The sequence below is a fragment of the Plectropomus leopardus genome, chromosome 20 (genome assembly GCF_008729295.1).
Source record: "Plectropomus leopardus isolate mb chromosome 20, YSFRI_Pleo_2.0, whole genome shotgun sequence".
Taxonomy (NCBI): domain Eukaryota; kingdom Metazoa; phylum Chordata; class Actinopteri; order Perciformes; family Serranidae; genus Plectropomus; species Plectropomus leopardus.
In genome coordinates, this window is record NC_056482.1 from 15,679,091 (window position 1) to 15,746,962 (window position 67,872).

General features: G+C 38.9%; 1 protein-coding gene across 2 annotated transcripts; it reads left to right on the forward strand.

Annotated features, from left to right (window-relative positions):
* Positions 1-8,496: 8,496 nt before the first annotated feature.
* Positions 8,497-47,703, forward strand: gnaz (guanine nucleotide binding protein (G protein), alpha z polypeptide). 2 transcript variants are annotated; one of them, XM_042509149.1, is made up of 3 exons: positions 8,497-8,752; positions 30,840-32,188; positions 45,194-47,703. In XM_042509149.1, exons 2-3 carry the CDS (start codon positions 31,466-31,468, stop codon positions 45,536-45,538), a joined length of 1,068 nt encoding a protein of 355 aa, XP_042365083.1. In that variant the 5' UTR covers positions 8,497-8,752; positions 30,840-31,465; the 3' UTR covers positions 45,539-47,703. The 2 variants fall into 2 exon arrangements, with proteins under 2 accessions (XP_042365083.1, XP_042365084.1); XM_042509150.1 differs by lacking the exon at positions 8,497-8,752 and adding an exon at positions 27,253-27,316.
* The last annotated feature ends 20,169 nt before the right edge of the window (positions 47,704-67,872 follow it).

The following is a 67,872-nucleotide window of genomic DNA, read 5'->3' on the forward strand; positions in this document are numbered from 1 at the left end:
ATCAGTTAAAAAAGTAAAAGGTGACAATAAAATGACCTGAAAATTAGCTGGAGGGGAATATTAGATATTCACAAAAAGGAGAAAATGTCCAGAAAAACTACAGTTCTTATGGTTAAAAATACAAAATTATGTTGCAGAATTTTTTTTTTTTTAAATTAATGTTTACCTCTTTCTTGAGGACATTTTTGTCTGTTTGTTCTCTTAATTTCAATTTTATTATTTGTTTTTTTTATTATTATTTTCTTTTTCCTTCCTTTTTTTTCATGTAACTTTTTACAAATGTCTTACTAATTTTTGGGCAATTTCTTGTTAAGTTTCTTATCGTCTTCTTCCCATGTTTTTGAAAGAAATACAGCCGATTTGCTCATGTTTCAAAGGGTTAAGGAAAGACGCCTCAGGCCACAGTGATATGGGCTTGACAGTACTGGGGCATGAGCCCGTAGTGTTAAGAGTGTTGGTCAAAATGACAGTTTCTACTACAGAGGCCAGCCTGATTTGAACAGCCATGTGTGGTGTAGTTACAGCTTACTGTGTCTATTCAGATTCACGTTGTCTAATGACATTAACAAAACAATACAGACTCTTGGTTTGGCTGTGAAATGATCCATGTGAACCCATGAGAATGGTATAAATCATCTGTGAACATTTTCCTCTCATTGAAAGTCAACCATTACACAGCTGCAGGCATAACATTGCAAAGCTTTTAATTTCCTGTCCTGATTAAGTCTAAATCACAAAGAAAAAGTGCAGGAAGGCCTTGTTTTTCCTTTCCACCATCTCCACTGTTAAATATGTGTATTGATCTGAGGTAAATTTTACACACTGACTCAAGCCCAATGGAATTAATCATCCGGTTTGACAATAGAAATCTTCCCTTTAAGGGCTTTGCTGACATCAGACCAGACACTGTCTTTCCTGTAGATAAAGATGGCCTTAGGGTTTGGAAAGGGGTCAACGGGATTCCCTCTAGCCAAAGAGTGTAGGGATTACAAAAGTCTGCAAAGAGCTGATTTTCTTACAGATTATGTACAATCTGTTCTCAGCAACAGAACCACATATGACACAGTAGCAGCATTAACCCAAAGCCTTATTCATCAAGGAAAAAGGAGGGTTGTCTGCACCATCCATCAACCTGCTACCTTAAGATACGAAACTAGTGCCTCCAGACTTTTATTTAGTGTTCATCACTCTGAGCCTGAAGCTAAAACACCGCTAGATGTTCTGGGGCTTTGAACTAGTGTAACAGGGGTGCTGCAGTTTCTTCCCAACTCAAGTGGGCCCCATCAAAAAGGTCTAAGACTGCCACCAACATGGACTCTTAAATCTCTGGCAGTCTGAAGATCCGCTGAGAGTCTTAACCAAATACTGTAACCGAAGGTTTGCAGTGCAGAAAAACAACAGCATTCTGGTTCCATCTATGGATTAGATCAGTGACTGAAACATGGGGCTGGTGTAAAGGTTGTTATTCCAGTGTTGTTTGCTGACATGATGTTTAAATTATAGGCTTTAACTCTTTAAAACCTGGATTGATATCAGTTACCTTGTGCTGCATTCATATGTCTTTTACAAGCATTTTAACGTCTGAAGCCTGAACAAACTGGTTGTTTTTTTAGAAAACACAGGGAAAAAGGCAATGAGACACTTGGCAAGAATTGTCCCGCAAAAAGAAAAAAGAAAGGGGTGGGGGTCGGGTTGAGTACGAATTATATCATTAAAAAGATGTTACAAAAATACAATTGTTATTCTATTTAATTTTTAGCATTTCTTCTCAGGTATTCTTTTTGTTTGTTTTGAGGTTGGTTTTTTTTACCTTTCTTTTTCCTTATTTCCAATTCATTTTCTTGTTATTTATTTATTTAATTTTCTCTTTTAGGCTTGTTTTTAGGTAATTTATGAGTTACTAATGTTACTTGTAACTTTAATCATAGCTTGCTAATTTCTGGGCCATTTCTTAAGTTGCTCATTGCTGCCCTATCATGTTTTTGAGAAAAAGGAAAAACCGTTTGGTTTCAAAGGGTTAAGTAGATGACAATCATTTTCAAAACTCAATTAGTTGTGTGTTGATCTGATGCATGCCAGCTACCGTGCGGCTACAGAAAGGTTTTGCTTATAACTTATACGTGAATAAAAAAAAGATGTAATAATGTAGATAAGAGTGCATTAACCAGCTCACTGTTGTGTTTTAACAGCACCTCAGATAAGCACAGAGGTGTAAAAATCATTAAGTAAATACATGAGCAACAAAAACAACTTGGATACTAAATTTGGCACAAATAACTAGGTCGTTCACTATCAAAATCATTGTTGCTTGTGTGCATGCATTAAAATTCCTTAATCTTTACTTTTTAATTCTTAGAAATCTTTTTTTTTTACTCACTGAATCAGTTATGTGCTTAAAAAAGAGTCCAAATGCAAAATAGTCCCTCTTGACTGTGTAGTACATAAGTTTGTCCACCAGATGTCAACCTTTACTTTGATAACAGTGAATGTTCACAGAGGGGCAGGCCACAGACTATCAAGCAAAATTGCACAAAAGAAGTAGAATTTGTACTCTTCAACAGTATACTTTCACTTGGAGAAATGTACTATTTCTTCATTTTCATCCTTAACCTTTTATGAACCATTATTTGGTACTATAATTGATGCAGGCACCAGATAAGTTACTTTGATTTAGGTCTTGTTTGCGAACTTTACAGGATTATAAACAAAGATATTATCACACAAAGAGTTTGCCCGCCGTCTTCAGTTGAGGAATATATCAGATGTTTACATCGTATACATAGATGGCTCTATTAAAAGCTTTACTTCTCCAGATTATTGAAAGTACCTGATTACACATCTGAACTGATTTAAAAACGAGACTGGGTGCACTGACTGTATTGTTTTAAATCTGTGGAGATTTCTAACATCCACGTCATGTAGTTGTGAGATACAAAAACTTTTATGTAGCCTACCGTCTCTGTTGGTTCTGCAAGGTTGTAGGCTGTTTGAATTATTTAAAGCAACTGTAAGGAGCTTTAAAGCTGTGTCGACCCCTGAAGAAAAAGCGGTAGTGTTTCCTAGGGTGAAAGACTGCATTTGCCATGAGCACCACTGCCTCCTGTAAGATCTTCATCTGGCAGGCAATTGTTTTGGGAGCCTGTGAAAGAAAGACAGAAAGTATTTTTTACAATAATTTTTTCTTTTAAAACACTGTTTTCTGCAAGATGCATAACTATGACATAATGTATCTATCTGTGGCTAAGTAATATTACGAACTATTACACCTATTAATGACAAATTCAGCTGACGTTACCTACATGCAACTAATGACTTTTTACTTGTTTTTTGTTTTTTTTAAGTGATCTTATTGCATTGTGAATATGTTGTGTATGGTACTTCTATGTGTCTTTTATATCTTTTGTATGTATTGTCTTGCTCTTATCTGGACCATTGAGTCTGTAATAAAGTTTATTATTAATGTGAATCAAAGCATTCACTAGCTTTGTTGTAGCCACCAACAAAAAAATCATATATTGATGTGTTGATAAGTTGAGAGTGTTTCATAACCAAGTAAAAACTCTTTCACAAACAATAGATGCCCCATCTTCAAAAGTCAAGTAAAAGAAAACAGTGTTTAAGTAGTGGTTACCCCGATATTTGCAATCTTACTTACTCATATACCTTACACCATGCATTCCAAGTTGGTAATCGCTTTTTTTTTGTTTTTTAATGGTTGCCCCCTTTGAAACATAGACAAACTTAGTTTTTACATAATGTCTAAAAATACGCCCCCGGCTAATTTTCAGGTCGTTTGCTTGCCACCTTTTAATTTTTTATTTTTGGCAATTGAGGGCATTTCTTGTCAAGTTGTTCTTAATGTTTTTTCCAGTGTTGTACAAATTTTTATAATCATTTTTCTCAGGTTTAAGAGGTTTAAATGTTTGTGAAAATTGTCTGAAAACAACACAAGAAAACCAATGTCGATCCAGGAGTTTAAGGGTTAAACACTGTACTGAAGCAAAAATATGTTTGAATGTTGTTTTGCAGTGACCATTCCAATATATTCTTAGGGTTGGCTGTTTGGATTAAAATGTGGGCACAGGCACAAATCGCTTTGGCACAATTCAGTTTGTGTAGTTATTTATTTTTCGGACTCTGTTCGATGCTCTGTGCACAGCTGACCTTTAAGCAAAGCTAATTTTCCTGCATGATGCATTTGTGCCCCAAGATCACCAGGCATTTTGTAACATGCCTCCCACTCAGGTAGGTATCATCCCTGGCCGTGGATCACAATACCAAAACACCAGTAACACAGATTCCATGCTTGCTGTCAAGGACACCGCTGACAAAAGCAGAAGTGACTTTCACATCCCTGTGCTGTACACTGTTCTCAGCCTCAAACAGCGCTACACTGGCTGCTGATCTCTTTCCCACAGCAAGTTCAGCTCATGCGGAAAAAGCCAAATCCAAAAGCAAAGGTGCCATCACAGATAAATGGTGTTAAATCATGGTGTTTGCTAAATTAAAAAAGAGATGCTGATGACAGAGTCCGTAACTGGCAGTTGAGACGTGAACTCTGCAGCCTCTCTTTCCCCTTCCTCTCCAGCAGAGTCAGGGGGTGAACGCCTGTTTGAAGCTCTCCCCCTGGGCTCCAGGGTTCTGTGGGATCCGGGTGTGCTGACACTGTTAGCACGCCTGATATGAGAGCCTGATCAAAGCTGGCTCATTCTGCCTGACCGATTTCCACAGGATTAAGGATTAGGGAGACAGGAAGCTGGGAGAGGCACAGAGACAATCTGGGAGAGACAAAAAGGGATAGTGAGGGTTATGGAGAGAGAAAGGGATGGAAAATTGTTGAAGGAGACAGAAGGGTCATAAGGCACTGGCAGAGAACATCTTGAGAAAGTAAAGAGGGAAAAAAGTCAGTGAGGGGATTTACAAAACAAATAAATCATTCTCACTAAAAGGATAACAAAAAGTACACTTAAAAGAAAGTTATAAAAAGGCTTTTTGGAGCGATTCAAAAGACAAAGCAGCTCCAATTTTCTGGCTGGACCTTGTGAGAGCTCAGCCACCTTCTGTTACCAACCATGTTCTCTCAGAGGACCGGGCTGTGCGGCAGCTCATGAAGTGTTAAGTCTGATATGTAGCTTGGAGACAAACCCTGCTGTGCTTTAATACTGAAATCTTGAAATCAATTCTAAAACTAACAGGCAACCAGTGTAGAGCTGCCTAACGGGGGGTAATATGATCTTTTGTTCTTCATTTGGCGAACATCCTTGCTGCTGCAGTTTTGCAACAGGAAAGGGAATCTGATAACAACTGAAATCAAATGATGAAATATAAAGGTACAATCAAGTTTTTAAGGTCACCAAACGATTAAAAGGAAGTTATTTTGGAAATAGCTTTTAAATGAAGGAAGCAGAGGCTGAGCACATTTATCATTCAAGCAGGTATGAGAATCAAAGTCAGATCCAAGTTGTTTTCTACAGGGTTGATATTGCTGGATGGGTTACCATTAGAGTCTTAGTTCTGAGCCTAGTAGATGATAATGAACATTATGATGTCACTGTGAAGTTGATCTTTGAGATGTAAAATTTTATCACTTCATAATTTTAGCCTATTAGACCGTATTATTAGAAATTTTGTCATAATCAATCTATGAATTATTGTGTTATGGCCAAAGATATGTTTGTTAGGTCACTGTGATCTTTGACCACAAACATAACACTAATCAGGTCATTGATGAGTCCAAGTGGACGTTTTTGCCAAATTTGAGGAATGTCCCTCACAGCCTTCTCGAGAAATCAGGTTCACAAGAATGGGATGGACGGACAACCCAACGACATAATGCCTCCAACCACAGCTGTCGGCAGCATAGACTCATAAAAAAACAAAAAGTTTTAAAAGCTTTCAAGAGGTAAGTTGGTTGTGACCAAATGACCATTTCCAGACTCTGGGGGCTCTGTAGCGGAAAATGTCGGCAGCCAATCAGGGACAGCGTTATAGTTGATGATGTAACATGCAGGCCGCTGCTTTCAAAATTGTAAACACAGCGATAACTTAAGTTGATTCAGTGTTAGAGTCAGTAACAACAATTAAACAACAACAGTTTCTCAGAGAAAAATACTTTTTTCGCCTTTTTTCTGAATGGATTTGGCAAAAAGCTTGATTTACTGACTGGCTCTTTTGGGGATGAAGAAGTACAAATACGATGTTTATTGTTGACAGTGATAGCGCTAATGGAGGAGCAGATATGAGAGGCTGCAAAGCTAGGGAACATGGACATGCAGATCAGCGTTCATAATGTTTCGGACAGACAACTAAGATGCTGCCAGCTGGTATTAAGCAGTCCAGAGGCAGCTGGTTGCTGAATGAAAAATTCCAAAAAATGCTGGGAATAGTGTATCGCAAAGGCCGCATGGAGATGTAATCAAGGAGGTACATGTCACATAAAGAGCTTAAATATAAATAAATTATATTTTTTACACTGTTACTGTCTAATTGACATAATAGTTGTGTAATAAAGGAGCAGACGCTAATGCTAACACCAGGACTGGCTGAAGGAGTCTGTCTCCAAATCAGTTACTCCTGCCCTCTGAAATCGTTTTGGTTAGGAGCGAGTCCAGAGTCCAAAGAGAGAGAAACAATGCTGAGCTCACGTGATCAGGATGGACGTACCAGGCTGGTATTACGTTGAATTAGTATAGAAAACATTGTTACTGTGATTCCTGTGAAAAATCCAAAAACGGAGAAAAATCTTGATGAATTGAAGTCATAAATGACAGGCATGGCAAAATCAGCGTAACACAGGGTGAGTAACTGATATCCAAATAATTACTTTGGGGGAAGAAGTATCCCTTTAAATGGCATATCATCATTGTCTATAGCCATTAGGAACTACTGATTGTTGCTCTTTGTTTCCCTCAACCTCACAGATCTTCTCATTCAAGACAGATTGAAACATTCATAAGTTAAGAACATAAAAAAGCAGATTGTGTTTTTGTCAAGTGTGGATATTTATCTCCTGTGTGATGTGGTAAGATCGTCACAGGTTTAACATTTGAAGGTGAAACAACAGTTATTGAGTCAAAGTGGAAACAACCTACTGTAGAGTCAAGGTGTACGTGACATCTGAACAGGCACTTCCTTTGTATATTTTCAAAATAGTGTCCTGTTGACTGTCACATGAGTTTAGTGTGTGATTAAAATGCATAGGGACATCCCAGCATGGGCTTTTGGTGGTTTCATAGCAGGTGTCAGTTTCATGCACCTGACTTATGTTTTGGCACTATTGTCTTAGATTTCAGTTATTTGTTTTGGAGAAGTTCAGACAGTTCTCTCTTTGCTAGCAGCGAAACTGAGAGATGGTACATTTCTGCTTTATTAAATGGTCGCTAAAGAGGAAGGGACTGTATGTTGACGCTGAGCATCTGTTTAAGGTAATTAATGATCGCAGTGAAGGAGCAAGTGAAAGGGAGAAAGAATGGGGACAATGCACCACCTGCTTGCCAGATCGGATTAAAAAGGCCGTATAAAAGGTCAGGAAGAGGCAAAGTTGCTCACCCCCACCAGATGTGCGCTCGCTCTGGCCTATAGCCGATTAATTATCTCACAGTTCATGACACCAGGGTTTGTGTCCAGGCAATTACATTACACTACACACCCTGAGCAACTTGATCTGGGGATTTTTTCCTGTTGTACAGTGTGTGTGTATGTGTGTGTGTGTGTGTCAGGAGGAAGGGAGGAGTCTCTTTACACACTGGTGGCATCCATAATGACAAAGCGATAATTCATATCGTGCCCCAGCGCTGCGATCATCACGTGTTCATGCAAGTGTTCTCTGTGGCTGCAGTCAAGCAAAACACATACATTTTGTTTGAGATTAACAAGTGCTGGAAGAAATAGAAAAGAAAAACATCCATTAACACCCCATGGCATGCTGCCTTATTTGCCCAAGCCTCTATCAATTCTTGGTTATAGCCAATAGCAATAAAGGAAGTGGTCCCACTGTCACAGAAACAGTTGGCACGGAAACAGCACATTACACCATCGTCCAATCCCCCTCCCATTCCTTTGTCGTCATTTCTCCCCTCCCCTCCCTTCCTCTCCTCTCTAGTCCCCTCCTCCTCCTCCCTCTCTCCCTATCTTGTATGTTTTTTCAGTCATCAATGAAATCACAACCAATCCTGCTGCTGGCCTGTCAGCGAGCATATAACACCTCAAGAAACACATCTACTCACTGTATCATCTCTACTTTAGCTAGCAGGGCTCAAATTCCTTAATGGCCGATGTATATTTTATCATTAAAGCATGAAATAAAGATACACTGGATGCTGCGGCGACCCCGTCAAAGCCTGTTTTTCTCTCTCTCTTTCTGTTACTCATGATTTAATCCTGACCATTTCCCCCTTCTCTCTCTATCCCTGCTGACTCCTCCCTCCGTTTCTGTCCTGCACTCCCTCTCTCTGCCTCTCTGTCTCTGACACACTCAAACACACGCACACATATATACACGCCCTCCACCCCCATCGCTGCAGTGTCTCAACTGCCTTGGAGCAAACAAGAGAGGATATAGAACACAGACGTTAATAAGACAGAGAAACAGGGGCTCTGAAAGAGAGAGAGAGATGTACGTGAGTGTGTGTGAATATGAGGAAGATATGAAGATGAAGCAGCAGGACTAAAGGTGGATTGCACACAGCCTTTCTCTCCCTGCAAGGGCTTGTCTGCAGTATCCTTTGTAAATGGATGCTGGCTTGTGAACACGGTAAGCCTGACTACTCTCAGACACAACGCTTTCTTTTGGGTGTAATCACCACAAGGCTGGTCCAGTTTGGACACAGACGAGGAGTGAGATGCTGTTTAATTACAGCTGTTGTGTGGAGTGTGTTTTCCTGAAAAAAATGGGGAAGGTGATGTTCAGAGATGGCACACAGGCAGGCAGCCTGTCCAGTCCCCTCCTCCACCCTGCTAGCTGTGTGCCAGCGGACGCTGCTATCTTATGCTTCCAATTTGACTCACCATCTCCCCAGAGCATCCTCGATCCTTATAGAATGCTTTTATCTGAACGCAGTGCTTAGTTTGTGTAATTACTGTATGTAGGACAAGTGAAGGATGCATCAATGATGTGTGTGTGTGAGTGTGTGTGTGTGTGTGTGTGTGTGTGTTTGTGTTAATGTCTCCGTGCTCTGTCCAGGCCATAAGCTATGAAATGGAAAGAGGGGAAATAAGAGGAGTAAAATCACACGATCAGGTGCTTACAACTGGCTTCACGGCACATTGAATGTGAATTTGCAGTAGGAGGTGTACAAACCCCGCGGAGCTGGCGGGCACTGGGATAAGCGGGCAAATTGTGGCCCTGACAGCGGCACAGGAACACTGTAGGATTTTGACAGTGGAGCTCGCTGTCTGCTGCTCTGTGAGGGGGAAATTTACATTCATTAATAATCTCGGGCTGGGATTTATTTGGTTCATTCGTGTCTGGTTGTTTGTGTCCGCTTATGAATGTAAATCTTGTCGGCGAGAGGGGGAAAGAGGGAGAGGGCAGAGCGTGTTCATTACTCAGCAGACAAAATGGGATGATTTGTGACATTTTCTGTTTCAACAATCGTTCAGATTTTTTTTGCAGAGTGTATTTTTTTTCAATGGGGGTTGGGATTGGTTGTGCAGCATCAGGAGAGCATGTGTATTTGTGCATACTGTATGTGTGTTTGTGTGACATGCCTGAGAGAGAGAGAGAGAGAGAGAGAGAGAGAGAGAGAACCAGTGCAGGGAGGGGTCGAGGGGCTGGGGGGGTTTAACAGTAGGGAGGCAGATGGGGCAGAGGGGCGGAGGTTGATGCAGCAGAGAGCAAGAGAGAGAATGAAGGAAAGAGAAGATTTGGAACAGATTGGATGAAAAAGAGGGGGGGAAGACCGTGATAATTTCACGGTGGTAGAAACACAGCGCTTTTTCTGAGCATGTGACACAGAGAGAATGCTGGATGTGTCTGTGATAGTTCCAGCTCACGTCGAGGCCCTGAGACATCTGTATATCAACGCGAAGATGGTGGATGAATCCCACCACGCTTTTATCTTTTGAGCACCACTGATACCAAAATGGATCAGGAATATTAGATTGATACTTTTGCTGAACCTGTGTAACGGTGTCCAACTGGGGTTTGTAAGAAAACTGGATAGGAATATTGATCGCTGTCATAGCGTAATGATGACAGATTGAAAAAAGCCTTTACGGTGGCTGCAAGTCTGATTTACTGTTCTTCATCAAGAAAATGCTTCACATTTTGGAATTCAGACAAGCGGTTTTTGCAGCATACAAACCATATTTTTCAGCATTTCACCATTAGATAAAATGCATGCATATAATGCTTTATTTCTTTCTAAGCTCAAATTACCATTGTTGATATATCAAAATGATTAATGAGTTTTTCAAGGAGACGATTGAAAGCGCAGTAAACCGATGTATTGTTACCTTCGCCAAGGAGTAGGGTTGCAGCAACAGTTTTTAAGGCAATGCCATGATATGAAAGTTGACAAGTATCTTACCGTGTACATTTGTTTATCCATGGCATTGAAAATAATGCACCTGGATGAACAACCCTTCTGTTTTCATTCTTTTAAGGGTCATTCTGACTGATAATAGCTCTGTAATACCATGATACTGTGAAACCACTATATTTTCTGAGATGGCATCGTACAGTGAAAATCTCACACTGTTGCATCCCTACCACAGAGGTTATGTTTTTGGGTTGGTTTATTTCTTTGTTTGCAGGATTATGGAAATACTACTGGCACAATTTTCATGAAACTAGGTGTAAGGATAAAGCATGGTCCAAGGAAGAACCCAGTAAATTTTGGAGAGGATACATCACTGAATGGATAAACAAATTATTTTTCTCTTTAATTAACATTGTGAGAAAAGGTTTTTAGCCTTGGTCGAACAAATGCGATACATCTTAAAATCTTAAAATCCAGTAAGAAGGTATTGAAGTTCGGTTGGTGACAAAACATAGCTGATTGTAGAACTATGTCTTCAAATAACAATCCACATTTATGAGTACCAGACATCCTCTGGAGTTGCCTACACACAGTGGCTTGAACTTCATAGCGTAAACCGCCATTACGGAGCACTCAGTGGTTTCATGGGAGAACTGGGAAGACTGTTACACCGCAACAAGTGTAACAATGCCTTTCCTCAAACTAAGGTGTGGCTATTTTAATATAAATATACACATATTAGAGTTGGGCACTGGTAAGATTATGTTGATCCAATCCATTATTGATTCTGTTTACTGGTCCAATTCTTTATTGATTGTCTTATTGATTCCTGATCAATTTTCTGTGAGGAATAAAGTAGGCCCTTTCAGCATCAACGTGACTGTTTCATTATCTGAGTCTAATCATAGTGTCAGTGAAATGAGAGAATATTTGTACAGTATTTGCTTAAGTTTTGTTGGTCAAAGAAAAAAATCTGCTAAACCTGTCTGTTACTATAACAGGATATTTACTCTCAGTTAGAATAATGTTTCAGTATATTGTTTGCGTTTCCAACCTTACTTTCTTACTTTGTGAACTGAAACCGCACCTAGAATCACTTCTTCCTCTTTGCTCTAACTCCTTTTTGCCGCAAGTTTCCAACAGTATAGAATCTGTTTTACAAAACGCAACTGCAATGCAACACAAGAAAGTCTCAGACTTGTGATGGTATGAGGTATAAACCCAATGAATGGGAGCCTGATTTTGTGGAGCCAATGCATATTTCTTTTTTTATACCTAAATGAGCTTTATTTTATTGTAGTGTTCTCGAAACAGAAAATGTACCCATATACTTAGAACATTCCCCTGGGTCAGGGAAAGGCAACCTGTGGCTCTGAGCAGCATGCACCTCTCCAGTGGCTCCCTGTGGCTTTGACCAAAAAAAATGGGCTACATGAAAATTAATAATACTTATCTTTTAACATTTTAACTTTCTTTTCATCCTTTCATTCATTGATTCTTACATTATCCAATTGTAAAAACGTTTAGCCTAGACATCAAATTATAAAAATGTTTTAAAGGTATACTGTGAAGGATTTTAATTAAAAAACAAAAGAAAAAGCAGAAGCAATTCCTCTTTATCATCCTTATGACCCACTTGTTTTTTTTTGGCAGAGACTCTCCCCTCTGCCTGTATTTTCTTAATATTTTTTATGCTTAGGATGTTCCCTTTGTGCTCAGGGGAGGTCGAGGCTTTACAAAAAGGTTACAACTAGGTGCCAGACCATAAGCATCCACCATCTAAGAGACACATTTTGCAGAAAATAACGCAAGTGGAATCAGGCGAAACGCCAAATGAATCATACGTTTACAGCCTGGCACCTTTTCCTTTAAATTTCGCTGAACGTCAAGAGCGGTGGCTAGTCTTGAGTCTCTCTAACTAGGCAAACTATCGATTACAAAAAAAGGAAAAAGTCTACAAGAGAATATAATAGCGGGTAGACAGATCTTTTTTGCTTTGTTAAAGAACCAAATAATCACAAAAAGCCCTCTTCAGAGAATCCACCTTGTGGTAAAACATTTTCATGAATGCTTATTTAGACCTATTAGTAATGGGGCTAATCTAGACCCAGGCTGTGTTATTATATGGCTCAAATAAGTTTTGCAATAAGGTTGCAAACCCTTCACTGGATGCCCTAAGTTTATCATCGTTCCCAAATAATCATCTGTGGAGCAGCTCCAGACTTAATACTTAATGTCATCACAAATCTGAGTTCTGACTTTGGAGAGAGTTGTTCATGTTTGCTAATATTTTTTTGAAATGTCTTCGATAATGGGAATAACACGTATGAATTTTTCAAATGGGCGTAGTTCCCCTTTAGGGAGAAATGTTTGAACTCGAGAACAAGCTGCAATACTGCCCACAATTTAGAAGTACATAATACATACAAAGCTGTGGTGATGAGGCTTTGGCTATTAGCACAACCATATTTTGACCTGATTCTAATATTTTTGGAAATATAACCAGACATACAGTGATAATGGCTGCACTCGCAGATTGGCATATTGTAGACGAAGGGACTATTGGCCTGGAAGTGCAGATACTTAATGTGTAGATGCTTTATGGAAATCAAGAGACGACACATGTCATTTTGCTGGCATGTCAGTCATTGGGAGAAAAAAAAAATGTCCCTTTAATATCACAGCCAGAATCAGAACTGGGTGCACAGCAATAAATGTTTTGCATGCAAACAACTTTTTGCAGACAAGACTGTGTTTTGTAATCTGCACCCACAACTTTAGTATCTCTGACAGTCTTTTCCAGTCATGTTCTTATTCTCCTCTCAATATCAAATACTTCAGGCTTAATCACTGGTTGGGAACGACTAGCACACAAACCAAGGTCACATCAACTGTGACAAAAGCACTAATCAACCCTAATTATTTCAGCTAAATTTTCAGTTTTCTTCTGAGACAGGTCAAAAAATGTCAGAGGTGACTGATGACCTTGACTTTAAAATGATGGATGACGAGCATCAGTGTGAAATATAAAGGTTAATCTCATACTATATAATGGGCCTTCACCAGGTTCCCCACACAAAGACACACAGAAAAATGTCATCGAGCCATTATTCAGTAGACTGGTTGTTCATAATACTGGAAAAAATACAATTGCTCTGACTTTGATAAGTAGTGGTTTTGTAATGCCAAATACAAAAACCTCAACATAAATTCTTTAACAAGTAGAACACATATAATAAATTAAGCATAAATCTTCTTCCAACAGCATCATCATCTACTGTTTTTTTCCTTTTTTGTTTTATTGGTAGTGTGCAGTATGATGCCACTCAAGCAGCCTTTATGCATATAAAAATGAGAGCGAGAGTGTGACAAAACCTATGCTGTGTTGACCTCCTTCCACCTCCTTTGTTACTTGCTACATCCACTCCACTGGGTGACATAATAGCAGGGGACAGCAGGGACAGACTTGGTTTTAAAGTGACAGTGGCTGTTGTTGAGGTAGCGGCTCTCTTGCACTGAGGATGCCGATGTCACCGTCCGATGCACTTAAAGCCATCTTTAACCTTTTAGGTGAGCACACAGTCGACTTGGACAATTAAACTCAGCTCTATTACAGTTAAGTACCAAGGGGGCCAAGCACACTTCCCTTGGCAGCCTACTTAATAAAATGATTAATCTAACATGTCACTTATTTCCTGGAGAGGGAGTGCCAGAAAGAGACTTACACATTTGCTTTAGTAGTTGTGAGATTCACATTATAAATTGATCTTGCAATAAAATGAAATAACCTATAAAATGATAGAGGAAATACCACACTGTAAAATCTGAAAACTTGATCTTACTTAAAGTAATCTTAGAAGCCGACTGCCTTGAAAGTAAATATATTTATTAATCTTATTTTATGTTTATTTCATATATAAAAGTGTAAAGTTTACTTCAAATTTAGCTGTATTTATTGATTAATTTACTTAAACTGTAGTTACATTTACTAATTTTGTGAAGTTGTTGAAACTTAAAAATGACAAATGGTATTACCTTGTTCTTTCTAAGTGTTAGCAACTTAGATCAACATAGATCAAATGTGATCTGTAAGGTCTGTTATCTTAACATGTTTAAGAAAATACAAATATGATTCACTAGTTTGCAACCAGCAGAATACAGATATATAGCACATTAACCAAGTATGGTTTACTTAAGTTGCTAAAATTTAGAAAAGATTGATTTAATCAAACTTATAATTTTTAAGTTGCAATGTAACTACATTTTAAGTAAACATAGCGATTGGATATAAAGTAAATATAAAATAAGATTAATAGTTACATTTACATACATTTTTTAAGGCATCTGGTTTCCTAGATTTTTTTAAATAAAATAAACTTGTCAGATTTCACAGTGTATAAAGTTCATGTCTCTCGGCTGCTTTGTCACACTGTATGTTCAGACAGGGCATTGCTCTGATTCAGCTGGCTCAGCAGTTGTGTTTGTTTTGGGTCTTTAATCCTTGCCAGGTACTGGGACAAAGTGTCAACTAATGTGGCTGTGAGACACTGTCTGGCAGCCATTGCTTTTAGACAGGCGCTGATGTGGAGAGGACTAATAAATGACGTAGTGGTGAAGCATCAGTGAGGAAAAGCTGTCAGCTGAATCGAACAAAATCTTAGGGCGGGGCTCCTAATGAGTAAGGATTAAGTTATCTTTGGGTGTTTCATGAAATAACATCGGCTCGATTCATCCCCTTCTTTCTCTTTGCCCTCCTTTTCTAATCTTTGCTGGTAGCTGCACACAGGGCCATGTCTGTTTTCCCGAGGCCGGCGAGTGAGAGGGCCTTACTTCCAGCACTCAAATCTGAGAGGGCAGAGCAGAGGGGACTAACAGAGCAACTTTGTGTTCGGTTGCACACACATAACAGCGGTCATATGACAACAAGGAGGTGGAAGAGAGGGAGGGGGAGACGATGAGGGAGTGTGTGGCCTACTACCCACTGGTGAGGGATCTTTGCTGAAAGAAATGAAAGGTGTGTATGCATGTATGCATGGATGCATGTTGATGTATTGCACTCTGCCATAGTACAGGCTTTCTGGAATATGGCCAAAAATAAGGTTTGTAGTAGGGCAGGGCGATAACGATAATTATCTCAATATGATTTTCCTTGACAGTGATCTAATAAATGTTCGATAAATCCTCCATCTAATTAATTTGACATTTGAAAACTGAAGGGACATCACTTTTCTTGTGTTGCCTTTAGATGCCTTTCACGAGTATTTAAAACTTTGAACCCTGCATAAACTGAAGTGAAAAGACAATGAGCAACTTGGTTTGAAATGTTCCACAAATTACAAGAAATTAGTAGATTTAGAAAATAATTTTTTTTAAAAGCTAGGGAATATTTTTAGGGAAAAAAGAAAAAGAAGCTAAGAAAAAAAAGAAAAAAATTATTATTATCATAATTACATATTTAAAATTATGTTACAGAATTCTATTATTTTTAAGCACTTTTTGCCAAGTCTTGTTTGCATTGTTTGTTTTTTTCAACTTTCTTTTCCTTATTTTAAAAACAAATTTTATTTACATATTTTTTACTTGGAGCAAAAATCAGCCTTTAAACTTTAAAGAAATAATGATTTGACTTTTTTTGGTGATAATTATCGATAGAAACCAATTCATAAAATTTACGTGATAACATTTTTAACCATATTGCTCAGCCTTAGTTCATAGCACAACAGTTAGCTTGTTTTGATAAGGGAGAGCAGTTCTACTTTATAAAGAAAATACTTGAAAGTGGAGTGAAGCTGCTAGTGTATATCAGCATCCTCTATTGCTGTGGAGAAATCAGTTATGATTTCCAGCGTTTAACATGCAGCATAATTCTCTTTTCCTGGTTGAGCAGGTGACATTTTCTCATATCTCTCCCCTCCTCACACATTCATCTTCTTAACACAATACATGCAGTTAAACTGTGCTGGCATCATTGGCTGGCATCTGTTGGTAGCTTGGCAATATAGCAAGATTACACATAACTGAAATTATACATAGGTGTGGCTTTTCTGGACTGTGATTTCATCATTTGGTGTAAATCTTGCACAGTATCTGCAGAGGTAAACGCCCTGGTGCTATACGTAAGATATTTTATTCCTTTAAGCATGTACTTCATCATCAGCTTTACAGCGCTTATGTTACAGTGCTGATTGGGGGGTTAATGGCTGTTGCATGTGCTGCAGCATGAGTTATTTCTCCTTTTCCTGTTCCGGTTATCAAATCACCAGTTGCAGATAATGCCTGTGGGTTGTAGAAGCCTGAAAGTGTCCATTACCCACAATTTCCTTCTGCTGCAGAAAGCGTTTATCTTATCTGTCATGACCCAAATGAATATAAACGCTGAAGTGTTTGAATGAAGTTTAGACTGGTTATAATACTAACCTGAATTATTTTGATCTACGTGATACACGCCATAATGAGAAATGTTCTTGTTATGAAAGCAGAGAAACGTCTGTGTGCAGCAGCAGCAGCAGCAGCAGCAGCAGCGACAGATCTGAGCAGACAGATATCCAAAGACTCAGACATGTACTCACATTTGCTCGTACAAAATTGCATGTACACACACGCACACACACATGAGACTCTAGTGTCCACCTTGTGCCATCTTATCCCTTCACATCAGACAGCCTACCCATAGCTCAGCCTGCGCACAAACATGGCATTGTCATCGCTTGCTGGCCTTGTGACTCAGTGTGACCCGCTGGATTGGAGCAGGGGGGACACAGCCATTGAGATCAGAAACGTTAAACAGAGCATTATCACGAAAAAGCATCAAGCATACAGAGACCTCACCCCCACCCCCACCCCTGTCTCCACCCTCCAAACAGCCCACTGTTTTGGGGGAGTAGAAAGCAGAACACTGCCCAGCATTGTCTTCCATAATGAATGAGTAGTGTCCTCACATGTGTACAGTATACAGGCGTCTTTTCTCTGAAGTCTGCATTCAGGACAGCATGTCAGTGGTGATAACATGAAGTGATAGCACGAATTGTTGAACAAACAATTGTGAAAGATAATTTCAGAGTTGACAAAAACTAGGAACTAGCAATTTTTTTAAAGGCAATGACAGGCATTTTTAATTTACTAGCTTATATTGGACATAGCTTCAACTCTCAGGTGATTTGGTACATTTATAATGAATAGGCAGATACACATCGCTGGAAAAAGCAACAACCAGCTTTAATGCATGTTATAAATGTCCTGGGCTGAGAACACTGTTTCTCTTAAAGCTGCATTATTCAATTCTGTGCCACTGGGGAGAAAATAAAGCTTTCAAAAGCTGCACAGTAACCACCATACCACCATGTTTACTGGCATCCTAGTGAACAAAAAACTAATATCTACTCCTCTTTTTAGCTATTTTTGGGTCTCCACCACCTTCTTTTTGTAGGATATTTAACCAGCTAGTCATTAGCATTGTCTGTCAGCCCTGTTTCCAAAAGAAAATGTTGTCACTGTATGTTTCTGCAAACCATAGATATGTAACATTTGCAAGTTTCATACACATTGTATCAATGTTTCAAAAGACACAGTTACATGTATAAGAGCGGACTTTATCATGAGGAGGTGAAGGAGATGGTCCATGGTGTGAATCCTTGGCAAGACAGCTGTCAAGCTGCAGACCACTGTTTGAGCCCAAAAACAATAAAACAGAGAAATCAAGGCGTTTCCAGCTGTGTTTGTGTCACCAAACCTGGGTCCACACATTTCAGCATTTCCAGCAGCAACTGGGAACATATCTTAAGCCAAATAATCAGGTTTTGTTTTGTTTTAGTGCCTAAACGTAGCCGCACATCAACGAAACATACGTCAACATATCTGCTACTTAAATCCAGTTTGCAGAAAAATACAATTACAAATATACTATAATTTTACTGGTGATTTGGTTGTCTGCTGTCTACCATTTTGAAGTTTGCTTTTACTCTTTTTCAATTCTTTTTTTTCATTAGGGTATACAGGAGTCCCCTAATGGCTCATTTGTGACACATTTGCCGACACTGATTGAGCTTTCTGTCCGTACCCTGTGCTTATTTTTTTTAATTTTCTGAAAGCTTACAGATTCAGACAAAACAGAGCAGTACCATTGGAAATTGTGGGGGCAGTATAGCGAAGTTCAAGTGACACACAACCACTGGATGTGACAAAGAAATTTAAATATGGCGTAACTGAAAGAATCATTGATACAATGAAAAAACCCCCTGTCCACATATCGTAATGATGGCCTCACAGACCACCACCATCTATTATTTTGACCTCCTCCAATATCACCACGTTTGTTGTTGTCACAAACTTTTGACTCTGCCCTCTAGTGCCATTTAGTATCAATCACATAATAAACACAATGAAGGATGTGATGGTTATAACATTTGTAATGAGCATATCAATTTTCATATATAAAGGTATTATCAATGGGGCTTAACAGTTCTACTTTAAGCATAAAATCTGATGATGGTTCCTAACAATAATAATTAAATAAATCTGAATTGTGTATCCTGGGCAAACCATTAGATACAATGTCACCTGACATATGGTTTTGAAGCGAATATCCTATCTGACATTAGAGGCTTTCAGACACCTTCCCCCAGGAGGCTTCTTGAAGAAAAGTCCTAGACACATAGTGTAGTCGCTGACAGGCTCATTCTTAAGACTCTTTGACAGCCCATTTAAAAGTGTCTTCCCTGCGTAAATGTGGTTAACTAGGTATCCTTTGCCTAGCCTGACTGACAAGGTCCCGTGCTTGTTCAATTTTCACTCTATGAACAGATGACATACATAGAGACATTATTTAGTGTTAAAAAATGGACTAGATTATTGTCAGAAATGAGGGCTAGTCTGGTTGCAGCTCTTTCAGGATCAAATGCTAAATCTTGCATAAAGTGGTGCAAACTGTTGAATGGTACTGAGGATTACTCTGCCTGCGACCTATATCTCATATGGTTCTGACGTAGGATGTGGCGACCACAAAGCTCTGACTCATCACACAGACGCAGGCCTCCTAGCTTGGAAGAGTTCATTTATTAAATTCCACTGAGGTATGCAAAGAAAAACATACACTTTGGTTATAACTAGCAACAAGACACGGTGTGTGTTTCAGAGGCATCACATGACATAGTGTTATCTACAGGAGCTGTGCGAGCAACTGGCATTGGGATGACATTGATCCATCATTCTGCTGCTAGAAGCATTAAAGTGACCGTCTGCCTTTTGTCCCAGATTCCACAATGTTATAGTTTCAGTATATCAGCTGTATGGACAAAAAAAGCATTCAGTGTAGCACCCTGCAGATATACGCCTATGATTGTCTTTCAGTCCTTTGACAAATCAGAAATCTCTCCATAAAAATGCTGTTTTGTGATACATGCAGTTCAATACTGATAAAAGAAAAGGGCTTTGAAACTGGAGCAGAATGTCCACCCTGTTTCCCCACCATTACCAATCAGTTCAAAATGCCTTCAACCATTTGTTCTGTGCTACCATCTTGTCAGACAGTTGACGTAGTGTGGTGAAAAGATTATGAGGTTATTTCGAAGGAGTTAAAGGACCTTTTTATATGTATTCATGGTTCCCACATTTAGGGTGGCGAAAGGATTTTGACAGATTAAGATATAATCGCTAAAGTAGCCAGCTCCATCTTATCAAAAGCTCCCACAGTGTACAGTACTAGCTGCTAGATGTGGGAATTCCTGAAAACCTCACCAGACTGGTAACATCTCCAGTACTCTTTCCAGTATCTCTATCATAACTGATTTAAGATCCCTTCTGGCTCTACTCTTAGGCAGTAGGCCTAAGTAGATTGGAGCTGAAATAAATCAGAGGACACTAACAAGAGAGTGGACTTACCCAATAAATTAAGATTGGGTTATATAACTGCCTGTATTGCTCCTAGCTAATTTGCCAATGGAGTTATCTATGAAATTTTTTTTTCAAGGCCTATTTCAATAACTTTTTCTTATTTCAGATTCCAAGATTCCAACTTAAAAGGGATAGTCTGGATCTTTTTGAGTGGGTTTTTATGAGGTATATATCCAAAGTTAATATATTACATTTGTCAATCAGCTCATCGCCACTTTGGAGAAGCAGGCAGAAGTACTGCTACAGAAGCTATGAAATGTACTGCTGTGGACAGGGAAACAGTAAAACATATTTTGTCCACTCAAAAAGTCCCATCTTAATTGATTTTAATCTAAAATTATCAGGTTAAGTGCATGCTAAATTTAGAATAATTTCACTGCTTTATCTTGCCATCAGACATCAGAAATTTGCATCGGAGAACTGAAGCTGTTATATCACTCTCTTCAAAACCAGACTCCATTAAGAAAAACAGTAATTCAACATCACCGAGCATGGGAGTTGCTGGTCTACCTCTGCCTCACTTGTTTAATTTGTCTGTGTTTTTGTGTGCATTTGGCATTTACAAGGGTTAATTCAGATTCATAAAAATCCCGCAATAACACAAACAAACTAACTGATGAAGTCATCAGTAGAACAGCAGCTACTGTGTTTAGTGAGCCAAAATGTTTTTGTCAGTGGAGTCTGGTGGCTTTGACGAGAGAGCATACACTTAAACTGATACTGATTGTTTAAGGTGGGACTTCTGGCTGAGAAATGTCCTGATTATTCTGGATCCTAGCTGCATCCCTTTAAAAACGTTGCTAGATGTTAGCCACCGATTCCACTGATTCCAACAGATTTCTTTCATTTGGGTATCTACTCGGCTCAGAGTGAGTCTTTAAGTGAGTTTAAGCTTTAAAGACGTGATTTGAGTCATGTGCCTTCCATTGGCCACAAAGATGTTGTGGTATACAGTATTTGGTTTAGTACTGCTAAGATTGAAACCTCATGTCCAAAATTGAATACTGATTTTGAATTAAAATAAAATGCAACATTCCTTTCCAATAAAAGGCTTGTAAATTTACATTAATTCATGTAAGGTTGCAATCCATCACTTTTTCTTGATGTTACTGACCCCATCTGTGCCTATTTATATGATAAATGGCTTATTGTTCTTTTAGAATACTTTGATTCAATTTATTTGTTTCGGTTCAAGAAAGCTGTAAAAGTGTTTGCAGGTGAATCTAATATTGGCTCCATTTGCTGGTTCATTAATCAGTCACAAAGCAATAAAGAATATTTTCTTTCAAAATATGCAAATTGAAAATTGGAAGTCCTGGGAATATTTAGCTACAGAGCTTATTGAAAAGGCAAGAGCTGCTAGAACATGTCTGCTGCTGATTAAATATTTAAAAACCTCCAGTGATTACAGCTGCAAGACTATGATCGCTTTGTCAATGACCAACCAAGCAGTGCTAATATATGTCAATATTCAATATTTTACCCTGGCACAGAAATTGTTTTGTGTTTTTTCCACTAAAGCCTGCTCTTTGAAAAGGAGTGCTCTTCCTGTGTTTACTGTTTTTGCAGTCTCAGATCATATTCTGATACCGTTTGTTTCAACTGTCAACAACATCACTATCAGAGTTTCGATTTCTCATCCCTTTCAAAAAAATGCTAACGTCCATGGAAACTACAGTAAATCTACAGCAGGTGTGTAGTGCTGATGCTCCACATTACCTCACTAATATCAGCACAGCTCCAAACGATCAACACAGAGCCGGGAATGTCACCCTGACCTCCGCCTATGTGGTCAGCAGCCTTATTCATGTGTGCAATCCATCTCAGTGCATTTTCATAATTTCATGGCCTGTTCTTCCCTGGTACATTTCAAATCGCTGCCGTGTGTGGAAAACATGCCAACAATCATGTCTATGTGAAAGAGGATTACTCTGCCTCAACATCCGTTTACCAGATTTTCTGTTATATATGCCTTCATTTGGGAATTAAAGCTTTCCATGTATTCATTTCCGTCCTTTTAACTAATCATCAACTGTTGGTCAAATTCCCATTTTTGACTTCTTAAAAATTGTCAGCAATGGATGGATTATTGAACAAGCCTAAGGGACACATACCTAGGGGCCCAAAGTGTCAGTGGAGGGCTTTACTTTCAAAATGTCAAGCGTCAAATTAACACATACCGACCAAGAAGAGACTCAACAGGACTACAAAAAGACACAAAACAACAAAAAAAAAGACACAAAATTAGGGAGACAAAAGCCCTTTTTACACAGGATCAAGCTGTAGGGCTGCCCGCTACTAAGTCCCTTCTTCTGGTCTTAAAATGACCACAAAGAGACACAACCAGGGGTGGGAAAGAAATCGATACATACAGTAATGCATTATTTTTTTGAGTGGCAATATCATAAATTACAATAATTCACAATATATAGCAAAATATGTTGTCCCAGTCCGCATATTATAATATATCGCAACGCATTTTAGAGTGTTATCAATATAGAATGGTATCGTAACTTAAGTATCTTGATAATATCATATCATGGGGCCTCTGTTGATTCCCACCCCCAGCTCAAACTAACAAAAAGACATGCAAAGCCATTACAGAGTCTGTGTGTCTTACTCCTGTGTTGGAAAGGTGGTGGGATCCTTTGCATATTTGTTCCCAGAGGCCCAGATTCTCATAATCCGCCCATGCTGTCATCTGTGACCTTGAGGTGAACATATCTGACGTTGAAGACAACAGTAGCTGAGTACAGCATGCCTATTGATCATCTAAGATTTTCTCACTGATGCATTGCTTATTCACTGCCTCTGTGACATCACATAAATGAATAACATCGCTCCAGCAGGGCCTCTTCTCTAGCTTAAAGGCCTTCTCTGCTCGGCTGGGCTAATTTCTATATGTCTTTTAGTCTTGTGATACTAAATAGGTGGCCAGGTGGCTCCCCATAGGCTGCCATTTGGCCCCCCAACCATTTTCTAATTCCTAATAAAATCAAAATGATTCCCAATGGGATTTTTTTTGTACCTTTCGTATACATAAAGTGCCAAAGTGTATAAAACAGCATCAAAATTGAGCTTGTTTATCAAAAAAGGGCAGTGGAGGATCCCCCACACCCCGAAAGGAGGTCCTAGCTAAGTGCCTGATGTCCTAAAACCCTAGAAACATGCTAAAATCTTAAAAGTGCTCTTGAATCCAAAAAGTGTCCTGACATCTTTAAAACCTGCTAAAATCCTACAAACACGCTAAAATCCTTCAAATGTCCTAGAATCCTAGAAACCTCTTAAATCCTAGAAATATCCTAAAATCCTAGAAATGTCCAAAAATCCCAGAAAAGTCCTTAAAATCCTAGAAATGTCCTATGATCCTAGAAACCTTCATTAATCCTAGAATTCCCCAAAAGCCTAGAAACATCCTAAAGTCTTAGAAATGTCCTAAAATCCTAGAAACATAGATAGGCCTGCTGTGACTGGCCTCTGGCCTCCTGTCATTTTGCAAAAGTTGCCCCTAAGCAAAGCAGGTTGAGTATCCCTGTCTTAGTCTATCACAGCTTATACAATTTTGAAAAACAAAGAGTATCAATCCAGAACTGCAAAATCGCATATAGTTGGTCTTGACAGTCGCCAAAGACCTCATAAATATCTGACACGGCCCAAAGGTTTGATCACAGTTTCACTCTAACCACTTAATCTTGACACAATAGAAGGACTTAGTACAGATCTGGGAATTAGCTACTGTTTCTCTCCTGGGGTTTTGGATATTATTGTAAGACTCACTCAGCTAAATTCCAGTAAAACTCTGACACTGTATATGGACATTAACCAGACAGCCTTAAATCTTTCAGTAACCTCTTTTTGTCAGGCAGCCAGGGGGAAAAAGGAAGCAACCCTCAGCCACTGAAACAGCTGCCTGTGAATGAGAGAGCATGAGCCCTGTGCAGCTGATCGTAAGGCATGTGAGGTCTTTATTTTTCTGTGTGCTTGTACTGTATGTTAGTTTGCTGGAGGGAGTCTTGGATGCCTCTTTTTGTCCTGCCAGTGTCCACCAGTAAGACACAGATAACATAACGCTTTTTATGAGTATTTATATCATAACATGTTTATGACACAATACAAGGTCTGTTGGGAAATGCATGAATGATGGTGACACACAAAGTTCAGTAGGTCTGCTCACCCATGGGGCAAATGGGTATGAATTACCATGCAGTCATCAGAGTCACATTTCCATCATACCATACTGTTCTGAATAGTCAAGGTTATATTTGTCATAAATACATGTGCATTTCTCTACGATCCTAATGACGATACTGAATGTAACAGTGGCATTGTTTTTGGCTGGACCACAAAAAGAAGGCGCGGCCCTACAAACACGAAGAGTGAGTGAGTGAGTGAGTGAGTGAGTGAGTGAGGGAGTGACAAAACTTCCCATTGACTGTTGGTCTTTTTAAAATAGGCACATATGGGGTGACCTCTAGTTCAACTGGTAGAGTGTGCGCCTCATACAGCTGAGGCTTCTGCAGCGGCCCGGGTTCGAGTCTAGCCTGTGGCCCTTTGCTGCTTGTCATTCCCCCTTCTCTCTCCCACCTTTTCTGTCAATCTCAGACTGTCTTACCAATAAAGGGAAAATGCTCCAAAAAATAATCTTAAAAAAAAAAAAAAATAGGCACATATACGACAGTGGGGCAGCGAGAATGATGCCCTTATGACTGGGAGACATTACTAAAAATGTTATCAATTAATTTTTTTATTTGTTATATTGGTTGATATCAATAATTATCTACCAAAAAAGTCAAATCATTATTTCTTTAAAGTTTTATTATGAAGTTAAAGCTGAAGAAATCATATTGTTATTTGTAGTTTAAACCGTTATTTTTTGTCAGGGCATAACAGCATTTCCCAAACAACAAAACATTTCAAAGATCTGAGGTAGATTCAAAACAAAATTTAAATAATATAAATAATGTTAATAAGTAAAACAATAAACAGATGAAGAAATTCTCAGCAGCATGTTCTGGCTGTGGCACTCCATTGTTTTAGTTATTGGTATCTTATGCAACTAGAAAACCTAAGGCAACCATTGGTACCAACCATGTTGGTATAGCTTGTTGAGAAAGGGGCAAAGTAATGCTCCAAATCTAGGCTTAGTTTTAATGAGGGAACATCTGGCATCTCCATTTTCAAATTTAAAACTCTCACCTCAAGATATCTAAATGAAAATGATGCTACGATTACCCACAAGTTATCCGCAATCTTGAAAAGGCTGACAAGATTTTCAGTGGCCCCTTCTGGCCACCCCATGATAAAATTCTGGGGGCGCCACTGATTAGTCTATGTTCCTAGCCCTACAGAATACTGCATATGAAGATTTAATACGGATAAATTCCGTATTATAAATAATTCCGGATAAATTAAAATTTTGCACATTCACCATACACGGCCATATGGTAGGTTTCGACATAGTCTTGCTCGCTCACTTTCCCAACACAGGTGCCAATCCCCAGACTGCTGTTCAGAAGTCCTTGGCCTGCTTAGCTGTGATGAATGGGCCATTTTCCTGCTTTAGTTGGTTTTGATGTAAGTGGATAATAAAGTGGAAAGAGGATTGCTTGCTTGTCCCAAGCAGAAGACAACGGTCATTTATGATATATTGAGATATTGTGAAGTGCAGTATTCCTCCTGCTGCCTGTCCGTGGCAGGGTTACTCTCACTGAAACACCTCATCCGATCCCTCCTGAAATGCAAGCCTGCTGACCACAGCTCTGACACACACACCTGCGCACCTCATTCATAAAGCATTACAAGATGACTGAAAGCGCACCAATGCCTTTCGCCTCTCTTTTAACATTGCACACTTTTGCTTTTCATTCATAAAGATAATGCGCTTTTTTTGCATTTTGCCTGTCCTCATCTCTGACACACGTGAGCAGCGGGCATCAAATGCACACATTTTTGTCATTCTTCCCCTAAATTTTATGTGGTTTGATTTAATTCAGTTTAATCTAAGTCATGCGTCTTTAGTGGCACACAGAGAGATTGATTTCACAGCAACACACAATGGATTTAGCACGCTTGCGTAGCTCTTCAAAACAGCTGCTATGAGATACAATGAAATGTTCTATATAAGCTTAACAATGACTGTACTGACCTGGAACACCAAGTTTATTGTCACCATTTACCTGGTGTGCTCACTGAGCCTGCAAACAGACGAACGTATACGCCCGACTTTCTCTTTCATTTCCTCTTTTTAAATGTTGTTTTCAGTGGTTGTTTGAATACAGTTGACTACCTGAACACTTTAACAGGTTTTCTTATCTTCTCAGGTGTTGAGTGGCTGCAATATCCACACTATTTAAACACCTCCTGTGTGTGTTTAATGATCTATGCAAGATTTCTATCTTTGAGTCCAAACTGGCATGCCCAACTGTTTAATGCATTTTCTTTAAAACTAATTTTGTGTGAGCAACAACACTGAGCCTCTCATGGATTAAAATTACCACTCAATCTAATGTGATTGACCCCAATTTTAATAGCATTTTTGTGGACTCAACAGCCGCAGCAGGGGAGAAGAGACCGTTACACAACAGAAACACACTGTGACTACATGTACTCATCTCTAATAAAGGGCCGGATTGTAATTATTTGCAGCATAGTGAATAAATAACAGGAGGTTGGCACCTGGGAGAGCTGATGGGCCGTGTGCAGCAGGAGCTGTGAAGGAAGAGTGACTGAGCAGGGTCTAATCTTGGCTATCACGTTACCTCAGCCCTCATGATACATCGAGATGCTGGCCTCTCTCTGCGGCCCCTATGGCTCTCCCTCCACTGACTTACTCTTAAAGTGACACGCCTCCTCTTTGTACCATGTGTGATAGGACAGATGTCCTTGTAGCAGTGTTTTTTGGAAGGTGGTTGGACATATAAAAGGACAGAGAGGAGTTACTACAGGAGGTAAGCCTGGAAGTGTATCCTTATTGAGCAGAGGTGATGACAGGTGTGGAATAGAGATGCTGTTTTATTTGTTGCTGCTTACATTGAGAGCTATTTCAACTGTACGTTACACTAGTTGTTATACAGAGTAAGCATGTTTTTATCCTGTAGGCTCTTTCTTAATTAATTTTTGCTTATTTTTCAGGCATTTTTACCTGCTGTATTTTGCTCTAGTTATTAGGGTTTAGGTCAGCAACAGACCATGTTTTCCTCTATGCTGTGTATCGAATGGGGACTATTATAAATACAAATTTAATGTGATAATAATATACACTGATTTTGCACTGCCGGCGCAATACTTCCTTAGCAATTATCTAAAGTGGTATGACTTCAAAAGTGCGGAAATGCAAGTGCTGCATATTTCTGAAATAGCAAATTGAAAAGACTTCACACAAACGGCTTTAATGTGTTTCATAGGCTCTCAAAATCAGTGATGTGCATTAACCGGTTTGGCTGGCTATGCCATTTTCAGAGGGTAGTCAGGTGCCTGGAGCCAGGAAACAATGCTCTCCACTCTGTTTGTGTTGTGATGCTTTGTTATGGCTTTGTTCTGCTCTGTTTGTCCTCTCAGTCATTTCAAGAGTGGACCTCACTCACTCCGAGAAATGCTCTCTCTCTCTCCTCCCTCTTGCTCTACGTGACAGGTCTGCAGAGTATAGTTTCGCCAACAAAACTAGGCCACAGTGTGATTTCATATTTGTTCCTCAGCCAGTAGCATGCAGCCTGTTTCAATGTGCATCTATTTATCACAGATTCCCACAGGCATTCACCGCTCCAAATTTGCTTTTGCTTTAAATTCATCAGATACTATCAGACAGCATTTTATTTGAATTCACCCGAACTTATTAGAATTCAGTATTTTTTCTATTAAAGTTAAAGTGCTGCCTCTTTACCAGCAAAACAGGAGCAGAGTCAAACCTTCTTTTTCGAATCACAGTGTAAAATCTTAAGGATAACAGCACAGATGTCTGGGCAAGGAGAAGGGGCTTTACATTGGTATGAAAGCATGAGAGGCACCTGCTGGCTTGAGCCTGTTATTTTCCACTGTGATAGTAAATAATAATTTCTTCTGATGCTGTTTTGCTGAGTAGCTCTGAGAGTACAATGAACCAAACAAAGCGCACAGTCAGATGTGCTGTGTTGTGTGAATAGCAGAAGATGCTATTGGTTATGAGGAAAACATGTCCTAATTCTGCATCCGTTTCCTTTCGAGTAGTGGAGTAGTTTGTTTCTCGGCCTGATTCTACGTTTGACCTTGATTGTGTATATAATGAGTCTGTGTGTGTGCGTGCAGTGGTGTTGTTAAATGGGTAGGCGTGGTTAGCTGAGGTCTACTATGGTTCAGGGTCTATGGTAACACAGGACTGCAGAGGGAGAGAGTTGGGGTGTGTAACTGTTAGGATCTGAAATCTCAAGAGGCAGTGTAAACAGAATAACTGTAGCGTGGCAATGCTTGAATGGGAAGTGTGCCGGTTAGTATGCAGTGTGAATGTATATGCTTTCACTAATTATAAGTCTTGATTACTCATAAGTTGATGACTTAAGCAAAGAATTTTATATATTTTTTGCTTTGTTAGCTTTTATTAATTTGAAATATTGAAACTGAATTTACTGTTACCTCAGTGTGATAATTCTGCTGATTTTCAACCAGCTTTGTGTTATAACATTGTTAGTATTATGTGTAAATGAACTGTAGTAAACTTCCCTCCATCCTATCAGCGCCGAGATCTACCTGCTTATCTTTCAACTCAAATTTCACTGGCTTTAGGGCTGTTGCGCAAATTACAGATTGTGCTTCTGCATTATCGTATGCCATGGACACAAAATCCCTTTACACGGAGACTGCGCTAAAGGGCTGCTGCCCAGCCTCTATTTATGCCTGTTTTACATTTTTACATAGAGCCTAAGAAAGGCGGCATCATGTCACTCCAGTGTGTGATTTTAGATAGCATTCAGGTATTGTGGAAACAGAAGAGGCGTGAAAGGCATAATGCTTTACACAACAGCATAGGTCTGTTGTGTGACATATAACAAAGGTGTCGACAGCGCTTTCTGAACAACAACATGGCATAACATAGCAATAACAATTATTTACCTTCTCTGATATATGCTAACGGATCTCATCCTCTGTTCTCAGGGTAAGGAGATCCTGATTCTCATTGTCTACCCAATTTGTGAACATTTTTGACTGCTGTTCTTCTTTTATGAGTAGGCTGATAAGTGCAACTAGCTGTTTTTAAAATCTAAGATGGGTTGCACACATTACATATTGTCAAAACGTCACACACCTTTCCACCCATAGCCCCATGCCAGTTGTTTTACACAGATGCCACTGATAGTTTAATGGCAACTCTGTACCCCCATTCTGCAATCGCATCTTTTGTACAAAATGATGAAGCTGCATAATGGTGAAATATTACTGCCTGAACATGCAGTATAAAGGGGGTTAAAGAGTACAGAAGTGGATCGAGAGAGCGGTAGAAGAAACGGTAGAAGTAGGCAGTGCTCATCACATAAACCATAAATAGATAATTTAAACTTGCGGCTCTTTTAGACTTTCCAAATGTTATCAGAGTGAATGGACTAAATATTGATAGTGAAATGAGTCATTTCGGAGGTTTTGACATTCACAGAAATTCATCCACTGATTTACAGATGTCTTTTTCTCAATGTAAGTCAGTGGAGAAACAGTCTTTCTGGTACCCATGGCATCACGTGACGGTGCAATTCCACTTTTGACCACTATGTAAAATATGCCTCAAAGTGCAGCGCACTTCCTGGGGGTTTAGTTAAAATGACCAAGCTGCATATGTCACCCACCAGTGGGAGCAGTGCATTCCAGAAGTAGTAGGTTTTCAACCTCTTGAACAAAAGCAAATGCAGCAGTCCTTTATCTCTGTTTTCTGTAATACGTATTAGCATCTTTCTATTGGACAGCCTAGCTTTCTGAAAAGATCATCTTTCCAGCAGTAAAATACTTCCAAAAGTGTAAAGCTAGAGCCAGGAGGTAATAAGCATACAAACTGGAAGCAGGGGCAAACAGCAAGTCTGCCTTTCTCGTTAAAAAAATTGCTTACCAGCATCGCTGAAGTTCTCTAATTGACACATTCTATATTGTTTGTTTAATCTGCACAGGTGCAAAAACAGTCATTTGTGGTTTATTCTTCCATCAAGCACATCTATGCAGAGTGCCTCTGGCATTACTGTGGGTTGCTAGAAGCAGTCGGTGCATGCAGGTTAGGTCTCCATACACCCACAGCAGTACCAAACCAGGCAACCTGTTTAAGCAGGGACTAAACAAACATAATATGTGTTAACTAGTGAGCTTCAGACAAGATAGTCAAGATATTTTTAAACTTTGGAGGGAGCCAGGCTTGCTGTGGTCTATCAACCCTTTCATGTCCACATTTAACTCTAACAGTGATGAAACTGATCTTTAGTGTCTTAAACATTCATGTCTCTTCTCTGTCTTGTGTGTTGGCAGACTCGGAGGCCTTCAGTTGCTGGAGAGACACTACACCACAGAGGAAGCAGAAAAGATTTTATCAGTAAGATCAAGAAAAGCAGGCCAGTATCGAACTGAGGTGGACGGTAGCCGAAGCCAAACAAGGGCAACGTACCACAAGAGCCATGTGGGAGGAGAGTGAGGGAGTTTTGCTATTCTCACGCATCAAGCCCAAACACTTTGTCTACTGATATACGCTTAACGTTCTCCAGCACTCTTCCAGAGCTTTTCCTCAGGGGGAGCCCCTGCTATGAACCCCAGCTCTGTTGGCTTCAGCAGGCAGTCCAACCTCAGTGCCAGGCGCTGTGTGGGCATCCCGCAAGTCTGGGTTCTGCCCACACAGGACTCACAGACTGCCCCTGAACAAAAAGAATGAAATACTCCTGAGTCACTCCTCTGTGTGGTGGCTTCTCCTGTTTAGTATTAAATTGGTCTGGTTGTGAAGTTTTGTCTGCCTCTCCATCGACAAGTTCCTGCCTTGAGTGAAAACCCTCTCCAACTCCAACTCTCCACCGGCCCTTTTTAGGTCACCACTTCCGTTATAATTTGCTTTCCCATCAAGCAGCAGCACGAGTTCCTTTGTGCTCACCACGTGGTGGAGGACCATGGGATGCCGTCAGAGCTCGGAGGAGAAGGAAGCAGCGCGGCGCTCGCGGCGGATCGACCGCCACTTGCGCTCAGAGAGTCAGCGGCAGCGTCGTGAGATCAAGCTACTTTTGCTGGGCACCAGCAACTCGGGCAAGAGTACCATTGTCAAGCAAATGAAGATCATCCACAGTGGGGGCTTCAACCTGGAGGCCTGCAAGGAGTACAAGCCCCTTATTCTGTACAATGCTATCGACTCACTAACCCGCATAATCCGCGCTCTCACCACCCTCAAGATCGACTTTCACAATCCTGATCGCGCCTATGATGCTGTGCAGCTCTTTGCCCTCACAGGGCCGGCTGAGAGCAAAGGGGAGATCACCCCAGAGCTGCTGGGGGTCATGAAGCGTCTGTGGGCTGACTCAGGGGTCCAGGAGTGCTTTCAGCGATCTAATGAGTACCACTTAGAGGACAACACTGCCTACTATCTGAATGACCTGGACCGCATCTCTGCACTCGAGTACATCCCAACTGTAGAGGACATCCTACGGTCCCGCGACATGACCACCGGCATTGTGGAGAACAAGTTCACCTTCAAGGAGCTCACCTTCAAGATGGTAGATGTGGGTGGACAGCGCTCAGAGAGAAAGAAGTGGATCCACTGTTTCGAGGGCGTGACTGCAATCATTTTCTGTGTCGAGCTAAGTGGCTATGACCTCAAACTCTACGAGGACAACCAAACGGTAAGAAAAATCTGTTTTAGAGCGCCCACACTGTCACCAACAGTAAATGACTGCACATGCACACATGCATGCACTAACACAGGCATTCAAAAAGCAGCAGCCACAGTGTAAAATAGCACTTTTGAAGAGGGAAAAAGAAGATATAAACCTAATCAACACAAATCATACAAATGTTCTCTCTTATTAACTTTTGACACCATTTGTGAGAGGAGGTGCAACATTTTTTTTTTCTTTCACAAAGATAATTTCGGTAGCGTGAATACATCTCTAAAGGAGACAGATAATACTTATCTGGCTCACTGCTATGATCTAAGATACCAATAATCTTGTTATCTAGATTCTAGTCTAAGTAATTACTTTAAGGCATTAACTTTTAGGTGCACAGTATTAAGAAATATTAGTTTTACATATTTTGTACCACATCAGTTATTTTTATTAAATAAAGGCAACATGCTGTGAGGTGTCAATCCTTCAAAGGAAGGTGTATAAAATGTTTAATAATTCTAAGAAGCAAAGAGGGCTCAAAGCAGTCCTGCAGTATCATTTCCTTTCTGTGAATCCCCGTCTTCAATACAACAGACATGTGGTACAGTTTTATAGGTAGTCATAATTTACAAACTTCTTTGATGATTACTTTCAGTTAACAAAATAGTGTTTTTAACAAAGTTAAGAGTTTAAAAATTGACTTTCAGCGGCAAAAAAATAAAAAATAAAAATAAAAATGGAACTGTTTCCCCACACAGGTGTAGAATTTAAGGGGGTATGGAAAGAAGTGATACATACTGTTGGGTTTTTTTTTCAGGTAATTGTCTTACAACTTTTAACAAATTTTTTTTTTTGCAGTTTGCAGGACATGTCCTGCCTAGTTACTGAATGCCTTTTAATAATGCTTTTGAAAGGAGTCAATTTGCTCTGGGTTCAAATCTTTGTGAAAGGCAGAGTGCAGTACAAAAAAACAAATGCTGATCGAGGTTTCAAAGGCTTAAGTACATGACAGTAGCAGAGGACTTATATTCTGACAAAGATTAATACATCTGCACCATAAATTGGTGCAGAAAATGCAAAAAAATTGGAGTCTAAAAATTGCGGGAAATGTGTGTGTGAAGCTAAGGGGACTATTTAGTGGACCCTTGAGTTCAGGTCCACAGCTACAGGATGCAACAATGTATGACTTTAATTCTGTGGGGAAAAAAATGCCTACCTAATTTCAGGGATCAGAGGTTGTATGAATGATATTTTTGTACCTGATTTGGAGGTTTGCCACAGACACCACAAAAATGTTCCTACCCTTTTTTGGAAGACATTCATTACAGCGTAGACTAACTGTTGATTGGATTTACTGTATTGAAGTGAAAAACAGGTACTCCTTCACAATATTAAAGGCAAAAGATGTAACTGCAGTAGGCAGTTTTCCTAATATCCCCCAAAGGGCATCCAGGACCACTCTAAGCACCCTTTTCACCATTTTACTTCTCCCCCCTTGACAAATTATTACCTTCCATAATTTGTCTGCAGTTCATTCACTTTTGCTTTATAAACAATTTGGAAAGCCCTATCCAAATTTTATAGTCCATAACCAAAGTTCTTTGGCTTGGGGTATGGATGGATTGATTTTGTAGAAACATATTCACTTTGCTCTTGATGTGGGAGCAAAGCTCTTCTGAATGAAGAGGGCGGTCGGTGTTTATCTCCTCTTCATGGTTAAGGAATTCAAACGATTTGCTATCTATAGCATATCTTCTTTGTTATCTGAGTGTTTTGAAATAGCTGGGCAGTTTTTGCTTGTTTAACTGCCTTTTTGATAATGGAATCTCAACAACAGATATTATTTCACTTTTTTTTAGACTAGACCAACTATAAGGGGTCAGCTATTTTCTATTTCTTCACAGGCATGACCGCATTTTTTCCCTTAAGAGGTTCCAACTATCCATGCTCACCTTGATGTCATTATACACAAGAAGTAATTCTAGAACAGAGGAAACTTTGTCATTCCTGTAACTGAACTGGCCTGATCATTCGTGGGTTACCGGGATAAAACAGGGAGTACATTGTGCCAGGTTGGAACATGAAATCAATTAGTTTTATAGGTTAAAAATAAAGTCTGAGGAGTAAAATGCAGTATGGTGTTAATTGAGTTCACAGAATAAAGTGTGAGGCTGTACCTGTGAGAATTAGCAGATTGTGAAAGCACTGCTTAGCAATGGGAGTTCACAGGTGCTACAAAAAAACAACTTTTATTATTCTAAGATGGGAGAGGAAGAAGATAGCAATGGATCAAAAGTACCAGAATGAAAGGCATCCTAAAGTTAGAGCAGCCATCCTGCTACCGACTGTGAGTAGGATTTCTGAAAAATACTGACACTTTTGATGGTTGGAGTGTGGCTGAATTAATGACTTCCATTTTAGTTTTATGTGTTCTAACAATAACAGCGTTTCCTCTTTTGGTGAACCTGTGACATAGCAGTGATAATATAAATGCTGGCCGTGATTTCTGGTGTCCAGACTCTGACACGTTGCCTAATCTGATTCTAATGAAACCCTTTCTCAAACAACCTCTTTTTGTCTTACAATTTACTGCACCAGCGTGACGACTGACCAGACGTCAGCCGTATGAGTACATTGTGTAGACTTTAGATTTAGATGCTTTATATATGCCGTTGTTGTCTATGTAGGAAAAATGAAGCGTTTGTAGGGCACATGTAAAGCCAGAATGATAAATAGTAGGCTATGCCTTATATAATTTGCAATGTCATTACTCAGTGGTTTTATAACAGATGTGACAGTGTCTTCATGCCCCCAGGTATGTACAATATATAATGTATGCATAGAACATGCAGAATTGTGCAGACGTGTGTCTCTGGATGCAGAGCTTATTATGACCAATAGAGACAATCTACTTAAATATATTTTAGACTATATGTAGCACTATGCATGTGGCATTTGTTAAGTATTTAGTATATCTAAACATGTCAGTGACAAAGTACTCATACAGTAGAAACTAATTTATGTCATGGCTGAGATGTTACAGTCACTTGCAGTATAATGTAGGCTGAACATTTATATGCAAGGCGTCTGCAGATTTGTGAAAGAGAGGCTGTACTTACCAGCATACAAACAACATAATGGTGGCCTTAGAGGACATTAGGCCACACCCTCATACATTTACAGGACCATCAGGCAGACTGGATAATGCAGCAGTAATTGTGAAAGTCACATTCACCGTATACCGAATCTAAATGTTCCTGGACTGAGTGCAGGTATGTCGCTCTGGCTCCTTAGACAAAAACAGAAGGCTCCTCTGTGAATTCCTGCATCTTGGAGCCGCCTACTTCCATAACCACTGTCAGCTGACACAACACTGCTGTTACCTAACACACTGTGTAGCCTCTATGTGCTCAATACATCTGCACTGTGAGAAAGAGCATTTGTATCTGTGCACTCTATGTGTCTCTGTATGCAGTTTTTATATGATATTTCAGCTGATGGTGTATAACATCAGTGAAACACAATTTGGTGTGTTCTAAGTTGGGTTAAACATCAGTTAACCCTTTGAAACCTGGAACGACATCACTTTTCTTTGGGCTGCTTTATAGTAGTAGTATTTAAACTTTTTAAACTATTTAAATTGAATTATTCAAACTGAGAAAATTGGTGCAATTTCCTTCAAAAATATGGGATAAAAGGCAATGAGCGACTTGGTAAGAAATGTATAAGACAATGATATGATAAGATATGTATATAATGTCATTATGCTGACCCTGATTTGGGTGTAAATAGAGAATAATGCTAACAAGCTACTGTAATACAGAAAACAAAAGAGAAAAAGCAGCTGATTAGCAAATAAAGTTCTTTAGAATAAACAAACCAATATATCATACCTACAAATAAAGTACCTCAAATAGATCTAGAAGCCCACAGTATTTTAGGCAGAAAACGTGCTTCTACCACACCAAATAGCAAAAAATATGCCAGCTACAATGTTCTAAGCACAGACAAGCCAATGTATTTCAATATATATATTATACATTTCAACCTGAAAACAGATACTGACAATAACTAGAGCAAATTACAAATAGCAGAATACTTTGAAGATTGATCTCAGGGGAAATGTGTATATATTTCTGAGAAAATGGCTTTTATCTGTTTGATGAGCTTGTACAAAATATGGGACAAGTGCACACTCAACTGATTTTTTGATAAAGAACAAACACATGACCACATCCTTGTCTTCTGCAAAGAACTTGAGCAGACTAACCTGAACAAAAAGTCATATTTAGTAGGTTGCACAACACGCTATCTTATAGCTGGGACAACCTAAGAAAGCAATATAAAGGCATTACCTATGACATGAGTATTGGTTAAAACCTCACACGAAGAAATGGCTCAGAAAAGTTGAATACATTTGCAGTGAAAATGTTGCACAGCATCTACATTGATTGCTAAATAATGGCTATTTTACGATGATGTTTTAAGTTTGTTCCTGCATTGTTAAGGGCCAGCTGTAATTAGTTCATACTGCCTTAGCAGTGGATGTTATTTCCCCCAGCATCAGTGATATTCAGTCTTTGACTCCATGAAAACGCTGACATGTGATTAAGAGACCTTCCTGTCCTCTTGCAAGCACAACATGAACCCGCCAGCAAAGATATCTGCCCTTCTTTACCTCAGCACTAACACAACTGAGTCAATAAGTACAATGTATTCTTTTTAGTATATATGCATGAAAAACAGTTGATTAAGTCATGTGAAATAAACCATGGATAAAAAAAAACCCATTAGGCACCACAAAGTTGCTGATTCAACTTTCTGGACCAGAGTTGACTCAAAGGTCTTAGTTCAAGTGCAACTCTGTCCCAACAGTAGCAGAATGATTTGTGAAGAGCATGTTTGAAGTCTGGGGCTAACCCATGAATAATATCTTCTATTTAATGGAAAACAACACAACAGGGATCTCTTGGCGAGGTGGTCTTAGCAGCAGCAAATAAGGTGAAGGACACACCATGATTCGAAATGCTAGCTTATGTTAGAGACATAAACATGAACATGAAGCCGCAGACGTGTTAGCAGACGGCTAAACTATTAGCAGCATTTTTTCTCCATCTCTTAACTGCTTCTCCGATTGACATGCGTTTTGTCAGATTGTTTTAGACTATCTCTTAGGCAAGTCTGTCTTCCTTTTTTGGGGTTGCTTTGGACAGTTGATGCCAATGCTGGAGTAGCAGCTATTTCTGCATGCTTCTTGCACTGAATCAGGCTTTAACTATCTGAAGGGAAGTGTGGGTGCTTATGTAGAAAATCCAATAGGAACGCCCTTCCTCTGAAATGACCTGTGATTGGCTGAAGTCACATTTTCTACATTTTCTAAATCCTGAAACCACAGCCAAGGAGAGGTGCAGAAGTCTAGTTTTCTCTCCAACTACTTGAATTACAATATGTTCAAAGTTTATTAAGTTGTGTTGCTCTATGAAGCCAAAATTAAACTGCTTACCTGAGCTTTAAGAAAATTGAAAGGCACCCCCAAAGGTGGGGAAATTTAGTTGGTTTTATAACCGTCATTAGGAAATTCAACATCGAAATCAACAAGAAATCATTCTTTTATGAGCATGTGTATGTACGAAGGCTCTGGAAATCAGTCATATGCACAAACCCTTTGCTGTGAAGGTTCATCATTAGAAGAACAAGTTTCATTTTTTTAATGACACCTTGTTGTGTCCAGTGAGCCCTCAAAAATCCATACAACGTCTTATGAGCAGAAAACAAACTTCACCCGAGCAGATCGACACCGGTTCAGTTTCAATGCACCAGCTTACACGAGACAGAAAAGACACCATAATAATTACAATACAGCATTTACCCATCAACCCATTCCCTGATGCATTTTCCCTGTCCCATCCCCGTCTTCATAATGAATCAGTTGCCATGGTTACTGTTGCTTAGCAACAGGCCAGTCAAATGCTCCTAATCCTGCGCTGTTGACAGTGAGCTGTGACTAGGGAGGGGAGGACGAGAAGGGGAGAGGAGGGAAGGGGGGGGTGTACAACAAACAGCAGCACTGGAGAGAATAGATAGGAGATGTGTATGTGCATGCATGTATTGTGTGCCTGCGCGAGTGTTTGTAGGTGCATTATTATGAATGTGTAGTGCCCGTTTATATGCAACTGCTGACGCTGATTAACTGCAGTGACTTCTGTGTGCATGTGAGATGAAAATGAAAAACCTACATGTGAGGTTAGCGGTTGTTTAAGCTTGTGTTAGCCAAGCATCAAGGCAGACACTGTCAGCTCTATTTCTATTTCCTCAATTATTATTTTATTAATCTCTCAAACAGGCATTAATTACCTGTCACATGAAGGAAGACTGGAAGTTAATTACTGATGTTTTGATGTCTTTACATCACGTTTTTCATGTACATTTTTCCTTTCATGTCACAGCAAAGACAATGTGTGAACTGATCTGAATGTAAAAAGACAGTTTCCAAGACTTTAAATCACATCACATGTCGTCAGAATCACAAAGAAAGGTGTCAGACTGGTGTCTCAAAATGTATTCAGGAATATTCTCCCTCACTCAGCTGCAGCATCTTAACTGTCTAATGCATGATAGTAAGGCATTACTATCATGTAACTGAAATGCTTCATATGACATAATGGTGTTTTGAAACTGAGCCTTCCAGGAAACACAATAAGACTGTTCAAGGACACACCAAGTGAAAGAAAGACATGTCCTGCTTTTTTGCCAGTATCTTGCTTACGAAGTTTCCGTGTATCCCTTTTATTACTAAACTGTAATAGCAAGGGCTTAATTATTGTATGTTGGCATGCTACATACGGTATACATGTAGCATGCAACTAAGCATGCTACATGTTAAGTTTGCTGTTTTATGTTATGAAACAAAAATGCAACTTTCTGTCAGTTTTTATAATGTATCTGTTCAGAATATGGTGGTTTATGTTAGTTATTGTCACTTTTTTGTTAATTCGTAGTTTACACCATAAGTGAGTTGGCTGTTATAAGAGTAAATGCTTCACAGCCAACAGTTGTCCTTTTTTACAAGCATGGATCCTTCTCTATGGAAAAAATGCCACAAGTTTGACGTCAGTTAAGTTAAATGGAGAATTTTGGTAAACTTCCTCATATTAAACCCTGTGAAACAGCCGTTTCCAAGTGGACCTGAGGATAGGCATTAAGAATAACTTAAATATCTATAACAAAATGGTCAATCGTCTCGTTGATGGTCCTGTATGCTTATGCAGGTCATGTAGAGGCATCGGTGTTAAACTGAAACTGTTTCATAAACAGTTAAAAACTCCTTGTAGCTGCTTCAAGTTAGCTCCCTCCCTCTCACTTTATGTCTCACAATAACATGGTGCCTCTTCATTACTTTCATGTTGTTAAAAATAAGGGATGTCATTTTTTAGGTTTGGATCATAAAGTAACTGCTAAAGTAACTGCTTTTATATTATCAACAGCATACTCAAACTCTTACGCATTACAAAAAACAGTAAATGTGGACTTCAGAACAGATCATAAAAAGATAAATATATGGCAATATGTTATTCAATGTTGCTTAGCTGATAATCAAAAATGCTATTTGGATAAAAATCTAATGCAAGAATAATAGTATGTACAAATGTAATGTATTTGTTTGTTCGTGAAATTGGAACCCAGCAGTGTTGCTGCCCACAGTAAGCAAGACATTAGTAATTAAACGGAGAGGGAAACAGAAAGGGAACAGCCTGAATAATGCAAATTTCAGGTAGAGCAGACAAAAACATGGTGACAGAGAAAATCATCTAGGTAGATAAGAGCAGAGCATCCCTTCCTGTAAGACTGTGACATTTAAAATGAACCATAATGAATTACGTGGCTGTGGTTGCACACTTAAGTGATTTGTATTTATGGGAAACAAAGCAATGACACTGGGTTGAACTTCCTCATTAATACTTAAGCGTAATTAAGGCCTCTGGACTACTCTGACAGAGGGAGGTGAGGGGGAAGCTGTGTGTGTGGGTATGTATATGTATGTATGTGTGTGTGTGTGTGTGTGTGTGTGTGTGTGTGTGTGTGTTTGTGTATCTGTGGGTGTTTGAAGCAAAGGAAGGGGGTCTGCATGCTTTAGTGCTCCTGGAAGTTGCACCCCCCTCATCCCGCTCCCCCATTAAGAAACTTACTGTACAACCGCTGTGGTGGCCCGGTGACGAGACTAGAGACTCCCTGGGCTCAGCTGGCTGTCTCCTGCTATACTCTCTTGGCAGCTGGGCTCTTGTTTTCACACCCTGGAAAGAGAAGGAGCGAGGTCAAAACCCTGACATGACTGTGCAGTGTACAATGTTTAGGGGCCAGACTCAGTCCCCTGGGGACACATATTTATACAGAACGGAGTGCTTATGTTTTAGTCTGCGGGTAACTATATGATATGAAATGGGAGTGGAGAGAAAGATGTATGAACGAAGAGAGAGTAGTTCCAACAGTTCAGTGCAGATCAGAGGTCTGCTGATAAATTGTTGTGCAATTTGTACAGAACACAAAACCTCTAGTTGGGGCCGGGTGATATGGCTAAAAATGTTGTCACAATAAAAAAAATCATCGTGGTCAAATCATTATTTCTTTTCATTTTAAAGGCAAATTCTGCTCCTGAGTGAAAGTTAGGGGGAAAAAAACAGTTAATTGTAGTTTAAACTATTATTTGTTCTCAGAACATGACAGCATTTTCCAAACAGCAGAACAAATCTCGATTAAAAACAATTAGAATCAAAATGATGTGATCAGAGAAAACACTAAAAATAGACATAGTAATCTTGATTCTGGTCAGCAGCATGCCAAAGTCTTTGGAGAGACAGTTTGTATGCGTTTCAGTGACATTGGAAAAAGAAAAAATAAACAAAACAAAAATTTCAGCTGTGCTCAGTATTTTCTGTACAATTTTTACATCCACAGTTTAATTTTTGCCTTTTCTCAATCAAAACAATCACAAAAGACGAACTTTGACGATGTCCTATATAGTATGTATAGACTGTTACGATGCTTCACACAGTGTCACTAAACCGGCCCTGCCCATAGTTATGAATAACTTCAAGGTTTAATAATATATAAATGGGTGCTTTATTTAAAAAAAAACAAAAAAAAACAAACCCTTAACAGTTGTCATGAAAGTTGAAATCATCATTTTTTGTACTAGGCTGCAAACATGTCTGTTTCTGCTGTAAAGTTGGGCATTATAGCATGGACATCTATAGGCATTGAATTGCTTCAAGGGCCATTTGACGAACTGAGCTGTTTTTGGTACTTCGGTGTTGGGTTCATTTTTCGGCCTCAGAGGTTGCCGCTTGCTTCTGTGCAAGGCCAGAATGGTCAAAGCATCTAAGAGCAGTGTGTAAGCCATTCAGAAGCTGAATGCACACAATATCATCTGAGGAATTTTATAGTCTTAATTTGGATCAATAGACCAATAATATTTAATAGCCCATGAATTTAATAACCTATTACTAGAATTACTCTACAACATATAATAATCTAAATTTGGTAATACAGGATGATATTTTATTATATGCATATTTTATGTTCTTCAAATGTAAAGTCAGACTTTGCAGTGACTTTGCAGTGACAAAAAAAATAAATATAGCCACGCAAAACAGCAAACGAGAGTGAATCTGGGGTTGGCTTTTACTTTGCAAGTGTGTTTACTAACAGCAACAAACAATCCTGAATAGAGCACCTTATTTTTCTTTCTGTTGGACGAACAATTTGTTGACTGTGAAAATTAGATGCTTTTTTCTTATCTTGGTAAGAGCGCACTTGGCTACTTTTAAATTCTCTCCTACCTAAAAAAAAGTAACATGAATAAGACAAAAACAACCAGTAAGTATTAACAAAATGAAAATAAATTGTGGATATGAACAAAAATAAGACGATTTTGTTTCGAGTAACGCTTCCTAAACGAGGCCCGATGTTAATAGTATCTTAGGTCCCAATATTTGTGATTCAATAGACATAAATTTACTTCAGTGTGTTTTTGGAAACCATTGTTCCTTCCACAGTTACCCTCAGGGATGTATTTATTGCTATAGCTGTTGAAAAAAATGTGGCTGCATATAAGGGTTACATACAATTTTGGTTTCTGATAACTGCAGCCTTTTCATTGTTATCCAAAAATAGTGCCCTTACAACACTGAATAATCAGGATTTATTCAGAATCTGTAGTATGATTGTCTAATTCTTAGCTATTCCCCTCAGTATCTTTTTTCATGCTGTGCAGATCTTGTGATTTGCTCAGAGCACCATGTTGTTTCTGTAACCTTTTAAACAGCAGTCTTACATCTGACAACCTCCCAGTCACAAGCTGCTGGCCAGTCGCCATATGCCAGCAGCTGCCATGAACAGATCAACTCTCCTTTTCATTCTTTGCTCTTATACATTCAACGTCACATGAGCACAAACTGTACCGAAGCACATGGATGCATACATAACACTTACACACACAGACTTTCTTCTACACAAACAGCATGTTTTACCGTTCAGAAAACTAAATGTAAATAATTTAAATAATCCCTTTTTGTTATGGTCTTGTCCTGTCCTGAATGTAGTGAAATCAAATGCGGAAAAAATAATAAACAAGTCACATAATATAAAAATATATACAATTTCAAGTAACAAGACTTTTATTTAGATAAACTGTTTTGTTGCTATCTATTGCTGAACGAGATAGCACATGATGATTGAGCCCGTGGCTGTCTGGTAAAAGCCATTGCATTCCAAGTATTCTGAACTTAGCATCTGTGCTGACATTCCCGTGAAAAATTGCAAGAAGCACACAATCGTTAATAATTATAATCTCGCACACACCAGAGAGGCTGTTCGCATGCCTTGTTTGTGGGTATAACTACAAAAATCAATGCACCAAAATCAGTATATAACCCACATAACCACGAGCCAGTATTCATATATACGTAATTGATTCAAGAAGGCTGCGAGCACATGACCAATGCGCTGACGGGAGTAAAGAAGGAAATAGTATAAAGACTGAAATTCTACATAAAAAAGGCAGGCTGTGGTGGTGACAGGGTCAAACAACACAGGACTTTCCCCAAGGAGACTGGTGTTTGTGTCCCTCATTAAACTCAGTAACAATAATTGTCACCAATTCTTTTTCTAAACCTAACCTGTGTAACTTAATGTTAAGTACATAACATGACAACATCCAATAATGATTCTTTTTGTAAACCTAAACTATGTAACTTTACATCTAGAACAGTTCATGACAATGCCATTTGTGGGGTGCTAATTTGTCACAAACAGTGTGTATTTTCTTAAGATACAAAGGTGGTATGAGATTACAATGCACCAAATCATATATACAGTACATGCACACACATACACCATGGATGACAAGGTGCCATGGTAAACTGGAAACAGTGTTGGGACGGGACCAAGGTCATTGTGGCTCATTGACCTTAAAGGCAGAAAAAAAATTTGACTCCACAGGTGAAAAGTTACCCACATCCTCTGTATCTATGGGGCCATAGAGCAAGTGCACAAGAGAAATCCACCAGCTTACTTACCAGCATACTTCAGGGTTAGCCCTCCACTCACATGAGAGGGGACAACATGCAGCAAAGGGCCAAAAGCTGGAGGCGAACTCATGGCCGCTGCAACAAGGTCATTGCCTCTGTACATGGGGCAACCGTGCTATCCACTGAACCACCTGGCAACCCTAACTGATCAAATTCTGATAGTAAAACAAGTCATTTTGTTTGGGTTGTGACGCACAAAAAAAATTATCCACTGATTTCTGGATTTCTCTTTTCCAATACAAGTCTATGGGAAAAAGTCTTTTTTGGGCCCAATGGAACTGCACGAAGGACCCAGACATTGTAAGACAACTGTTCGGCCACTATGTCAAAGCCTGCTGCTGTTCCTGAGGGCTTGACACGCACACTTGACACACATACACACACACATACACACACACGTCTTTGCTGTGGTAAGCCTTTCATTTGCAGGGCTCATAAAACAAGCTGATATAAATAAATTCACCTGGTCAACCAACAAACACATTGCATTTACTGCTCATTGACACAGGTGTTGCCAAAGACTACAAAACAATTACCTCAAGTCAACTGACGTATAGCACATTGTTAAAGGTCTGGTTTAATACCAGCCACATGGTTCATATTTTTGTCTCTGCTGCACAATCTTACTGCTAATCATCTTTCCTTAATGTATCTTATGACTAACTCTTTTATCTGTAGGACATGGCAAACACACTGATTTCCATTACAGAATTGTGAAACAAATCATAATTATTATTTTTAGAGGAAAAAATATCACAACTAATGTGGTCTTTATGGCTATGAATGATAATGCATCAACATTTGGAAGACTTTTATCAAGATTTATTTATGCAGCTGAAGGCAGAATAAGAAAACAAGATCATAGAGCCAGAGCAGTTATGATGCACAGGAGGAGTTAGACGAGAAGCTTAGGACGGTCTGTCCTCAGTGTAAACAGCCTGTTGACAGTCTTTGTCCCTGCTTCCACCGCATACATTTGAAATTTAATGCATGCCACTTACTAAAATAGTTACAACTGTTCTTCACAAGAATGAGTTTTTTCTGTAATGACTAAAATCCCGATTGACACACATCTTGTGTGACTGATCATTTGGGCTTGGAGAAAAAGAGTGATGGTAAGAAAAAGTAATCAGCTGTTTCAGAGGGGAATGTGAGAGTTCAAACGTAGGTCTTAATATGTCTGAGTCTCAAGTCTCTGTTGACATAATAGAGACGCCGCACTGTTGGCTAGCCAGTCAGTTATCTTCATTTTCATCCTCAATTCTTGCCTTACATGGTCTAACTGTCTCTCCTGCCAAATTACATGATCCTGCTGAATGAGGTCTGATTGGGCTGATTTGGGTTGTTGCTTTGATGTAAAAAAAAATCCTGAGCTGTGAAATCCTCATGGACTAATCTTCTTTTTTATTTAATTTCTCTTTCCACCTCAACACAGAGCCGTATGGCTGAGAGCTTGCGCCTGTTCGACTCCATCTGCAACAACAACTGGTTCACCAACACATCTCTCATCCTCTTCCTCAACAAGAAGGACCTGTTGGCTGAGAAGATCAAACGCATTCCTCTGACAGTGTGCTTCCCTGACTACAAAGGTCAGAACACCTATGAGGAGGCAGCCGTCTATGTGCAACGGCAGTTTGAGGACCTCAACCGCAACAAGGAGACCAAGGAGATCTATTCGCACTTCACCTGTGCCACTGACACCAGCAACATCCAGTTTGTGTTCGATGCTGTCACGGACGTGATCATCCAGAACAATCTCAAGTACATTGGACTGTGCTAGGACCTGATGCTGGGTGTGGGGTGGGGGTGGGGGGTAAAGCGGGCTGCTTGGCAGCAGTTGGCCCGCCATCAGGCTGGAGATAAACAAAAGGCATGTCAGTCTGCCTGACAGTTTATCTCTTTAAAAAGGTGCAACAGAGACCTGCAAAGGAAATGAGGCAGTCAGATGGTCAGGGACGGACGATACTGTAGATTAAGTGTTTCAGTTGAAACAAAGAGATCTGATGGGCCATGGTCAAGATGGGATTTTTACCCAATGTGTTTGCACTGAATATGAGTATGCAGAGACACCCAAACACACATGCACACACACACCAACACACATCGTTATGTTTGCTCACACACAAGATCTTTGGATTAACAGTCAAGCACTTGTTTGACAAGGCAACACTGGAAATTTTAGACGACTACCCCTACCTGCCTGCTGCACCTGAGGTAGTAGGTCTGTACTGGTGGTTTTCAGTTACTTTTGTCTCCTTTGTTTTATTTGCCAGAGTCAATTAATGCTGCTTTATGAGAAGAATTTTGACAGAATCAATGTTCTCTTTTGGATTTTCACCCTAACAATGGTAACTGGTGAGTGCACCTGATAAGACGTGAGGAGAGCCTGTATTTCTGAGGAAAAAAAAAAAGTCAGTAGACATGATGTCACAGGGTTTCTGCCTAAAAGAGGAAACTGGCACAGTGTAAAGCTGAAGTGAAATATGTTTTCTACACACTATTTCTGTTCTGCCCCCTGGTCGACTCTAATGTTGTTCTTTCCCCCTCTTTCTTTTAGCATTTTTTTGTGCTTTAAAAAAAAGGTCTCTCAAACCTGCCATCTATAGCAGGCCGCTGACTTATAATACCATGAGAGTGTTATACTCGGTCGAGTCAAAAGTATTCTTTATGATCATTCCAGTAAGAGACAACAAAAACAGTGCCAAGACCAATTTGTAAATAAAACCAGATCCCATCCATTATGTTAATTTTTGTTTTTGTTTTTATGGACAAATACATTAAAACATGCATGATTTTGTTACTTTGGGATACTAATATATTTTCTTTGGGATTATGTTCCTCTTTTCTTAGGTTTAAATAATATATTCCCAAAAATATATATAAAAGTCAAACACTGTGTACGATTGTACAGTTGTCAGAGAGGAATCTATTGAAAAGAGTTATATCAATATAATAACAGTGAATATGATGTTATGATGAAAAAGATGACTGATGATGATGATAGTGGTGATGATGAATACAAAGGAAAATCTCACTACAAAGTTAGCATGAGACGAGAAAGTGGATAAAAGGAGAACAAGACTGTAGAAAAAATATGAAAAATAAGACGCAAATCTTGAAAGTTCTATCTTTCTTGCATTATCTAAGTGGAAGTTGTTAAACAGCCAGTCAGTATGATGTGTAAATATACTGTAAGGTACACTGTTCAAACAATGAAAATAAAGGTTGAGTTGGGATACTGTAAGTGAGATAAAGAGAGAGCGAGAGAAAGAGAAGGAGGACAACCCCACTCCGCTCCTCCTCTTACCCTTTCTTTTTCAGTTCAGGGGGTGATGTGCAAACAACTCAGCTAAGGGCTTCAGGCTTGACTTTACGGGATGTCCACTTCAACAAAAGACAAAACAATTAAAAAGAAATATAAAAAGGACAATAACTATGAATAAAACAACTTATGCAAATTTTCATGGTGTAGTAAATGTGTTTTTGGGTGGTGGTTGTGTCCAAAGTGCTTTAAATGTGTTTGGGAATGTTCAAAGATAAACTGGCCGCTGATCTTTCCTATTGTTCCATAATTGTGCTGCAACCAAGAAGAGGACGTACTGTCCAAAGTCCATGCATCCATCCTCGGTGTTCATGACATAAACAGCAATACAATGAAGCCGCTGGAGCAAGAGTAATCCAGACATAAAGTATGCAATTAAATTACTTCTGACTGAACTTGGCCTATGTGTGATGGGGTAACAGAGTACAGATTCCAGTCTAATTAGTATATAAATCCCAGCTGACCCAGCATATGTGCTACTGGGTCTGTTCCCAACATGTTCTCATTACAACTCGTCAAACACTGCCGCTTTGTCAGTAGATCTTCATGTCTAAATATGACAGGCTAGGTACCATGCTGTGTCAGTTTTGTACGCTCTGGGACGGCATGTCATCTTTTCAAAATAAACTTCTGGTTTCACAGGAAATGTTAAGTTTCTGCTCGTTACATGCATACAGTCTTTTTCAAAATAAACTTACAACATTGGTAGAGTTCTTGGTTTTTAGGTTTATTTCCTTTGGTTAGGGCAATAAAAGCAGGTGGTTAGGTTTAGAAAAGAACACAGCTTACAATTCATGCCTCACTACCTTGGTACTGTACGCATGTGTCCACTGACAGTGGCAGTATTTGACGTGTTGGGTTGTTGCCAGCTGCCTCTAAAACTGAAGCACCTGATGCATATCAAACCAGCACGAAAGGTGCCATCACTGGCAAAGCAGCAGGATTTGACGACTTGGGAGCAAAATGTTCCACATTTTTATTCTTTAAATTGTATCTCATGTATAAAATTGTAATGTTATTTAATGCAATTTTTGTACAGAGGAACTGAGAATGTCTCTATGAAAGACTGCATTATTACTTTCTTCTGCGGGCAAATCAGATTTGTTTCTCAAATCGGATCTTTAAGACAAACTGTCCACAGTGTTATTAACAAGTGATCAGACTTGTGTCCAGACTGTATAAAAACAATGGATGTAGCCACCATGACGTTGCCCATTGGTTTATGGACTTTGGCCAATGCCAAACTTTCTTTTGAGAAAGAAGTGACCCAAGATGACCATACGTGAAAGAGGGGTGGATCTGACTTATAGACTGTTTTGACAACACAAAACTCTATGACAACTCAAAATAAAAAAAAATGATATATAGAAATTGAGAATCTTGACAAAAAAAATATGTTTATATATGTATATGACAACTTGCAGACAGCCTGTGTGTTACAGAAACAGCTGTTTCTTAAACAAACTGATGAGGTGATCCTCTCACTCTTCTCTGTCCAAAACTGACCGAATGTCTGTCTTGCTATTTTTCCACCATGCTGCCATCTTACGCTGCTTACAGAGATTGAGGAATAACGTGACAGTAATACAGGACCATCAGCTTCTGTCAGCGTGTCCACCATTTCCGCGCCTATTTAATTTGAAGGAACAATGGCCAATAGGGAAACAGCTGCGTCACATCTAAGTCACACTGACCAATGGTGCCAACTCTAACACACACTCACTCTCTCACGCACTCACGGAAAACCCCATGGGCAACGCTGCGACTGCATGCTGCCGTCCAGCCAAAAAATATATAATGTTACATGCCTTTGACAGGATTATTTTTTCACCAAGCAGGCCATCCTGTTACTTTTCTGTTATATTCATGTGGTATGAAAATTTTTCATTTTTTAACGATCATTTAAGTGTTGATAATGCTTTTATTACATCAGATCGGGGACCATGCATAAAGCGTTTTAGTACACTGTGGCCAATGTGTTTTTTTTTATCATTATCTTTATTCTCTTTTATCTTCATCTTTTATGATTTTAGGTTAATTCACTGTGTCAAAAACATCTTCATGTCATAGGGGGTATTAATTGGTGGATTCATTTAAGCAACAGTGGGAATTTGTTTGAGTGTGAACATAAATAAAATCCACTACTGAGAGGGGAACTGAAAGCATCATGACTGTCATGTGGTAGGAGATGGTGCCAACTATTAGGAGTAAGTTAAAGAAGAAGAGGGTAGCTACTTAAAAGCTGATATAAAGAGGTATCTCTATTCATTTATTTGAGTGAATCAGGGAATGACTACAAGGGAAATTTAAAGCACAAATAGTGGGGCCTTTTTTGGGGTGAAGTAGGTTGGACTGGTGTCACAGGGTGGTGCTAAACAGCTTATGTTACAGTTCGTTAAATTCCCGCAGCTCACTAATTGACACTGTAGTTATTCGATGTAAAAAGTAAGCAATTGGCACAAACACCAATATTAAGTAAATGCAGAAAAAAACTGTGCTTACCACAGGGAGGGTTAAAATACCTATTTAGGATGGTCAAAAATAAACAGACAAGAAAGGGTAACAAAATGCAAATAATCATCTTCTGTAACACATCGTGACAGCAATAATACTTTAATTTAACTCAAATACCTCTAAGTTTTAGTACTCACTCTAGATGGCGTGGACAAAACACATGACAGTGGAAACCCATTAAAGTGATTCTTGTTACGGTGATCAGTGGTTTGTATGGATCTTAAAGTTTGGGACAGAATAACTGCAACACTAATGCTGTTTAAATAATTCACTTATATTCAAGTACTTGGCTTACAGTAGAGTTTCACTCAATTTTTGGTTTCGCTGGTCCAGTCAGGTGTGTGACCTTAGACCAGTCTGATTCATGCAGCAGTTTAGTTTAATTCCTGGGGCACACTATTCACATAATCATTCTTGATGCTTAATCCAAACTGTGTGTATGGAAAGTTGGGTAACCTGAAATATAAAGCAAAATAAGAAAGACTTTGCTACATCAGATATGATGGATGAGTGGTTAATGTATAAGACTCTGTGGTCTGTGTTTTTCAAATATTTTTGACATTAAATTATTATTTATGCAGTCAGTTGTATACAACTCACAAATGGACACTGTGTACATAAAGTAGAAACAATCCTGCTCCTGTTCAACAGCTTCTGCAATACACGGTGGTGTTTGAAGAGTCCCATTCTGGAGAACTTGAGAGAGATGCACACTGGCATGTGCTTTTGGAAAAATAGTGTTTGGTAACACATATCTTGATATATTGCATTTAGTCTTTATGTCGCTGAGCCCTAGTGGAGAGGGAACTATGTGCTAAGTCAGCTAAGATGACAAGGGTCAAGAAAGGCTAGTGGCAAGAGCCTTCTTCTTTTCTCTCTCTTTTTTCTTGTAGAAAAATGTCTGAATGATTAAGGAGGCCTAGAAATAGACAGGGCTGTGGAAAATGCCGGGGATTATAGATATTTATTGTTTCAGAACTGTCATCATGGGGCCAGGGTTTTCTATTTGTGCCCATGCTTGTTTGTGAACTACTTACATTTTTAGAAATGTCCGCAATCCCTTTTCCTTATTAGATATCAGATGTCTCAATACAGATGACAAATCTTAGTTTGGCATGCCCCCCAGCTTAAATTTACATCTATGGACAAAGCTCCTCTGACATTTCCAAAACCTAAAAAGTAAAGATAGAAGTATTCTGTTCAGGGTTCCCAAACATTATAGCAACCTGTCAGAGAAATTGCTGCAAGTGAACTTGGATAAAGATCAAAAGTAGAACAATTCATATTTACAAATCTGCTCGGGATTTGTAAAATGAAAGTGGCATAATCCTGGCACCTGGATTTCATATCAGGATCCGTTGCATCATACAGTGTGACAAAAAGACACACAAATTTTTATCTTGTGTCTTATCCTAATTTCACCTGTTCCTCCATACAATATCTTATCACATCTCATTTGTTTGGCTGTCTATTTGAACAATATATTGGCAGATTTACTTTTCCTAACTTATCACATAATACATTATGACTAAGCATTGGACAATAAATTCACCTTATATAAATAAATAATTATTTAACAAAGTCCAAAAATATTTGACTGTACTTCACTTCAAGTACAAAAGGTCAAACAAACAGAGGTCTGGACTTGAACCAGCAAAACTAGGTACTGTATATAAGGTATGCACTGTAAACACTCAGCCACCAAGACACTCTGTGGTACATGATTAAGATTCTTTTAAAAGCCCTCACAGACATTTTTTGGCTTTAAATTAATTATAATCCCACCTGTCTTATTAAGAGATTTTCAATTAGTTATCTGTGTACTTTAAGGGTTTTTAAAAAGGATAAAAATCTCTTAACATGTACTAAATAGTATTACAGTTGCCTTAAAGTTTCACCTCAATTAAAAATGTCTGTATGAAGCAGTCCTTTACAACAAGTGTCTCTTTTATGAGGGTGGACAGAATGAAAACACAAACAGTTGATGTGGGAATTGAACCCACAACCCTCCGACAGTAAAGCTAATAATCAGCTGAGCCTTACATAAAAACAATGAGACGTTTCAGTTTGTCAGAGTGAGTGAATGGGAGAGAACGACCTGAAGAACCTCTACAACATCTTCAAGAACACCAAAACAGCTTTCAGTCTGCAGGAAAATTTGATCCTCTGCAGGTTGAGGAACTTTCTGCAGCTTCAGTCTCGTCTTCTTTCTCTCTCTGCTTCTTTGAGTGCATGGTTCAGTGGATAAGGACGCGTAACACCAATGCAAAAACCAACCAACCGTGGGCCCAAACCCCGGCTGAGGTATGCTACACGGGAGTGAGTGTGATGAGTGTCTGTGGGAGTCAAATTTCAAACCTTGTGTTGACGAATTTTGAGCTTTGCGTTCGCAACTTGGAATTTCCCGTTTTCAACCAACGAGGAAGGAGCAAAGCACACGTAAGTGCCTGAGAGCCTTGGGGTCGAGCTAGTTAAGTTAGCTAGCTTGACAGGCGAGTGTATTTAATTTAAAAAAAAAAATTGCATTACTTTGCATTTATAAACACAGTTTGTTGCCATTTCAAATATATTTCAACTTGCAAATTTCCACAATTGAACAATGAGGAGGGAACCAACAAGGAAGGAGTCTGTCCATGTGAGCCCAGGAGGTCGACAGACAAATACTATACTTTTTTTTTTTTTAAGTCAAAAATGTTCAAAATAACATGACAGGTAACTATATTATGATCTACTAAGGGGGATTGGAGAAATATTTAAAAAAAAAAAAATAGAAATGTTAATTTGAGAAAAGATTTAACTCATAAATTTACAAGAAAAAAAGTCATAATAATATGAGATTAAACTCATATTAACGAGTAAAAAGGCATAATATAATGAGCACACACTCATATAATAAATAAATTTACAAGAAAAAAAGTCATATTACAAGATTAAACTTAAAACATAGGATCTTTATCTGGGAGTTTGGGGTTCAAGTCCCATGTAAAGTGCTTTTTTAGACTTTGTTAGTGTATTGTTTTATGTTAGTGTACATCAAACCTTACAGACTAACTAAAAGACCTGCTCTTAACTTTGTATTTTGACGTTTCAGGACAGCCAGCTGATGGTCAGGTAACAGTAGATCACAGAGGCCTACCCTCCTCTCCACGCCCCTCTATAAGATCTCTCTACACTGGTTTGCCTCACACCACTACCACTAAGTACATCCTGTGATTTTCCCCTGTCCTCAGCTCCCCTCTGTTTACTCCCTCCAGCTGATTCCTCTGTGACCTCAACATTTATATCTGCCCTCTTATCCCCTCTGGACCTTCTCACCTTTGCTCTAAGCTTGTCTATCTGCTCCCACCTGCTCTTCGGCTGTAAACCACCTGGTCGAATCCAAAGCTCAAGCCCTTAGGCGGCTGGGTGAAAATTCCATAAGTCTGGCGTTCTTGGATGAATTTAGTATCTCATCTCCTTTTTCTCTCTCTCTGCTTCTATCTGCCAGCAAATCTACCATTTACCACTTTTAGTCTTCTCTCCTCTAGTCTCAGCATTACTCCTCCCTCCTCTGTTCGCTCCACAAAAAGAGTGATGACAGCCGCGGCTCATCCTCCGGGCCACCTTCTGGCCACCGTCTCCTCCTTTGACCCCTCCAACATGAGCTTAATGTCTCCCTCAACCCATCCTAAATGAAGTCTTAAAGGAATTCCAACAAGCAGACTTAACTTCTGCACTCTTGAACCCACCCACTTCTCCCCCTCCCAGACCATCCTGGCTGATCTGCTCTACTTCTTGACTGATATCATCAGCTCCTCCCTGACATCTGGCTGAGAACCATCTGCCTTTTAGAGCCACTGTTCTCCTCACAAAACCTTCTTTTGACCCATCTGACATCCATTTCAGACTGCTGTTTAGCCTTTCCAGGGCACTTTCACTGTTGCTGGGTGTAGTTTTATCAATATAAAAACTTAACTTGTATCTATAAGAAACACCAGTCATCCCGTGAAAAGACTGTATAAAACGCTGCCAAATATTGAAAAAAATAATAAAGTTAGCTATATGACTGTCCAGATTAACCCTGTGAAACCCTGGATTAACATCACTTTTCAAGTAATCCATTGAGACGCCTTCACAAGTATTTAAACCATTGAGCAAATTTGTTTCATTTCTTGTTTGTTGTTTTCATTTCTTTTAAAAGATGGGAATAAATTAATAGAATTGGATTTTTTTAAGCTAGAGAAAAATGTTGAGATAACTATATGATTTTAATTATCATAACCATATATTTATATTATTTTGCAAAATTATTACAATTTTTAGCAGGGTTTTCTATGTCATTTCTTTGTTATTCTTTTCTTTTCTTTTTTTTTTTTTTTTTTTTTTTACTGTTTTTTCTTAATGGGTTTTTTGAAAGCTAAACCTTAGTATTTAAAAACTTATATTTAAAGACGTATAAAGTGAAATAAATGTTTTTAAACTTGTTACCATGTCCATATGGCGTTTTCTTGTGTGCAGTCAACACCATGCTGGGCATTTCACCTGGAAGCTGCAGTGTACCAACGAGACTCAAAAACACAGATTCAAACAGCCAGGATTATTAGGATTGTTTGCAACAAACCTAAGGAACCAGTCATGTCATCTTGCTGGGAGTGGCCTATTAAAGCTATGGTGAAACCAGGGGTATCAAAGGAAAAGCTGTATTTTTCAATCTTATTTTCATTTTCAATTCAAGACATCAGAGCTGCAACATTAGCTGTCTGACAACACAGTCAAGCCAAAGGCCGACGTTATACCCTTTAGAAGCAGAGGTTTGAGTGATCGGTGGGCAGAGTCAAAGGTGCACTCCTGCTGTGAGCAAGTGAAGAATATATAAATAGATGATACAAACTCAATTAAGCAAAAGCAGTGCTGCAATCTGTCTTCAGTCATAATATTGTGCCATTCCAACCTAACAACATATTTCTAGCGTGTGATAAATACAGATCCTACTGTGCTGACTGCATTAAAAAAGCAAACTTATCAAAGTTTATGCTTATGTTGGAGTGGTCTTTATGACTTCCAAATAACCCACGTAATGTGAGCAGCTAGCCCCCAGGTACTTTCACATTATCTAATCCGGCCGCCATTCAAAAAACTTTGAATATCCATGACTTAATATTAAAGGATACTGTTGCCTGCCAGTTTATATGTATATAAATATTAAAATCCCAGAAAATGTGTTGTGCTGAATTCATTTCTTCTTATCCACAGCCAACTTAAACCCCTCTCTGCAGGCTTTGTTGTCATTTTGTTAGCCCTCCTCTTGTGCCAGCTGGATATGCCAGGAGACTGCAGGTCCTGCAGACAGACTGGCACTGAACCCTCCACAGCTTTCCTCTATGAGTATACACAGTAAAGGTAACCTCTGCCTTTAGCACTTCAACATCAAGGCCTCACACATACCTAATGCTCTCTTATGATGCTATTGTCAAGTCAGCTCAAGACTGAACCCTTTATTTTGATATTAGAAACAGTAGAGCAACAATAAGGTAACTATTTGTTGTCCTGCGAAGGAGCAGCTCTGCTGTAGCCTGGATGTAATAGAAACATAGGCCTACCTTACCAGGCCTTTGGAGATGCCTAACGCCTTGATCAAGTCCATCTCAGGGTGCTTTTGGGCCAACATTCCTGCACTGAAACAAAAGGGTATAAATGTGACTGATATTTTACAGCAGGAGCTTCACATGGCAGATAGCACATGGCTGGCAAATGTGGACTGTATCATAAAAATAAAGCAGAGGGTTAGGGCTCGGCCACACCTATAAATTTCAGACAGAAATCCATTCATTTCAGTGGAATCCACATGCTCAGGGTTCAACCTCTTTCAATTTTGAAACATAAACGTGTGCCAATTCACTTAATGTTGCAACAGTATACCAGACCAACACCTGCTGCATCCTTAGTCCAACCATTTTGGTAGCAACCTAAGAAAACACATTAAACTGCAGACTTATGACACAAGGAAATTGATTTAACAAATGACAATAGCCACATAGAACATGTATTGAATATAAAGAGAACACAAACAAATGCATAAACTAACACCCCCATCCCTTGGTAGCACCAGCAGGACTGCCAGCCTAAGTCCATCCCATTTGCCATCTGCAGTGTGTGACTAGACTGAAACATAAACTGTCAGAGTGAAGGACAGAGAGGACAAAGAGACCCAGAGTGCACAAGCAGTTGCCAAAACAGCCACCCCCCAAATTATTAAATTAAAAAAAAGGAAAAAAAATCCTAACCTAATCCTAATATTATATAAAAACGTATTAAATTGAATTAATACAAACATATTTTAAAAACTCTTGTTATGTTTTTGTGAAAAAAATCTTTATTTGCAAAGTAATTAAAGTGTTTAACAAATAAACAGCACACAGCTCCCACAGGGTATATTGTGTCTCCTCAGCCTCACTTTGCTGCTGCTTTTAATCTTGTCTATTTTTTTGTGAAATAAAAACTGTAAAGAGCCTCATTTTGGCAAAGTGATTTTATGAACAGCTTGCTGTGAATTTTACTGCAGTACTTGTCCAGCTCTAAGAACAGTGGAGGAAAAACGTGTTCACATTCACCATAAAATGTGGCCAGTCTGCAGCAATTACTGTAACTTCTAATGCTGTTGAATGCTGGCGGATTGGCCTGTTGGCATTATTAGGGTAGGTAAAAATACACTGACTTCAGTAACTCCACAAGTCATTTCCTGTGGTGCCTACTATGCACAAACACACAGTATTTTGACAGACTGTGGGCTCTGGGCATCTGCTGTTCTGTGAGTGAACTGGTGTGTCACTTTTCCACAAGCATGACCCTGATTTGCTGTGGTCCTCTAGTAAATCATCCTCATGACTGTCTGACATATCGATGTGCATGTGCATAAAATCAAATCAGTGGGCTGGCCTTGTAATACTTGAACAGCTGAGGGAGATGTTAAGGCTGTGAAGCATCAATCACAGGCTTCCTAGTCAAAATTATGGTTCTCCCTTAGTTGCTGCCTTGTTGTAAACTGTGCCATCCAAATGAAGAGCTAAGCTGGTTGAGGGACTGCCGACTCACTCTAAGACTCATCCTCCTTTTTCTTGATCTCACTCTACTTGTTTCAGTTTAATAGAAGATACTGTATGTTGTTATTGTATGTTTCTGTGAACCACAAATATGTTACATTTGCATGTTTCACGATACTAATATTTCAGAAATTATGTAGTATATGAGCTGCCTTTGTTATTTGGAGGTTCAAGGGATAGTGTCAGACCAAAAAAACAACAAAACAGGCTGTGATTTACTGAGTCATTGCTGTGTTTACAGCAGCTTTTTTGGCTCCAAACGTGGGTGTTTTGCAGCGACCCATTGGTGTTTTACCAGCAGGGACAGTGCCACAGAAAGCAGTTATTTTATACCAAGAAATCGTTGCTTTTTCTGCAGGGATAGTGCCACCAAAAACCATTACTTTAATTGGGGACAATTTTCAGTGGCGGAAGATGACATGTTTGTTTTATACAATAATAGAGGTATAGACTATATAAACCTTTAAAATATACAGACAATACAATAAAAAAGTAGGATCTATTCTGTGCGTCATTGCTGGTTTCGGTCTTTTTGTGGGATCTCTTAACAATAAGAAAACTATGTAATATCACCAGATGCAGAAAAGGAAGTATGAATTATTGGTCCACTAAATTTTAAGAGGAGCAAGATATACCAGTCCTGTTCCCACAACTGGCAGAAATTTAGTTTGAACTGTACATTTTTGGATCCATTTCTGGTCAACTATGAATATTTCACATTACCACTCAAAGTATAAGATGAGAACATTCTTCTCCTAAGCAGGGTGACAACAATAAAATGTATCTTTCGAGGTAAATATATGATATTGTGAATCACTTTTTTTGACAAATAACTAAACCATATATAGTAAATCCTAATTCTCATCAACATCAAGAAAGCAGCTGAAACTGTTTTGCAATTTATCCTCTATTTATCTCCATTTCCATGGTGACCCTCCCTTTCATGATCCCACTTAAGGAAAATGATTCATTTCCAGCCTTTGTAAGTCTTTGGTTGTCGTATGTTCCATTACTTCAAAAAGATACGATTTCAGAGAAGCAATCCACCTATAATTAATAGGCTTATACTGGCTTCAAAATTCTGGGCAATCTGCCCTCCTGCCGTACTTTATTACGCCAGTCTAAAAATGCCTCTGATGCTTTATCACTAACATGATCTAACCTTTTTTGATAATTTTAGTATGAATTATCCTCTTAGAATAATAACAAAAGTGTATTTATTGCAGATGCACTCAAAACATTGTCAATGTTCTCTGTCCTTGTTGCTGATTTATAGCAGTATGTGGCAGACCCATATCAAATTAGATGCTTTTTTTATGCTTTCTTTAAAAAAAAAAAAAAAAAAAAAAAAAAAGAGGATGTGGTTTATATATGTCCAGAAACCCTTAACATTTTGTTGTTATGGTACACAGGTTTTGATATATGATTTTTTAAAATATGGTTAACGGTGTTGCCACATTCACTGAATGTGCTCTTACTAGTCAAATGCATCAGTTTGCAACTTATGAACATGAAGGTCAGTGACGTTCACTCTCATAACAGTAAACAAGATTAATTTTACCTAAGGACTTGCGGCACCCGGCACGCAGACAGAACACCTGCATGGTTAGTGCTAATTGCACTAAAGACAATGCTCCTACTGGTGCTGCTGAAGCCAGTTCATACGGGCACATCAAGGAATTTTATCAGTGCAGACTCAGATTTAAAAAAAAAACCTCATACTTATGCAAATTATGCCCGCCAGTTCTGACAAAACAAGTCTTAACTTAAACTAGCTAATTTTAATCCATGTGAACTGAGATAGTTTTTTGTTTGGTAAAATGAAAAACAACTAAGTCTAATAAAAATGTCTTGGCTCTTTTATTATCCCTATGTGGCCCTCTGAAAAGGCCCTTCCCGGGGACCAGGTAATAAACAAACATGCACAGTTTCAATCTTTTATTTAATAGTAGCTTACTACCGAGCCGAGTCTCCCCCAGCCTTCATTAAAGAAAAAGGCATGGTACACGCCTGACTTAAGTCACCACTTAGAGTAGATCACTGTAAAAATCTCTGAGCAACAAACTCTGCTATTGAGCTACTATTTACCTCGTAATTCAGCAATTTTCAACTGTTCTCTATGTGCCACAGTTCAATTTTGCACCACCAATTTTCCACCACTCCCTACAGGCCCTGAAAAGGTCAGGGGTCAGCTTATGCACAAAATAACATGATTCAGTTAGTTTTTATTATAATTCCATTCTGACTATCTCCTTAGTAAAATGCTTCTCTCAAATGTTATTAGGTCACTTATGAAGAGGAGTCACTGTTCAGGAAACATGTCAAACATTCATTGGTTCGAACTGTGAGGATTTGCTGTGTTTCTTTGTCTTACGTGATAATAAACATCACACATTTGTATTTTGGACTATTTGTCAGACAAAATAAGCAATTAACGATGTCCCTTTGGATTTGAGGAACTTGTGAAAAGCATTTTTCTCTTTTTTCCCCAGAGATTTCACCAATTATCCGATTAATTGAGAAAATAAGTAACAGATTAATCAATATAATAAGGCATCCAGACACCACAAAAGCCCCAAATTGACTGTGCCAATTGGTCTGTTTTATTTAACTACCAGCAAATAGGCCTTTCTCACAGCAGTCATTTTTACATGTCACAGCAGGGAAAACACATGTGTAACTAATACCATTAATGATGGCTGCATTCCATTTAAGTGAGTCCAGGTATTCTGCACGCTTACTCACATGGCTGGGTTTACTGGGACAACGTCGGTAAGCCGTTTTTAACAGTATTGGTTCCACCTGTGCTTTTCCTGCTATAACAACATCTGTTGTGAAAAAAACCATTTGCCTGAGGGTACACAATACTAAAGCACAAAATTAACTGAAATGAAAAGGGCCTTCACATGGCTCCTACATTATCACCTAATCTTGCTATTTTAAGTTGTGTAATTTTGTGCTCACATGGTGCATGTTCCTAGATAATTTCGTGTTTAATGAAATTGCCACACTAAATGATACATGATGAAGTTGGGGTCAGGCAGGACAACTGATTACATGCACAGACTGGATTCTTGGGTTCTAGAAAAATTATAATTAAGCTGTCATGTAAAGTCTGCTGTTTCCTCTGGCGGGAACCTGATGGTGACAGGGTACACAGGCAATCCACAGGGAGTGGGAGGAATGGTGGGGGTCAGGTTTGCAACTGGGCCCCATTAATCATCAAATGGGGAAGGTTTAACTGAACACTGGTGTCTTACAATGTGACAAACAACCTTTATGTAGTAAGTTGTTACCAAAAGACATCTACACTTATGCACCTTATGAAATAGGGTTTTCAGGTAAAAAGCTGATACAACCAAGCATCCAGGGTACATTCAAGTTAGGTTGCATGGCTCATGTTCATCAAAGAGAAACTACAATTACTGCCTCACAGTTGCATACCCCTACAAACCAGTCGAGTAGCATTTCCAGTTTATATCCATGTCTGCCCAGACTCTATCTTGTCATGACAGCTGACATTGCTCAAAAAAAACCCAGAATGCTTCACACACATTTTCAACCCAGCAGCACAGATGATCTATACAACCAGCACAGTTTGGATACCCAAGATCAGTAACTGACCAAATGTCTCCCCTTCAGTTCCTTGCATAAAATAATGGCCACAAAAGGTTTTTTGTAGAAACTTCTGCCACAGTGAAGTTGACCTTTGACATTTCATTTGAAATTCTACATCAGACTGCCCTGATATTGGGTCAGTCACATTTTGCGGTGGGCTCCTATCAGTCTGAAACAAAATAAATTTGTGGAAGAAGGGAGTTTATTTTTAATCTCTAATTAAAATAAACCAGATTTGAGATGGCTTTTTTATTGCATATCAGATTGTCCTCATATTCAGTTGAGTCTGCAGAAATAAAGTTTTAGTATGAATCCTCATTTAGCTGCAACCATTAATTATTACTGATATTTCAGATGGCTTTTATTTTGAAATGTTACATCCCAGTATCTGGTCATTGACTTCTGCTAAGCTGGTCTCGCTAAGCAGCAGCATGTTTCATGCTTGTGGTGTTCACACAGCAGCGTCGCTGCCATCAGATATTAGTACTGTATTTTAATATTTCTAACTACTACGATTCCACTCATTAACGAAGTTGTGCAAGCTCCTGCACAGTGGACAACATGGTCCTGTAAATGTTTCAAGATAAAATGCAGTTGTATAAGCAACTGATGGGATTCTGTCCACAGAGACATTGTCAGGAGGCTTTTGTTTTGAAAGGTAAGCAGGGAAGTTGGACTATAACATCCGTCTTTGTATTTCCTCATCTCAGTGACAGGGAGATACTTTTAAACCGCAGTAAAAAGTGGTACAGAGTCAATATAATCATCAAAACAACATTTTCACTGTCTATTTCTGCTGACAAGCGCGAGCGTCACGCCTAAAAAAAAGTCGGCAATCCACCTTTCTCTAAATGTCCTGCAGCTGACAGGCAGCTGAAACGCACCTGACAAACACCTGCTCAGGCGGGCAGTGTGCACCGATTTCACTATAACACATCCGTGGTGTGCACGCTCTAACTTGATAACATGGGCGCCGAAATATAAAACAACCGGCTGGGCACTGCTCACGCGCTCCTGGCGCGCGCTGCGTCAGCAGCGGGCCTTTATGTCACGCTCTTAATGTCTCCGTAATGTCTTTTCTACGCGCGCAACGCAAAATGTCATAGGGGCTGGCTTGACAGCAGTCATCTTTTCGCAATGAGTATCAATGGAGTAAAGTAAGGTAAGTTAAGTTAATATTTTACTCTTTAATGTCGCTGGTTCGATAAGTTTACCACAGATAAAGTTTGATGTGGCTTTTTTATTTGTTAAGCGAAGAGTATATACATCTTACCTTTGTGTATCTCCTTGTAAGTTAATTGCAGCTAGCAGGCTTCGTATTTCATCCTCGGTCAGTGTCAGTCTGTTGGAAAACAGAGTTAGCAATAGTATCCTCTAAGCTAGCTTGACACTGTGACGCAGCGTTTCTTGACCGTCGACCGCGACGTTTCTGTTTGTTTCTACTCTGTAGAAATTAATTTTCCTCTTGGCAACAAAATTTAACAAAACAAAGTTTCCGTACGTTAAACTGGACTTACTGGACACATTTGGGACTAATTAGCAGACAGCTGGGTAGGTAGAAAGTCGTTAGCCTAGCAACATTAAATCTACGAGTGACACAGCCGGCTTCCTCGTGCCACCTGCTGTTGTTTGAGGTCACAACAGGCACGCGTATATATTAATTTAACCTTTTACAACCTGAGCAAATTGGCTTACTTTAATTAAATAAATAAAAAAAGAATACATATTAGAATATATAAATTAGAAAAAATTAGAAAAAAGAGAAAAGAAAAAGTAAATAACACATGATAATTTTACATTATTTAAAATGTATTATTATGGTAATTATAAATATAGTTATAGGTATAATATTTTTCCTATTGTCATTTTTCTTCCCTTGACATTTTCTCAAACATTTTCTTGTAATGATTTGTTTTTGTTAACTGATTATCAAATTACAGTGCAAGTAGCCTACAGTTCCAAAAATATAAAAATATCAAATTTTATCAAATTTCCATTTGTCTATTTGGAAATAATTATTATAAAAAGGAAAAGTAAATGTACAAAGATAACTATCAAAAAACAAAAGAAAAGAGAGAAAAACAAAACATAGCCAAAACACACAAAAAACATTAATTTAAGGGCTATTTGGAGGTACTAACATGTGTATAAACTGACAAATGGATCAGAAATGATCAGAGTTGAGAAGGAAAAAGAAGAAGTTGTACAGCATCACACACCCACCTCCCCTTCCCTAGTTTTTTTAAACAAAATAATACTACTCATTTCTTGCAATCTGTGAAATATTTCTCTTAAAGTTGTTCATTGCCTTTCTTCCATGTTTTTTAAAGAAATTGAACCAATTTGTACAGGGTTCAAAGGTTTAAATACTTGTGAAAGGCGTCTGAAAGCAGCACAAGAAAAAAGATGCCGACCTAGGTTTCAAAGAGTCAAAAAGGACTGCCTACACAATCAATGATTCACAGCTATCAACACAGTCACTAATAAAGATTAATATATCACATATCAACTGGGCTTCAGTGGCGGGTAACATACTACATCTGCTGAAAGATAGCCTTTGACCTACCATTTGAACATACATAAAGAAATACTGTTTATGAAGTGAGGAAATGTTTAGAAATATAGACTCTAATTTAACAGATTTTTTTTTTTTTTGGTAATGTTATCTCAATCTTATGCTGCCAGAGCTCAATTTCCTCTCCCTCATATCTTAGTGATGCACCATTTCTGCAGTGTTGTACTACTCTGCCACCTTGTGGCTAACATATCCTCGAAAGTATGTTTGTTATCAGTTTCCATTTGCAAAAAACAAAAAAACAAAAAACTTGCAAGGTTTCCCTGATACATTGACAATTAATGTAAAAAAAACAGATGATATTCTTCATACCATGGGTTGACTCACTAAACTCTTAAGTAAAACACTATGCATCCTCGCATTTTGTTCTGAATAACTCTTGCTTCCCGAACCTTGATAGCCCTTAATATCACAGCACTTTTATTCCTAAATCACATTTTTAGCAATTTGTGGATGTTTATAGAGAATGTTACCCTAACTTTAGACAAGCATTCTCTGAACTAAAAGACAACTTGCTGCTGAAAAAACTTACTAAAACATTGCCTTGGTTGCATTTACCATTCTCTACTTTAAACTTGCTCAAAAAAGGTAATCTTTTGTTGTTGTTAATGATGATCATGATATGGTAGTGGAGACAAACAAGCAAACATGGATTATTTGAAAATGATCATGTAAATTCAGTTGCTTTGCCCTGATTTTGAACAGTTTACCTAAAGGCCCAGTGTGTAGGATTTAGGGATTATCTATTGGAAGTGATTGTATATAATATTCATGACTATGTTGTCTTTAATGTATAATCACCTGACACTAAAAATCACTGTTTACAGTACCTTACAGTGAACCTTTTATATACAGACATACAGAGTGGGTCCTCTTCCACTTCAGTCATGTTTTTCTACAGTAGCCCAGAACAGACAAATCAAACACTAGCTCTACAGGGATATTTGCATGTTCGCATTTTTGTTTCAGCTTCCATAATTCTCCTACACATTTGGCACATGGGAGGAGTTTCAGTTCTGAAAACTTAACAACTAGACATTTAACACAAAAATATGGATAAAGCACAATGTAGGCTAATCTCTTTAAACAGATAGATGCACAGTCTGTAGGCAGTGGAACAATATTTTGATATCACTGTTCTGACGTCTATTTGTAGTACATTTGTTGTCTGAATAGTGCTGACCAATCACGTTTAAACAGGAGGTAAACAGTCCATGCGGAGAAGCAGAATGCATTTGCCAAAAAGCAATCTCATCTGACAATTAGTAAGCTTATAAAAGCTTTTTTTATGATTTGCATTCATTTGCAGGTATCTATAAAAATTATTTTAAATGACCAGTGCGCCGAGGACAAAGTCTGAAGTATCTGCTGGCTACACCAGATCAGCCAAAAATGTTGGCCCTTACCCCAAGACACTTTGTTGTCGTCAGCCAATGTGTTCTGAGATTGAGCACAACATGAAGCACTCACCACTGGTGTTGAAGTCACAAGATTTTTACTGTCCATAAGTGTGTTTTTTCAGGGCAGACCTGCAGGATTGTTTCAGTCGTGGGGCCCCTTTACAAAAATGTCCTTCAAATCACAGATATGTAGACTCGGGCTGAAGTTTATAAGACCCTATTGTGTCCATGTTAACCACAGACACTCAATCACTGCTCTGTTTGCCAAAGACAACAGCAGTATTTTCTCACTCAATGGAGACTTCTAAGTATGGACTCTTGCAAGAGATCAATTTCTCGCGCTAATCAGCAGGGTTTGTTTGTGGTCTTGCTGCCCTGGGATGTGATCGGCTCTGTGGTGTGTTTGTGTTTTATAGCCTGAGTTATGATCAGATTTCAGTCTTGGTGAACATAGAAATAAACCGGGCCATGCAAAATTAAATAAATTGGAGAAAATCTTGACCTGTCTGGAGATGTTTAAAGTTTGAAGGATCCTCTCAGGTTTAAAATCAGGACTGAAATCAGCCGGTGTGACCGAGCCTTAATCCCTGCAGAGCATTGGCCTCATTCCAGTGATTGATTCTCATTCAAGTGAATATTGATTGTCCCCATTTAGAAATTTCAAGCAGCCATTTGTGACAGTACCAGTCTGATAACTCCCACATCTCACTCCCTTACATCTCTTGCTCTCCGGGGTGTTACACTTCTGTAGGAGGCTGTGGTCGTTGCTGTAATGGTTCGCTGTCTTTTTTGTATTAATTCAACTATTTTGATGTGAAACATTAGCAAGACACATCCAGACAAATCACAGGTTTATGCTTTGGCTCTCTGTTCCTGATTATTGAATACATCTCAAACAGTGAGTGTTTTAATTTGGTGCTGCCCCTGCCCTCCTCTTTTGCTCTGGCAATAATGTACGCTTTGCCTTTATTTTTTTACAGTTCATAATGATTATAATTCTGTATTGTAAGATTTAAGCAGATTCAAAAAGGAAAATATTAACACAAGTAACCTTTGGTTGACACTTATTATTAACCCCTTTGAAACCTGAAGCAATGTCACTTTTCTTGTGCTTTCACAAATATTTAACCTTTGAACCCTGAGCAAAATAGTCTGATTTCTTTCAAAAAAAGGGAAAAAAAACAATAAGCAATCTGGAAAGAAATGTTTCACAAATGGCAAGAAATTAGTAGATTTAAACAAGTAGTTTTTGATAAAGCTAGGGTAAAATGTCTGGGTGAAAAAATAAAAAAACTTGGGAAAAATGTATTCATAATTATCATTATTGCATATTTAAAATTATTGTATGGAATTATTAGAATTTTAAGTACTTTTAAAACTTTTTGTTTGTTTTCTTGTTATTACATTTATTTATTTATTTAATTGATCTTCAAGTAATTTTCTCGTACTATTCATAAATGGCTTGCTAATTTTTAGGTTGTTTCTTCTTTCCTTCCTCATTGTCTTCTTCTCGTGCTTTTGAAAGAAATCAAGCCAATTTGCTCATGTTTCAAAGGGTTAATTTAAACTTTTAGATGATACATTATAACCTATAAGGGGCTGTTCATTATTAGCAGAAAGTAGGGGAGGGAGTGGTGTTTATTTATTTGGCTCGGGGAGGGACATTCAACTTTAAATGGTCGTATTTTGTATTTATTTTAAATACCCTCAGAACCCAAAACTCACAAGTGGGTGTGCACATTGCAAGGCATGTTTTCTTTAAAAATCTCCACAATCACACAATTTATTGGCAGGAATCTGTGAAATATGGTTATTTATGGTGAAGGGAGGTCATGCATTTCGCCCCAAGTGACTCAGAGAAGCTCGAGGAAAAATATTTGTAGCTCTAGCGAGGGTCATGATATCAGCCCCCCTCCCCACCTACTCTGATAAATAAAGTGCAGTCCCTAATTGGTGTTTTTATTTCTTTCATATCCAAACATTAACCCTGAATCATCTGGTTTACATGAGTTCATATTTCTACCATACAGTTTCTCATAAATCATCCTACCTTCATGCTGGACTACTTTTAATTTCCTCTTGTCCTTTCTCCTCTGCTCCTTCCCCCACAGCATCAGTTGGGACAGAGCACTAAAAACTTGGGCTTGGATGTCAGCATTATAATGATAGATAAGGCCGCATGCAGCATTTACTGGGTCGAGGCAGTCCGGAAACACTGGAACATAAGTGGTGAAAGATGACGCAAAGGTAGGCCGGTATATGAAATGTGGTGCAAATTGGATTTTGTGCAGCTGGGTTGTACTGCTAGTTCTTCCAAGAGTATAAATTAACTCATCCTGAGTTGAAAAAACTATCAAGTACACCTATTGTTATTCAATAAAACAGCCTTCAATGAACCAATTCATGCTTACTGAGTGCAAATTACATGGCTTTTTTAAGTGATGATTGCTTAAGGCCCTCTAATTAGAGTGTTTAATCACTTAATTACTCTCTTAGGTTATAATTAGGGTAAGATGCACTTACCATAAGGCCATTGTTGCTTAGCTTATACACAGCTACGGCTGAGTTCAAACCTAAATGGATGCTTTCGGGGTGTTGAACATGTAACCATGCAGTTTGTTACAGGTAATGTGTGTCTTGCTTGGACCCATCAAATGAGACACATCATTCCCACAGTCTATGGGGATGTATTACTCCTACATTTCACTGAGGTCATAATCAAAGGTGCTGTGTGCACACACACGCAGAGGTATTTTCACTTTCACTGGATAATTCACTGCCATTCAAGTTGAAGCCGGGTGGAGCTAGGCTGGAGATGACGTGACATCAGTAAACTATACATAAAGTTATACCGGTCAGAAAGGTGTAAATTGTCCTGCCCTAACAGCAGAGTGAGGGAGCTGTTAGTCATGCACAGTCTGTGAAGAGGACTAATCAGGCTGGATAAGTGAAAACACCTGTGTGGATTTTGCTTTGACACAGTTATAAAGTTGGTCTCTCAGGTGTCATGCAGAATAAGAGTGAGGAACAAACAGTGTTGGAAAAATACTCACCACTTTTATTTGAGTAAAAATACTCATTGTTCCATGAAGAAATACTCTATTTCAAATAAAAGTCCTGCATTAAAAAATGTACTTAAAGCAACAGCCCCAAACTCAAAAGTACACATTTTTCGTCTTACCTGTAGTAGTATTTCTCATTCTAGATTGTTTTGATGTCGGTGGTGGTCCTCAAAGCCCCAAAATAATACTTTTGAGAAACCTAACAGATATGTCCCTTTCCAGAAATCATGACTCGGTTCCTGAAAATAATCCACAGACCTTGCTGTGAGCAGTTTCACATAGGAACTATTTTCTTTCTACTGAACTTCACCCTCCAACTATATCACTGCTCAGAAGGATGATCTTCTTGTAGCTAAAGTAAAGTACATTAAAATAGACATACCCAAGTATAGCACAAATACCTTAAAACAGTGCTTGAGTAAATATATACAGGTACTTTCCACTATTGGGGGAAAAAAAGCATTTTTAAACAATCTTTCTATGAGCTCACAGTCTCCTGAATCCGTCATCTGTTTCACTGTCCCATAGTGACACCTAGTGGCTG

What these genes read in the sequence shown, in the direction of transcription:
- gnaz (XM_042509149.1), top strand. Translation starts at nt 31,466, where the DNA reads ATGGGATGCCGTCAGAGCTCGGAGGAGAAGGAAGCAGCGCGGCGCTCG. An exon ending in TCTACGAGGACAACCAAACG is followed by an intron (nt 32,189 to 45,193) that starts GTAAGAAAAATC and finishes ACCTCAACACAG; the next exon opens with AGCCGTATGGCTGAGAGCTT.